Genomic DNA, 72,089 nt, shown 5'->3' on the forward strand with positions numbered 1-72,089 from the left:
GAACGGGGATCCCGGGAGCGGTGACAGGGAGCAGCTGAGTTGTTATTTCTCCTCTCCGTGGGTAGGGGGTTGGTTGTCCCGGGGCCCGGTGATGGGGTAGGGCTGGATGGCAGGCGGGTTGCGGGGCCTGGTGAGGTGCAGGATCGCAGGGGCAGCGCTGTGCCGTACGGCACGGGGGTACTCACTCAGCCTGAGACGATGACACAGTTCTCGGTAAAACACACGGCTGGATGGACGGGTCCCCCAGACGGCTGCGGTTGCTTCTTCCCTGTAGGTTAGTGATGACTGTCTTTCCCTGCACTAATGTTCTATGTTGATTTCGATGGGTTCCCACCGGTAACCCGCTCCCCGACTTGGATGTGGGCCGGAGGAGCCCCTTTTGCCCGCAGGCGCTGGCCCTGGGAAACGGTTGCCCTTGGCGGTGGCGGTGTCTCCCCTTCACGGTTGGACGGTTGCCTTCTGTTGGGACTTGACTGTTTGGAAACCCAGGAGGTCCCCTTCACTAACGGATTTGGCAAATTCATGGCGACTCCTAGCCTTGCCGGGGTCCGAAAAGCCCCTGCCAATGGTGCTGGCTTCTCCTTGTGTACCGGTCCGGTACCGCCGGGCCACCGCCCGTCCACGGTCCTTATGGCAAACTCCGATAGGCCATTCCTGCAGACGGTCACCACCGTCTGCCAACCTTGCTGCTCCGTCCGGGCCACACACCCGGACTCACTTCAGTCTGCTCTCTTGCCACTTCACTACTGCTCACTTTTCCTCCTTCCACTTTCACTGTCCAAGCTAATGACTCGCCCACCCCAGGGCTGTGGGACACCCGGTGCCGGGCCGGACTAGTCCGGTGGTAGTCAGTGGTGGCTGGGCCCGGCTCCGTGGCCCTGGTGGGTGTCAGTAAAATATGTGGCAGATGACTTTAAGTTTGTGTTCGTGACGCCACCTGTGGTATGCGGCTATTAAGCCGCCGCTGCTGTGTGAGGCCTCCGGGACGGTGTTATGGCAGCAATGGTGATACTGCTCCCCACAGGTGGAGCAATGCCCGGGGCACTGTTGGTGCTTGTGAGTGTCTATGCAGATGAAATGACAGAGGCAACTCCAAGGGTGCAGTTCAAGTTCTTTACTCACTGTTCATATCGGGGCAGCAGGACCCTTGGACTGCTGGAATCTCTGTCAGGGACCTCCGCCTTTTGGGTGATTCAGGGCGTGAAATCCGGTGCCCTTCACTTAGTGTCTCCTTCTCTGCTGTCTTCACTAGCCTTGCCTTAGTTAAGATGACCCTGGCTTGGCCTCCACTGCAGCCTCCAGGCTGGGGGGTCACCTGTCGGCTGATTACCCCTTTTCTGAAGGTCTGCTATGGGTTCTGGCCCTGGGAGTTTACAACGTTCCCTGGGCCTCGGTTTTTACTGTTTGGAGATTGTCTTTGCACTCCTCCAGTCTCTAGGGACCGTCCCCTGTCGCAGCTTAATCACTCCACCGATGTTAATGTGGAACAGGCCACCGCAGCCTGCAACTACCCGTGGCGCCTCTAGGCCCTCTCTTCGGTACCTAACAAGGACTGCTCGTGGTACCTCCAGGACTACCCGCGGCCCTGCGACTCCTTCTGTCTCTGCGTGGTGTCACCTGGACCTCTGGGTCCCAGGTTCTTCACCAGGAAGCGTCTCCTTCTGGTTCTCTGCTCCTGACTGACTTGGAGCCTTTCTTTCCTTCTTTCTTTCTTTCTTTCTTTCTCCTCCTTGCCTGCCTCCAGCAGGCCTCCTCCTCCCTCCTTTCTCTTGTTCTTCTTCTCCAACCAATGCAGCATGGGAGGGTTGCCTGCCACTTTCCCTGGTCCCAGTGTGTACCTAACAATGGGTGTAGTGTGGATTTACCAGGGGACCGGAGTTCACTCTCTTCCTCTCCCAGAATGGGGCATCACACCGCTGATGGGGTGCAATGACCTGTGGCGACGGAAGCCTCAGGGGCGCCACACTCCCCCACAGCAAATCCCAGCACGTCCTCGGGCTGAAAAACAACAAAAACGTGAAGAAACTGCAAAACATTTTTGTATGCAAAACATGAAACAATAAAACATTTCTTCCCTTTATGGGAGGCACATATCGGTTAACGTTGCGAACTTCTTATAAAGAAACTATGTGTGCACTTTCAGTTCATTGCACAGTTTGGGCACATCCCCCATAATTCTGGTAGGGGGCACAACAGGTGCAACTATATACATTTTCGGCTACAACAAGTCCAGTAGCCCGACAGTTCGTTTCTTTCAATCAACAATGGGACAGAATCAACCAGCCATTAAGTCCAATGGCCTGGTTACATAAGACACATACACATTCACCGGGGCCCACATTCCAGTTCAGTGGCCCGGTAACACATAAACATGGGGGGGGTGACGTCTTCAAAAAGCATGAGGGGCTATGTACAGTTCAGCTGCTTCTTACTTCTTTACATGTAGGGATTCTTCTCCGGCTCCCCACCTGGCAGCAGGTAGACAGCGGTCAGCACAGTCTGTGTCTCCTGCGTGGCTGTAGCAGGCCTGCTGCAAGATGATGCGGCCTGGGCCTGCTCTGAGGTAGTGCTGCTGGCTTGCATAGGGTTACTGGCTGGCGCGAGGCTGCTGGCTTGCAGGGGGTTACCAGCCATACGGCGCCACTCTGGCTCTTCTGGGGCTGCCTCCTTGTCTTGGCGGGCCGCGCCTGGCATGGCGGCGGCCTGGGTTGGAGTCGCTGCTGCGGTGTGGATGGGCGTCGCTCCGGCGGTGAGATCTTGGCGGGCCGCACCTGGCGTAGCTGCGGCCCGGATCGGCGTCGCCGTGCCGGGCGTCCCTCCAGGGACCGCGGGCATGGCAGCGGGGGTTGGGGCTCTCGCGCCAGCAGGGGCATTAAATGACTCACCCCTCAGTTGCATCTCCGGTGTTCTGGTGGTCGCTGTCCTGCTGCAGGGTGCTGGTATCGGAGCTGCGGTCGTGGCACGCGCGCCTGCAGGAGGACCGGGCAGGAACCCCACCTGGCAATCCGGGTTCCGCCGGCTGGGGGTGTCACTCTCTTTACCCGGCTCTGCAGCGGCTGCTGGATCTTCTCCGCTCTCCAGGACGCAGGACACAACCCGGTTCTGAGGTGCGTGTCCCGGCTCGGCCACTCCTCCTCTGGCCGCTCGTTGCTTGGCGTCCATCCTTTTAGCTTCTTCACGCGCCATCTTTTCTTCCTCCGCCTTCTATGGCGGGCACCGCTTCGCGCGCTTTTCTTGGACAAGGGGGCGGGGCTTCTCTTCGCGCCCTTTCTTCTTGCACGCCCCCCTTCTTCCCGCTCTCAGCAGCGCTAATGGCGACGGTTTCTCAGTAAAGTACACAGTCTGTCACAAGGTTCTTCAGGCGCACAGTACCCGGTGTGACCGGGCACGAAGTCCTGTTCGTGACGCCAAAATTGACTCGCCCACCCCAGGGCTGTGGGACACCCGATGCCAGGCCGGACTAGTCCGGTGGTAGTCAGTGGTGGCTGGGCCCGGCTCCGTGGCCCTGGTGGGTGTCAGTAAAATATGTGGCAGATGACTTTAAGTTTGTGTTCGTGACGCCACCTGTGGTATGCGGCTATTAAGCCGCCGCTGCTGTGTGAGGCCTCCGGGATGATGTTATAGCAGCAATGGTGATACTGCTCCCCACAGGTGGAGCAATGCCCGGGGCACTGTTGGTGCTTGTGAGTGTCTATGCAGATGAAATGACAGAGTCAACTCCAAGGGTGCAGTTCAAGTTCTTTACTCACTGTTCATATCGGGGCAGCAGGACCCTTGGACTGCTGGAATCTCTGTCAGGGACCTCCGCCTTCTGGGTGATTCAGGGCGTGAAATCCGGTGCCCTTCACTTAGTGTCTCCTTCTCTGCTGTCTTCACTAGCCTTGCCTTAGTTAAGATGACCCTGGCTTGGCCTCCACTGCAGCCTCCAGGCTGGGGGGTCACCTGTCGGCTGATTACCCCTTTTCTGAAGGTCTGCTATGGGTTCTGGCCCTGGGAGTTTACAACGTTCCCTGGGCCTCGGTTTTTACTGTTTGGAGATTGTCTTTGCACTCCTCCAGTCTCTAGGGACCATCCCCTGTCGCAGCTTAATCACTCCACCGATGTTAATGTGGAACAGGCCACCGCAGCCTGCAACTACCCGTGGCGCCTCTAGGCCCTCTCTTCGGTACCTAACAAGGACTGCTCGTGGTACCTCCAGGACTACCCGCGGCCCTGCGACTCCTTCTGTCTCTGCGTGGTGTCACCTGGACCTCTGGGTCCCAGGTTCTTCACCAGGAAGCGTCTCCTTCTGGTTCTCTGCTCCTGACTGACTTGGAGCCTTTCTTTCCTTCTTTCTTTCTTTCTTTCTTTCTCCTCCTTGCCTGCCTCCAGCAGGCCTCCTCCTCCCTCCTTTCTCTTGTTCTTCTTCTCCAACTACATGCTGGCTCCTCACTCTTTCACTCCCTGAGGTAAACTGAAACTAACTTGACCTTCCTTTCTCTATCTGCTCTCTCGTGGCTCCTCCCACCTCCCCAGTTGCTAAGCTACCACCCTATGGGAGCAGGGATGGGTCTTACAGCCCCTCTCAGCATGCAGCATGGGAGGGTTGCCTGCCACTTTCCCTGGTCCCAGTATGTACCTAACAATGGGTGTAGTGTGGATTTACCAGGGGACCGGAGTTCACTCTCTTCCTCTCCCAGAATGGGGCATCACACCGCTGATGGGGTGCAATGACCTGTGGCGACGGAATCCTCAGGGGCGCCACACTAATCTCCCCACTCCTTCACTTCCCTAGCTTAACTGAACTTCCTTTTCCTGCCTCCAGGACTGTGAACTCATCGGTGGGCGGAGACCAACCGCCTGGCTCCGCCCCCTGGTGTGGACATCAGCCTGGTGTAGTTACCTGTGGCCCCTGGCTTGTCCAGGGCGCCACATTCCCCCTTAGCAAAATGCAGACCGTCCGCTGGCTGCCCGTCCATCACCGGTTTTATTTTTCTTTTTAACTATAAAAATAGAAAAACGGTAACACACAATACAATTAAAATAACATCTTCCCACATCGGGAGGTACTCTTTTTTTAAACATAAATTTTTATTGCATTTTTCAGAATTATTACAATATGTCTAACATTTGCACAAGAATAAATTCACCTTACCAATTTACCCACCCTTGTCTTAACCCACCCTCTTTTAGTCCCACTTTATCCCCCCCAACATTTTTAATACGCTGAACACCAGGTATAAGTCGCAAAAGAGCACACAGCTCCTCTATATTGTGATTCCCGTTTGAAGCCCTATTTCTCTGAAACCCTCGTCTCGCCCTACTGTCGTGTCTCTACTGCGTGTGTATTTTCAGCTTTCCCAATGTGCCTTGCAAGTCTCCCAGTAGATACCATTCCGTATTAGTGAAAGGAGATACCACTTTCCGTATTTCTGCAACTCCATACTGTTGTACTATAAATCTCTTCCATTTTTTAAAAAAGTTTCCCGTTAGTTCGTCCTTATTTCTTTCGGCTTCCAACTGTTCAATATTGAGCAGCTTTTTAATCTGATTGACCACCTCTTCCCCTGATGGAACAGATTCCTCGAGCCATCTGCGTAGTAGGGCCTTTTTCCCTATCATAGCAATATTATGGAAGAGTCTTGGAATCGTGGTCCCCCGTGTATCTCCTCCTCCTTCCTTTTCTTTAGTCCTGTGGTGGAAAATCCATAACAATGGGTCTAGTTCCATTTCCACTTCCCATACTTTTTCTATAAGTGTCTTCATTTTTCCCCAAAATTTCTGACTTTGTGGGCACTGCCAAATCCCGTGGTATAAGTCCGTTTTCGGCTGCTTACATTTGGGGCAATGTTCTATTTTATTCATCGTCTGCTTGGTGGGGATGTTAAAACCATAAATTGCTCTGTGCATTAATCTAAACTGTGTGACCCTCCAGCCCTCATTAATCACCTCCTTCCTCATCCTCATCCATCCCTGCTGTATCTTTTCCCCTGCCTCTGTATCTTTTAGTTGTCGTGCCCATGCTCCCCAGACCTGGTCCGAGTGCAGTGGTACCAGTGCTGTTCTCAGATCTTTGTACAGGGAGGAGATAGTAATCTCCTGTTTATCCTTCATTATAAATTGGTCCATTTCATTCATTACCTGTTCTTTTCTAACATCCCTCAATAGTCCCATTATTCCCTTTTCCACCTGTTTGTATTGTATGATTTGGAATGGAGAAAGCCCGTACCTGTTCACCAACTCCTCAAGGGTCAACCACCTATGTTCCGTTTCATGGAGCAGATCCTTCACCCCACCGATCCCCTTATTTCTCCATTCTAGAAATAGTTTGTTTTCCCTCCCTGCTGGGAATTCCGGAAAATTCCAGATATTTAGGTATTTGGAGATTCGCCAGGACAGGTTATACTTTTTCCTCACTGCTTTCCACGCCATTATCGTATCTCTACATACCAGGGAGTGCTTCATTTTCCTCGGAATATTGGCCAATGACGTGTGTAATATTGCCCCCAAGTCCCATGGTCTACAGTACTCACTTTCCAATTTTATGTTAGAATAGCTATTTGTCTTCCTCAGCCAGTCTATTACGTGCCTCATCAAGCATGCAAGGTTGTAGCCTCTCACATTTGGCATCTTGAGTCCTCCCTTTTCCAGTGGTAGCATTAGTTTTTCCGCCCTAATTCTTGGTCTTTTTCTCTTCCATAGGAAGCTTGTAAATGCTTTATTCAGTCTGTTTACATCCGCATGCTTTAATAATATAGGGATAGTCTGCATTGGGTATAGCAGCTTGGAGAAACTCATCATTTTTATGAGGTGGTTTCTACCTAGCAGGGATAGCGGCAGCCCCTCCCACATCTTATACCTAGCAGGGATAGCGGCAGCCCCTCCCACATCTTATACCTAGCAGGGATAGCGGCAGCCCCTCCCACATCTTATACCTAGCAGGGATAGCGGCAGCCCCTCCCACATCTTATACCTAGCAGGGATAGTGGCAGCCCCTCCCACATCTTATACCTAGCAGGGATAGCGGCAGCCCCTCCCACATCTTATACCTAGCAGGGATAGCGGCAGCCCCTCCCACATCTTATACCTAGCAGGGATAGCGGCAGCCCCTCCCACATCTTATACCTAGCAGAGATAGCGGCAGCCCCTCCCACATCTTATACCTAGCAGGGATAGCGGCAGCCCCTCACACATCTTATACCTAGCAGGGATAGCGGCAGCCCCTCCCACATCTTATACCTAGCAGGGATAGCGGCAGCCCCTCCCACATCTTATACCTAGCAGGGTTAGCGGCAGCCCCTCCCACATCTTATACCTAGCAGGTATAGCGGCAGCCCCTCCCACATCTTATACCTAGCAGGGATAGCGGCAGCCCCTCCCACATCTTATACCTAGCAGGGATAGCGGCAGCCCCTCCCACATCTTATACCTAGCAGGTATAGCGGCAGCCCCTCCCACATCTTATACCTAGCAGGGATAGCGGCAGCCCCTCCCACATCTTATACCTAGCAGGTATAGCGGCAGCCCCTCCCACATCTTATACCTAGCAGTGATAGCGGCAGCCCCTCCCACATCTTATACCTAGCAGGTATAGCGGCAGCCCCTCCCACATCTTATACCTAGCAGGGATAGCGGCAGCCCCTCCCACATCTTATACCTAGCAGGTATAGCGGCAGCCCCTCCCACATCTTATACCTAGCAGGGATAGCGGCAGCCCCTCCCACATCTTATACCTAGCAGGGATAGCGGCAGCCCCTCCCACATCTTATACCTAGCAGGTATAGCGGCAGCCCCTCCCACATCTTATACCTAGCAGGGATAGCGGCAGCCCCTCCCACATCTTATACCTAGCAGGGATAGCGGCAGCCCCTCCCACATCTTATACCTAGCAGGGATAGCGGCAGCCCCTCCCACATCTTATACCTAGCAGGTATAGCGGCAGCCCCTCCCACATCTTATACCTAGCAGGGATAGCGGCAGCCCCCCCACATCTTATACCTAGCAGGGATAGCGGCAGCCCCTCACACATCTTATACCTAGCAGGGATAGCGGCAGCCCCTCCCACATCTTATACCTAGCAGGGATAGCGGCAGCCCCTCCCACATCTTATACCTAGCAGGGATAGCGGCAGCCCCTCCCACATCTTATACCTAGCAGGGATAGCGGCAGCCCCTCCCACATCTTATACCTAGCAGGGATAGCGGCAGCCCCTCCCACATCTTATACCTAGCAGGGATAGCGGCAGCCCCTCCCACATCTTATACCTAGCAGGGATAGCGGCAGCCCCTCCCACATCTTATACCTAGCAGGGATAGCGGCAGCCCCTCCCACATCTTTAGCTCTCGTTCTATCTTCTGTATCAGTGGTTTGAAGTTTAATTCATAAATGGAGGCAGGCTGGCGTCCCATCTGGATCCCCAGGTATTTTAGGGTACTTTCACACTTGCGTTTATTTCCTTCCGTTACAATCCGCCCTTTTGGAAAACAGCGGAATCCGTTAACGGATTCCGCTGTTTCCCATAGACTTGTATGGGTGACGGATTGTACCAAAAGGAGCTGCGTTGCTTCTGCTGGGCGACGCTCCGTTGCTTCCACCCGGCGGGAGGAACGCAGCTTGTAACGTTGTTTTGAGCAACGGAATCCTCTGGTTTTCACTGCGCATGCTCTTTTTTTTTTTTAAATCAAACTTTATTTTGGCTCGCGGTGGCCGAACGTTCAGCTGAGCGCCCGGCCGTTGGCAAGCGACAGCGCTCAGCTGAGCGACCGGCCACCGGCATGCCCGGGCACCGGCAAGTTACAGCGCTCAGCTGAGCGCCCGCCCGCTGGCATGCCCGGCCGCCGGCAAGTGACAGCGCTCAGCTGATCACCCGGCGGTCGGCTGCAGGGATCGATCAGCTGATCACCCGGCGGCCGGCAAGTGACAGCGCTCAGCTGATCACCCAGCGGCCGGCTGCAGGGAGCGATCAGCTGATCACCCGGCGGCCGGCAAGTGACAGCGCTCAGCTGATCACCGGTAGTCGGCTGCAGGGATCGATCAGCTGATCACCCGGCGGCCGGCAAGTGACAGCGCTCAGCTGATCACCCAGCGGCCGGCTGCAGGGAGCGATCAGCTGATCGTTCACAATAGTCTGCCGCTGGTAAAACTGTAAAAAAAATTAAAAAAAAAAAAAAAATCAAAACGAATTGCGTTGTTTTGCAGCATCCGTTGTGCCACTATATGCAACACATCCGTTGCATCCGTTACACAACGCAATGCAACGGATACCGTTCAACGCAAGTGTGAAAGTAGCCTAAGGTGGGTTTTTGCTATCGGTATCCCACATATGTTATCCCCTATTCCATAGGTTTTCAGGGGTGACAAGGTTCGCTCATTCAGAAACAGTACTTCACATTTTGTCTTGTTCAATTTAAAACCTGCCATAGACCCAAATCTCTCTATCTGTTGTATTGTTTGTAAAAGGTCATTCTGTGGTCTATTCATGAATAATATGATATCGTCCGCGAATAGAGCTGAATGTACTTTTTCCGTTCCGATGTTAATGCCCTCAAAGCAGTCTCATCCATTGATCAGTTTTGATAATGGCTCAATGGCTAGATTGAACAGGAGAGGAGACAGCGGGCACCCCTGTCTCGTCCCCTTGGTCAAAGAGAAGGGTCGTGACAAAAATCCGGGTGTCGCCACTCTTGCCTGAGGGTTTGCATATAGTATACCTATAAATGTTCTGAATGCTCCCCTGAAGCCCATATTATCTAGGACTGTTTCCAGCCATGGCCACTGCACATTATCAAACGCTTTTTCAGCATCCAACGTGATCATGGCTGGCAACTCCCCTCCTTGTAGATCCCTGTGTCTGATGGCGTCCATTACTATCATGGCCTTTCTTACGTTCGTCACGGCTGCTCTCCCCTTTACAAACCCCGATTGGGCGGGAGAAATTAGCCTTGGTAATACCTCTGCCAATCGGTTGGCCATCAATTTGGCCACTAGTTTAAGGTCTTGGTTGATTAGTGAGATTGGTCTATAATTCGTTGGATTGTCCAAATTTTTGTCTCCCTTGGGTAAAAGTTTTATATATGCAGTGTTAAGGTGGCTAGACATTCCCGTACCCCCTACCATTTTATTAAACATACGTGTCAGCGTCGGTGATATTTCCTCCTTTAGTACTTTATAGAATTCCCCATTGAACCCGTCAGGCCCCGGTGCTTTATGTATACTCAGTTCTCCTATTGTTGTTTGCACTTCCTCTATTGTGATGTCCGCGTTCAGTCTAGTCAGTTCGTCCTCGGTTATTTGTGTAAGTCCTAATGTCTTTAGCCACTCCCTCCCTCCTTCTCTATTTTCATCCCCTTTACTATATAGTTTGGCATAGTATTCCCCCAAGATCTGGTTGATCTCCTGCGGATTCGTCAATTTGGTCCCATCCTGTCTTGTCATACTAGCTATTAACGTCAACGGTCGTCTTCCCTTTGCCAGGTTAGCCAGCAGTTTACCTGCCTTATTGCCAAATCGGTGCAAGTCAACCTCCTGCTGAGACTGTCGCGGGCGGAGGAGGGGACGCCGCGCTCTCCCACTGCTGCTCAGGTCCGGCTGCCGCGGCTGCTGCGGCCTGCTGCTGCTCGGTGGCTCGAGCGGTGGGCCGGATCCCGGGGACTCTAGCGGCGCTCCTCGCCCGTGAGTGAAAGGGGGGTTTGTTGGGTGTGGGGGATTGTTTATTGTCCGTGACGCCACCCATGGTTGTGGTGATTTGTAGCACCACCGCTGCTCAATACGGGGATCCCGGGAGTGGTGATGCGGAGCAGCCAGGTGTTGTGTTGCCCCTCCGTGGGTAGGGGTTGGTGATCCCGGGGCCCAGTGATGGTGTGGAAGGTGCAGGGCCTGGTGGGCGCAGGGATGCGGGGGCAGCACTGTGCCTTGCGGCACTGTGGTACTCACTCAGCCTGAGACGTTGACACAGTTTTACGGTAAACCACACGGCTGGAAAGACGGTTCCCACGGACGGCTGCACTTGCTCTCCCAGTAGGTAACGGTGATGTCCCTTTGACCTGCACCTAGTGTTTCTGTGTTGGTAGCGATGGGTTCCCACCGGTAACCCGCTCCCCAGCTTGGATATGGGCCGGAGGAGCCCTACTTTGCCCGCAGACGCTGGCCCTGAGGAGCTGGTGCCCTGGCGGTGGCGGTGTTCCTCACTAATGGTTGGACGGTTGTCTTCAATCGAGACTTGGTTGTTGGGGCATCGACGTCCCCTTCACTGACGGATTCGGCAAATTATGGCGACTCCTAGCCTTGCCGGGTTCCAAAAGGCCCCTGCCCTGGTGCTGACTGTCCTTCGTATACTGCTCCAGACCGCCGGGCCACTACTCGACCGCGGTCCTTCCAGCAACCTCCGAGCAGTCCCCCTCCAGACGATCACCACTGTTGCTGACCTTGCTGACCTGTCCTGCACTTAGCTGGACTAACTTCAGGTCTTTCTACGCTCACTTTTGTTCCTTTTCTTCTTTGCTCCACTACTACGTCACTTTCACTTAGCTCCTCTACCACTTCCTTCTCCTTCCACTTCCCTCACTTGACTGCCTGGTTCCTCCCGCCTCCAGGGCTGTGTACTCCTCGGTGGGAGGAGCCAACCGCCTGGCCCACCCCCCTGGTGTGAACATCAGCCCCTGGAGGAAGGCAACAAGGATTTTAGTAGCTTTGGTGTTCCTAACTGGGATGTAGGGTGTGGTGGTGTGATGACCTGTGACCCCTGGCTTGCACAGGGCGTCACATTCCCCCTTAGCAAAATGCAGACCGTCCGCGGGCTGCCCGTCCAACACCGGTTTTATTTTCTGTAATTGTAAAAAGATAACATGTAAAGCATAACATCATCCCACAACGGGAGGCACATTTCTTAAACGTTACTAAACGGTTTTACTGGTACGGTTTCCACTCTCTCCCACCCAAGCAACCTGGCCCTGATGCTGCCCCTAAAGCCCAGGCAGCACCCCTTGACCCACAGTCCAGCACAAGTTACCCGAGCGGGATCTGTCCTTCCCCTCCAGAGGGTAGCCACCGGTTCCTGTGGTGGCTGGGCCCCAGCCTGCTCTGCTGAGGGCCCTCCCTCCAACCTGCCTCTCCGGAGGCGGCAACTGCGGAAAACGGTACGGTAAAACAACATATTTACAAGCCACTTAACGTTTGTGGTTGCCCTGCAAGTTCACGGGCTTGTCCATGGATAGTTCCCATGCTAACTTTTTAACGGTCCCCACGGGGACAACGGTGCCGGCTCCGGCCGGTTCAATCACAAAGAATCAGGTGAGGTACTCGGTAATCATCATTTTTCTTATCATTCTCAAAACTTTTCAAACTTTTAAACAAACTCAAGGTGGTCCCAACGGGGACTGGACATCGGTGCTCCGCTGCCCTACTCCAGGCCTTCAGCTTCATCCGAGGGAGGGGGTGCAGGACTCACTCTGCTCTCCTGGCTGCCCCGCAGTTTGACATCTAGGGCAAACCACCCCCTCTCTCCGCAGTGTCGGGTGTACTGAACAATGTCTCCCGGCATTAGGTTGCGGCCGGGATGCTCCTCAGGCAGGTGGGCATTCACATCCCGCCGGGCTACAAACACTTCGGCCTCCAGGCCCGGTTCATAGATAAACCCGTAGCCCCGGCGGACATCAAACCGCCTCACCTGCTTCTCGTACAGCGGACCCCGGACACGGAACGTGGCCTGGCGGAGATTCTCCTTTTCCCGGATAGCTCGGGCCACCAGCTCGGCCTTCTTCCTCTCCCTCTCTCCGATCTCCAGGCCCAGCGGTACCGGCTCCCTGTCCCAATACGGCGCTGCTGCGAGCTCCGGCGCACGGGTCGGGCCCCGCGGGACATCCTGGACGTTGCCCACTGTCAGGAATCTGGGCGGCGTGTCCCGCGGTGTCTTGGCCTTGGGCGCTGCCTTACAACAACAACCCGGCGCTACCTCAGCCGAGGTGTGGGGGATGGGCACAGGGGCTTTCCGCGGCTTGGCCTTCGGCTCGGAGCGGGTCATCGGCTCCGACTCGGGGAACTTCTCAGGGGCTGCCTCCGGTGCAGACTTCGGGGCCTTCCACGGCAACACCTCCGACTTGCTACGGGCTCCGGCTACAGGTCGGCCCGCCGGGGCGGGCATGCTGGGTATCGCTACCGGTTGCGGTGGCAGCGGGCCTAGTGGCGGGGTCACGGTCTCCAAGACGGGTGGCGAAGAAGGCAGCGGAGGGAGAGGGCTTGGACCGGGTCCCTCAGCTGCAGCGACCGGTCCCTCGGGGACATAGGGGCGTGGGTCACTCACCCTCCCTTCCTCCGACTCCTCCTCGCGTCTCCGCACGGTGGCTATAACGTTCGCCATGTCGGTCTCCCACTCCTCCAAGAGGAGCTGCATCTTGACCTGCAGCCTTAGGTGGAGCTGTGCGGTCCGGATTTCCACCCACGCTGCGGTTCCCGGCGCGGGGGCCACGGTGTTTCGGGACGGCATCCACATAGCGACTTCTTCTTCCAGGAACGGAGTGACTGCAGAGTCCTGGCGTCCCTGCTTTTATAGCTGCAGTTACATGCCGCCAGCCGCCATCGCGTCCCCCTTAGCTTCTTTTCCGGCCACTCCTCTGTTGGGGCGGAGTTTTGGCCTTCGCGCCTCTGCTACTCGAGAAGACGCTTGAGCGGGAACTTTTCGCGCCAAAGATGGCGACTTCTGGAAATTTTCAGCCGGATACCTCCGGCGGTTACAAGGCACACCTCTACCTAACGGCAGAGCGGTAAGATCCTGTTCGTGACGCCAAGTTGTCGCGAGCGGAGGAGGGGACGCCGCGCTCTCCCACTGCTGCTCGGGTCCGGCTGCCGCGGCTGCTGCAGCCTGCTGCTCGGTGGCTCGAGCAGTGGGCCGGATCCCGGGGACTCTAGCGGCGCTCCTCGCCCGTGAGTGAAAGGGGGGTTTGTTGGGTGTGGGGGATTGTTTATTGTCCGTGACACCACCCACGGTTGTGGTGATTTGTAGCACCACCGCTGCTCAATATGGGGATCCCGGGAGTGGTGATGCGGAGCAGCCAGGTGTTGTGTTGCCCCTCCGTGGGTAGGGGTTGGTGATCCCGGGGCCCAGTGATGGTGTGGAAGGTACAGGGCCTGGTGGGCGCAGGGACGCGGGGCCAGCGCTGTGCCTTGCGGCACTGTGGTACTCACTCAGCCTGAGACGGTGACACAGTTTTACGGTAAACCACACGGCTGGAAAGACGGTTCCCACGGACGGCTGCACTTGCTTTCCCCAGTAGGTAACGGTGATGTCCCTTTGACCTGCACCTAGTGTTTCTGTGTTGGTAGCGATGGGTTCCCACCGGTAACCCGCTCCCCGGCTTGGATATGGGCCGGAGGAGCCCTACTTTGCCCGCAGACGCTGGCCCTGAGGAGCTGGTGCCCTGGCGGTGGCGGTGTTCCTCACTAATGGTTGGACGGTTGTCTTCAATCGGGACTTGGTTGTTGGGGGATCGACGTCCCCTTCACTGACGGATTCGGCAAATTATGGCGACTCCTAGCCTTGCCGGGGTCCGAGAGGCCCCTGCCCTGGTGCTGACTGTCCTTCGTATACTGCTCCAGACCGCCGGGCCACTACTCGACCGCGGTCCTTCCAGCAACCTCCGAGCAGTCCCCCTCCAGACGATCACCGCTGTTGCTGACCTTGCTGACCTGTCCTGCACTTAGCTGGACTACTTCAGGTCTTTCTACGCTCACTTTTGTTCCTTTTCTTCTTTGCTCCACTACTACTTCACTTTCACTTAGCTCCTCTACCACTTCCTTCTCCTTCCACTTCCCTCACTTGACTGCCTGGTTCCTCCCGCCTCCAGGGCTGTGTACTCCTTGGTGGGCGGAGCCAACCGCCTGGCCCACCCCCCTGGTGTGAACATCAGCCCCTGGAGGAAGGCAACAAGGATTTTAGTAGCTTTGGTGTTCCTAACTGGGATGTAGGGTGTGGTGGTGTGATGACCTGTGACCCCTGGCTTGCCCAGGGCGTCACAAGACCTTACTAGTTCTTCTCGTTTTCCTACCCACATGTCAAACTCTTGTTTTGCTTCCTTCCACTCTTCTTTTGCTTTCTGGGATTTGTTTTCTAGGTACCTTGTGTATTTCTCTCTCAAACTAGTGCTTGCCTCCTGGTAATGTTTTTGCGTCTGTTTCCTGATTTTGGCTACTTGCCCCATCAGTCTCCCCCTTAATACTACTTTTGCTGTTTCCCAGAATAGCATTGCCTCTTCCTCGTGCCCGCTGTTAGTGCCGCAATATTCCTCCCACCACTCCTTTAATGTTTTAATAAAATCTTTATCTTTGAGTAAGAATGCTGGAAATCTCCATATATAATCCGAGCCCCTCTGTATTCTGTCATTTAAGTGTAAGGTCACCGGGCTGTGGTCGGATATAACCATGTTCTCTATGTCTACATCCTTGCCCCTGTGCCAGAGTCTTTGGTCTACTAACATAAAGTCAATCCTTGACCATGCTTCGTGTGGGTGTGAGTAGTGTGTAAATTCATGTTCATATGGGTGTTGCGTTCTCCAACTGTCCTGCAGATTTGTGTCTTCCAGTAATTTGGCCATCAAACCCTTTGTGTTCCTACTCTGCCTACCTTGTTCCTTGCCATACCTCCTATCCTCCTCTTTCGAAACTACTGCATTAAAATCTCCCCCCACTATCTTATTTGGGTCTACATCCACTCCCAATTTGTTGGTGATAAAGTCAAAGGCGGCTTTTTGTTCGTTATTAGGGGCGTATATATTGTGTATGCTCTCCCTGCGGGCTAGTTAATTTGATATGTATGCACCTCCCACCATCATCACTGTCTTGGGACACTATTTCGTGAGTAAAGTGTTTGTTTATTAAGATCATTACCCCTGCCTTCCTTCCCTGGGATCCCGACCCGACTACCGCCCCCACCCATAATCTTTGCATACGAAAAAAATCCCCTTTTTGCAGGTGGGTCTCCTGCAGTCGTGCGATATCTACCTTCAGTCTTTTAAGGTGTCGTAATATCATCATGCGCTTATGTGGAGACTTCAAACCTTTTACGTTCCAAGTGACTAATTTAACCATTATCCCAACATCTCGGGACATTTGTGTCGCTATATGTTCTCACTTGTGTGTGTCTTGGCGCCTTTCCCTGGTCTTTTCCCTGCCTTAACTCCGCTGCGTACTGACAACTATGTATTGCCTGGGCGCACCCTTGTGTCCCCTTCTTGGCATTAACTATAAACCTGGTGGCTACCCCCCCAACTGCCCTCAGTTTTCTTTCGGTGTTCTTATAGCGTTGCTTTCCCTGAACCCAACTATTCAACCTAAATCTATGGTCAACTAACAACCCCTCAACTGTCCCCCCCTTTACAATCAATCGTCTCGTCACTTCCATTTTTTCTGTGATGCTCCTGGCTCCGCAATCCCCTCTCAGCCCCCTAATTAACATTTACATATAGCCTGTCCCCCATTGTTCTGTAATCTAACACACCAGAGCAAGGCCTTCCTGGTCAATAGCCGTGCCAGCATACAATGCCCCCTCCCTCATTGCCCAATAGCCGTGCCAGCATACAATGCCCCCTCCCTCATTGCCCAATAGCCGTGCCAGCATACAATGCCCCCTCCCTCATTGCCCAATAGCCGTGCCAGCATACAATGCCCCCTCCCTCATTGCCCAATAGCCATGCCAGCATACAATACCCCCTCCCTCATTGTCCAATAGCCGTGCCAGCATACAATGCCCCCTCCCTCATTGCCCAATAGCCGTGCCAGCATACAATGCCCCCTCCCTCATTGCCCAATAGCCGTGCCAGCATACAATGCCCCCTCCCTCATTGCCCAATAGCCGTGCCAGCATACAATACCCCCTCCCTCATTGCCCAATAGCCGTGCCAGCATACAATGCCCCCTCCCTCATTGCCCAATAGCCGTGCCAGCATACAATGCCCCCTCCCTCATTGCCCAATAGCCGTGCCAGCATACAATGCCCCCTCCCTCATTGCCCAATAGCCGTGCCAGCATACAATGCCCCCTCCCTCATTGCCCAATAGCCGTGCCAGCATACAATGCCCCCTCCCTCATTGCCCAATAGCCGTGCCAGCATACAATACCCCCTCCCTCATTGCCCAATAGCCGTGCCAGCATACAATGCCCCCTCCCTCATTGCCCAATAGCCGTGCCAGCATACAATACCCCCTCCCTCATTGCCCAATAGCCGTGCCAGCATACAATGCCCCCTCCCTCATTGCCCAATAGCCGTGCCAGCATACAATACCCCCTCCCTCATTGCCCAATAGCCGTGCCAGCATACAATACCCCCTCCCTCATTGCCCAATAGCCGTGCCAGCATACAATACCCCCTCCCTAATTGCCCAATAGCCGTGCCAGCATACAATACCCCCTCCCTCATTGCCCAATAGCCGTGCCAGCATACAATACCCCCTCCCTCATTGCCCAATAGCCGTGCCAGCATACAATGCCCCCTCCCTCATTGCCCAATAGCCGTGCCAGCATACAATGCCCCCTCCCTCATTGCCCAATAGCCGTGCCAGCATACAATGCCCCCTCCCTCATTGCCCAATAGCCGTGCCAGCATACAATGCCCCCTCCCTCATTGTCCAATAGCCGTGCCAGCATACAATGCCCCCTCCCTCATTGTCCAATAGCCGTGCCAGCATACAATACTCCCTCCCTCATTGCCCAATAGCCGTGCCAGCATACAATACCCCCTCCCTCATTGCCCAATAGCCGTGCCAGCATACAATACCCCCTCCCTCATTGCCCAATAACCGTGCCAGCATACAATGCCCCCTCCCTCATTGCCCAATAGCCGTGCCAGCATACAATACTCCCTCCCTCATTGCCCAATAGCCGTGCCAGCATACAATGCCCCCTCCCTCATTGCCCAATAGCCGTGCCAGCATACAATGCCCCCTCCCTCATTGCCCAATAGCCGTGCCAGCATACAATACCCCCTCCCTCATTGCCCAATAGCCGTGCCAGCATACAATGCCCCCTCCCTCATTGTCCAATAGCCGTGCCAGCATACAATACCCCCTCCCTCATTGCCCAATAGCCGTGCCAGCATACAATGCCCCCTCCCTCATTGCCCAATAGCCGTGCCAGCATACAATACCCCCTCCCTCATTGCCCAATAACCGTGCCAGCATACAATACCCCCTCCCTCATTGTCCAATAGCCGTGCCAGCATACAATACCCCCTCCCTCATTGCCCAATAGCCGTGCCAGCATACAATACCCCCTCCCTCATTGCCCAATAGCCGTGCCAGCATACAATACCCCCTCCCTCATTGCCCAATAGCCGTGCCAGCATACAATGCCCCCTCCCTCATTGCCCAATAGCCGTGCCAGCATACAATGCCCCCTCCCTCATTGCCCAATAGCCGTGCCAGCATACAATACCCCCTCCCTCATTGCCCAATAGCCGTGCCAGCATACAATGCCCCCTCCCTCACTGCCCAATAGCCGTGCCAGCATACAATACCCCCTCCCTCATTGCCCAATAGCCGTGCCAGCATACAATACCCCCTCCCTCATTGCCCAATAACCGTGCCAGCATACAATGCCCCCTCCCTCATTGTCCAATAGCCGTGCCAGCATACAATACCCCCTCCCTCATTGCCCAATAGCCGTGCCAGCATACAATACCCCCTCCCTCATTGCCCAATAGCCGTGCCAGCATACAATACCCCCTCCCTCATTGCCCAATAACCGTGCCAGCATACAATACTCCCTCCCTCATTGCCCAATAGCCGTGCCAGCATACAATACCCCCTCCCTCATTGTCCAATAGCCGTGCCAGCATACAATACCCCCTCCCTCATTGCCCAATAGCCGTGCCAGCATACAATACTCCCTCCCTCATTGCCCAATAGCCGTGCCAGCATACAATACCCCCTCCCTCATTGCCCAATAGCCGTGCCAGCATACAATACCCCCTCCCTCATTGCCCAATAACCGTGCCAGCATACAATGCCCCCTCCCTCATTGTCCAATAGCCGTGCCAGCATACAATACCCCCTCCCTCATTGCCCAATAGCCGTGCCAGCATACAATGCCCCCTCCCTCATTGCCCAATAGCCGTGCCAGCATACAATACCCCCTCCCTCATTGCCCAATAACCGTGCCAGCATACAATACTCCCTCCCTCATTGCCCAATAGCCGTGCCAGCATACAATACCCCCTCCCTCATTGTCCAATAGCCGTGCCAGCATACAATACCCCCTCCCTCATTGCCCAATAGCCGTGCCAGCATACAATGCCCCCTCCCTCATTTCCCAATAGCCGTGCCAGCATACAATGCCCCCTCCCTCATTGCCCAATAGCCGTGCCAGCATACAATGCCCCCTCCCTCATTGCCCAATAGCCGTGCCAGCATACAGTACCCCCTCCCTCATTGCCCAATAGCCGTGCCAGCATACAATACCCCCTCCCTCATTGTCCAATAGCCGTGCCAGCATACAATACCCCCTCCCTCATTGCCCAATAGCCGTGCCAGCATACAATACCCCCTCCCTCATTGTCCAATAGCCGTGCCAGCATACAATGCCCCCTCCCTCATTGCCCAATAGCCGTGCCAGCATACAATACCCCCTCCCTCATTGCCCAATAGCCGTGCCAGCATACAATACCCCCTCCCTCATTGCCCAATAGCCGTGCCAGCATACAATGCCCCCTCCCTCATTGCCCAATAGCCGTGCCAGCATACAATGCCCCCTCCCTCATTGCCCAATAGCCGTGCCAGCATACAATACCCCCTCCCTCATTGCCCAATAGCCGTGCCAGCATACAGTACCCCCTCCCTCATTGCCCAATAGCCGTGCCAGCATACAATGCCCCCTCCCTCATTGCCCAATAGCCGTGCCAGCATACAATGCCCCCTCCCTCATTGCCCAATAGCCGTGCCAGCATACAATACCCCCTCCCTCATTGCCCAATAGCCGTGCCAGCATACAATGCCCCCTCCCTCACTGCCCAATAGCCGTGCCAGCATACAATACTCCCTCCCTCATTGCCCAATAGCCGTGCCAGCATACAATACCCCCTCCCTCATTGCCCAATAGCCGTGCCAGCATACAGTACCCCCTCCCTCATTGCCCAATAGCCGTGTCAGCATACAATACCCCCTCCCTCATTGCCCAATAGCCGTGCCAGCATACAATACCCCCTCCCTCATTGTCCAATAGCCGTGCCAGCATACAATACCCCCTCCCTCATTGCCCAATAGCCGTGCCAGCATACAATACTCCCTCCCTCATTGCCCAATAGCCGTGCCAGCATACAATGCCCCCTCCCTCATTGCCCAATAGCCGTGCCAGCATACAGTACCCCCTCCCTCATTGCCCAATAGCCGTGCCAGCATACAATACCCCCTCCCTCATTGCCCAATAGCCGTGCCAGCATACAATACCCCCTCCCTCATTGCCCAATAGCCGTGCCAGCATACAATGCCCCCTCCCTCATTGCCCAATAGCCGTGCCAGCATACAATGCCCCCTCCCTCATTGCCCAATAGCCGTGCCAGCATACAATACCCCCTCCCTCATTGCCCAATAGCCGTGCCAGCATACAATACCCCCTCCCTCATTGCCCAATAGCCGTGCCAGCATACAATACCCCCTCCCTCATTGCCCAATAGCCGTGCCAGCATACAATACCCCCACCCTCATTGCCCAATAGCCATGCCAGCATACAATACCCCCACCCTCATTGCCCAATAGCCGTGCCAGCATACAATACCCCCTCCCTCATTGCCCAATAGCCATGCCAGCATACAATACCACCACCCTCATTGCCCAATAGCCGTGCCAGCATACAATACCCCCACCCTCATTGCCCAATAGCCGTGCCAGCATACAATACTCCCTCCCTCATTGCCCAATAGCCGTGCCAGCATACAATCCCCCCTCCCTCATTGCCCAATAGCCGTGCCAGCATACAATACCCCCTCCCTCATTGCCCAATAGCCATGCCAGCATACAATGCCTCCTCCCTCATTGCCCAATAGCCGTGCCAGCATACAATACCCCCACCCTCATTGCCCAATAGGCGTGCCAGCATACAATACCCCCTCCCTCATTGCCCATACCTATTATTTGTTTGTCCGACGTGGCACACCCTCATCCTCCCTCACTACCTGTACCCCTGATGTGACCGTGGAATAAAGAGATTTCCTTTATTTGACCTTTGGAGTGCGACCTATTCATCTCTATATTGTGGATTTTATATCGTCTTCGCTTTGGGACACGCACCCAGGTCTCCACCAGCATGAAAGCACAGTTCTACTAGCCACACAGGGATCAGCAGTGCCCGGTATCCTCCACTCAGCCCTATTATTTGTTACCTCTGGTCTCAATTTCACTTCACCTCCCATCAGCATAAGTGACCTGGCTACCAGAAGAGCGATTTATCAGTAGATACTAAAAAGAGAGAAGCCCGGTCCCCCATAGATGTTAGGATCCCCTACACCCCCGATGGGGCAGGGCACCTTGGTCCATATAGATTGAAGAGGCGAGGGGAACTGAAGAAAAAAGAAAGGAAAAGCCTACAAGAGGGGGAAAAAAGGAAGAGGAAGTAGGAAGTGGAAAAGGAAGTGGTAGAGGAAGTGGTAGAGGAAGTGGAAAAGGAAGTGGAAGAGGAAGTAGGAAGTGGAAAAGGAAGTAGGAAGTGGAAAAGGAAGTGGAAGTAGGAAGTGGAAAAGGAAGTGGATGAGGAAGTAGGAAGTTGAAAAGGAAGTGTAAGAGGAAGTAGGAAGTGGAAAAGGAAATAGGAAGTGGAAGAGGAAGTAGGAAGTGGAAAAGGAAGTGGAAGAGGAAGTAGGAAGTGGAAAAGGAAGTGGAAGAGGAAGTAGGAAGTGGAAAAGGAAGTGGAAGAGGAAGTAGGAAGTGGAAGAGGAAGTGGAAGAGGAATGGAAAAGGAAGTGGAAGAGGAAGTGGAAGTAGGAAGTGAAAGAGGAAGTGGAAGAGGAAGTGGAAGAGGAAATAGGAAGTGGAAGAGGAAATGAAAGAGGAAGTAGGAAGTGGAAAAGGAAGTAAAAGAGGAAGTAGAAGTGGAAAAGGAAGTAAGAAGTGAAAGAGGAAGTGGGACAGGAGGTGAAAGTAGGAAGTGGAAGAGGAAGTGGAAGTAAGTAGGAAGTGGAAGTGGAGGTAGGAGGTGGAAGAGGAAGTAGGAAGTGGAAGAGGAAGTGGAAAAAGAAGTAGGAAGAGGTAGATGGGATGGTAAAGGAAGTGCAAGAGAAGTGGAAGAGGCAGTATGAGGTGGAAGAGGAAGTAGGAAGCGAAAGAGGCAGTGAAAGGGGAAGCAGGAAGCGGAAGGGGAGGCGGAAGAGGAAGTAGGAAGCGGAAGCAGAAAGTAAAGATGCAATAATAAACAGTAGATGTTACTCATCCCCTGCATTCCGTCAGTCCCCTCTCTCTTGGGCCCCTCAGTTCAGTTCAAAAATATCGATTCTTCTCCCTGCAGCCTCTCTCATGGCGCTCCCCTCTTCTGGCCTCCAGGCCAACGCGACGGCGACCTTCTTGCTTTTGGACTTCCTGCATGTATCTCCTTCCCCTCCATCCAGTCGTTCCGGCCCGATGCCCGGCTCTCCTCCTCTCTTCCTTGCCGAGTATGTTGCCTCTCCAGGAAGTCCTCCGTCTGGTTTCTGTTCTCCATCTTCTCCATCCATCTTTCCGCCTCACTCAAGTCTTTCGTCGCAAAAAGGGATCCATCACATCTTGTTACTCTCAGTATTGCAGGATACAGCAGTTGGAATTTTATGCCTTTACGATACAGCGCGGTACAAATCTTACTAAAGGCTTTCCTTTTGCGTGTAACCTCCGCCGAGTAGTCACCGAAGATCAGCACCTTATGCCCTTGTAGAGACAGTGGGGTCCTCCTTCCTCTAAGCGCTCGCAGTATCTCTTCTTTGTCTTTGTATTCCAAGTATTTTATTATCACTTGGCGCGGCCTGGCTGGTCCCGTCACTCCCGTGCTGTCTTCCTTCCCATTTGTTCCTCCTGTGCCTGGACGCTCTCTTACAGGGCCCACTCTGTGCGCTCTTTCCACCCTGCATTTGTGCGTTAGACCTAGCGCCTTGGGGAGCTCTGCTTCACATATGTTGTCCAATTGCCGCATGCTTATAGATTCCGGAAGTCCCACCAGCCTTAAATTGCTTCTTCTGGAGCGGTTTTCCAGATCCTCTAGTTTATCTCTCATGGCCTGGGATCCCTCCACCATCTCCTGCAGCTGCCCCTTTAATGCTGCCACCTCGTCCTCTGTGTCAGAGATTCTTTGCTCCATCTCTGACATCCTGGCTCCCTGCTGTGCGATCTGTTCCTTTAAGGGTGCTAGCACTGCCCCCACCATAGCCTCTAGAGAGTCTTTGATCTTGTCTGCCAGGTGCACTGCCACTGCTCCAGCCAGACGGTCATAATCAATTTGCAGGCCTGGGAACTGCTCGTGCTGCTGGGCTGTCTGCTGCTGGGCTGTCTGCTGCTGGTGCTGCTGGGCTGTCTGCTGCTGGTGCTGCTGGGCTGTCTGCTGGTGTTGCTGGGCTGTCTGCTGCTGGGCTGTCTGCTGCTGGTGCTGGTGCTGCTGGGCTGTCTGCTGCTGGTGCTGCTGGGCTGTCTGCTGCTGGGCTGTCTGCTGCTGGGCTGTCTGCTGCTGGTGCTGCTGGGCTGTCTGCTGCTGGTGCTGCTGGTGTTGCTGGGCTGTCTGCTGCTGGTGCTGCTGGGCTGTCTGCTGCTGGGCTGTCTGCTGCTGGGCTGTCTGCTGCTGGTGCTGCTGGGCTGTCTGCTGCTGGTGCTGCTGGGCTGTCTGCTGCTGGTGCTGCTGGTGCTGCTGGAGTTGCTGGGCTGTCTGATGCTGGTGCTGCTGGGCTGTCTGCTGCTGGTGCTGCTGGGCTGTCTGCTGCTGGTGCTGCTGGGCTGTCTGCTGCTGGGCTGTCTGCTGCTGGTGCTGCTGGGCTGTCTGCTGCTGGAGTTGCGGTGCTGCCTGCTGCTGGTGCTGCTGGGCTGTCTGCTGCTGGTGCTGCTGGGCTGTCTGCTGCTGGTGCTGCTGGGCTGTCTGCTGTTGGTGCTGCTGGGCTGTCTGCTGCTGGATTTGCTGGGCTGTCTGCTGCTGGAGTTGCTGGGCTGTCTGCTGCTCGTGCTGCTCGGCTGCCTGCTGTTCGTGCTGCTCGGCTGCCTGTTGCACGTGTTGCCGAGCTCTTTGCTGCTCTCTCAGCTGCTCCCCCTCCTCCTCCTCCATCCGTCCCTGCTCACATCCCTGCACACCGCCGCGGCCCGCGGCCGCCATTTTGCACTCCATGTGCACTGCTTTCTCTGCAGCACCCTGCTCCAGCTGTCTGCCACCGCTCCGGAGGAGTTACCGCTCCATGCACGGTCACCTCCCGCTCCTCGCCTCCCCTTCTCCGCCTCCTCCCCCGGCCGTGGGGCTCCTGTAGTCGGTGTGTGGGGCTGAGGAACGTGCGGAGCTCTGTCTCCCGCGTCCTCACATCACAGCGCCGGAACCGGAAGTTCCGGGAGGTACTCTTACTTAAACGTTGCAACGGTAAACGGTTACGGCTTCCGCTCTCTCCCACTCAAGCAACCTGGCCCTGATGCTGCCCCTAAGCAAACAGGCAGCACCCCTTGACCCCAGTCCTGCATAAGTTGCCCGAGCGGGTTCTGTCCTTATCAGGGGACCCACGTCCATAGGGAACCCCTGAAACCCCCAGAGGATTGCCACCGGTTCCGGTGGTGGCTGGGCCCCAGCCTACTCCACTGCGGGCCCTTCCTCCAATCTGCCTCTCCGGAGGCGGTAACGGTGGAAGCTGCAACAACATTTTTATTTACAGGCCACAAGTTTGTGGTTACCTTGCAAGTTCTCAGGCATGTTCATAGTAGTTTCTATGCAAGGTGAAGGGGGTCCCAACGGGGACCAGCTGCCGGCTACGACCGGTTCCAAATCAACAGTAAATCAGGTAACTTTCCAGCAATTATTCATTTTCATTTTCAAACTTTAAAACTTTTAACACACACACACACAGGTGGTCCCAACGGGGACGGTGCAACGGCATTCCGCTGCCCTTACTCTGACTCTTCTGTGTCTGCTGGGGGAGAGGGTGCAGAGGACACCCGGGCTTCCTGACTGCCCCTCAGCTTGGCATCCAGCGCAAACCACCTCCTCTCCCCACACTGCCGGGTGTACTGCACCAGGTCGCCCGGCATCAGATTACGGCCCGGGTGCTCCTCCGGCAGGTGGGCATTAACATCCTGCCGGGCTATGAACACTTCGGCCTCCAGGCCCGGTTCATAAATGAACCATAGCCCCGGCGGACATCAAACCGCCTCACCTGCCCCTCATACAGCGGGCCCCGGACACGGAAGGTCGCTTGCCTCAGGCTCTCCTTCTCCCAGATTGTACGGGCCACCATCTCTGCCTTCCTCCTTTCCCTCTCTTCGATTTCCGGGCCCAACGGTACTGGCTCCCTATCCCAATATGGCGCTACTGTGAGCTCCGGCGCACGAGTCGGGCCCCGCGAGACCTTCTGGACACTGCCCACTGCTGGTGATCTGGGCGGAAGGTCCCGCGGTGACTTGGCCTTGGATGCCGCCTTGCAGCGGCAACCCGGCGCAACCTCAGCCGAGGTGTGGGGGATGGGCACAGGGGCTTTCTTCCTCTGGGCCTTCGGCACGGAGCGGCCTGTCGGCTCCGGCTCGGGGGAAGTCTCTGTAGATGCCTCCGGTTCAGGCTTCGGGGCTTTCCACGGTAGCACCTCCGGTCGGCTACGGGCTCCGACTACAGGTCGATCCGCCTGGGCGGACATGCTGGGTATCGCTACCGGTTGCGGTGGTAGCGGGCCTAGTGGCGGGGTCACGGCAGCCGGGACGGGTGGCGAGGGAGGCAGTAGGGCGAGGGGGTTCAGACCGGGCCCCGCAGCCACGATGACCGGCCCGCTAGGGGCACTGGGGCGTGGGTCACTCACCCTCCCTTCCGCAACTTCCTCCTCGCGTCTCCGCACGGTCGCTATGACCTCCTTCATGTCGGTCTCCCACTCCTCTAAGAGGAGCTGCATCTTAACCTGCAGCCTCTGGTATAGCTGCGCGGTCCGGATCTCCACCCACGCCGCTGTTCCAGGCGCGGGGGCTACGGTGCTTCGGGACGGCATGTACATCTTGCTGGCGGCCTCTCCCAGGAACAAGATGGCCGCAGAGTCCTGGCGTCCCTGCTTTTATAGCCACGGCTACATGCGACCAGTCGCCATTTCGTCCCCCTTAGCCTCTTTCCGGCTCCTCCTCTACAGGGGCGGGGTTTTGGCCTTCGCGCCTCCACTACTTGAGGAGACGCTCGAGCGGGAACTTTTCGCGCCAAAGATGGCGGCTTCTGAAATTTTTCGGCCAGACACCTCCGGCGGTAACAAGGCGCACCTCTACCAGACGGCAGAGCGGTAAGAATCCTGTTCGTGACGCCAAGTTGTCGCGGGCGGAGGAGAGGACGCTGCGCTCTCCCACTGCTCGGGTCTGGCTGCCGCTGCTGCTGCGGCCGCTGCTGCTGCTCGGTGGTGGCTCGAGCGGTGACCGGATCCCGGGGACTCGAGCGGCGCTCCTCGCCCGTGAGTGAAAAGGGGGTTTGATTGGTTGTGGGGGTTTTGATTATGGAAATTGTCCGTGACGCCACCCACGGTTGTGGTGATTTTGGTGACACCACCGCTGCTCTGAACGGGGATCCCGGGAGCGGTGACAGGGAGCAGCTGAGTTGTTATTTCTTCCCTCCGTGGGTAGGGGGTTGGTTGTCCCGGGGCCCGGTGATGGGGTAGGGCTGGATGGCAGGCGGGTTGCGGGGCCTGGTGAGGTGCAGGGTCGCAGGGGCAGCGCTGTGCCGTACGGCACGGGGGTACTCACTCAGCCTGAGACAATGACACAGTTCTCGGTAAAACACACGGCTGGATGGACGGGTCCCCCAGACGGCTGCGGTTGCTTCTTCCCCGTAGGTTAGTGATGACTGTCTTTCCCTGCACCTATGTTCTATGTTGATTCCGATGGGTTCCCATCGGTAACCCGCTCCCCGACTTGGATGTGGGCCGGAGGAGCCCCTTTTGCCCGCAGGCGCTGGCCCTGGGAAACGGTTGCCCTTGGCGGTGTCTCCCCTTCACGGTTGGACGGTTGCCTTCTGTCGGGACTTGACTGTTTGGAAACCCAGGAGGTCCCCTTCGCTAACGGATTTGGCAAATTCACGGCGACTCCTAGCCTTGCAGGGGTCCGAAAAGCCCCTGCCAATGGTGCTGGCTTCTCCTTGTGTACCGGTCCGGTACCGCCGGGCCACCGCCCATCCACGGTCCTTACGGCAAACTCCGATAGGCCACTCCTGCAGACGGTCACCACCGTCTGCCAACCTTGCTGCTCCGTCCGGGCCACACACCCGGACTCACTTCAGTCTGCTCTCTTGCCACTTCACTACTGCTCACTTTTCCTCCTTCCACTTTCACTGTCCAAGCTAATCTCCTCACTCCTTCACTTCCCTAGCTTAACTGAACTTCCTTTTCCTGCCTCCAGGACTGTGAACTCCTCGGTGGGAGGAGACCAACCGCCTGGCTCTGCCCCCTGGTGTGGACATCAGCCCCTGGGGAAGGCAGCAAGGGGTTTGTGTCTGGCTTAGATGTGCCTAATCGGGGTGTAGGGTGTGGTGGTGTAGTTACCTGTGGCCCCTGGCTTGTCCAGGGCGCCACAAATTTGTCTTGGCCTTCACCATAGAATCTGGTCAAGAGGGCTTGCCTGACTGGAATCTTGCCCTCTTCCCAGGGGATCTATGGCAGGCTTTCAGCCACCCTGGGCCTCGGTGTCACTTAATGAGGAAATGTCTTTCTTCCCTCTGCCTGGGGACCGTCCCCGAATGCAGCCAGATCCCTCCACCCGATCTTCTTAGTGGAACAGGCCACGAGCTAATAAACCCTTCCGTGGCCCTGGAATACTTTCTTCTCTGTCTGTGGTGTTACCTGGGCCTAGCTGGGCCCCAGGATCTCCACCAGGAAACTTCTCTCTCAGTCACTTTCGCTCCACTCTGCTGAGGTAACTTCTCCCTCTCCCTCACTTTACTAACTGACCTTGAACTTCCTGTTCCTACTCTCACTTTCAGTTGGCTCCTCCCACTTCCCTTGTTGCTAGGCCCCACCCTATGGGAGAAGAGATGGGTCTTACAGCCCCCCTGTCTACAGCATGGGGGTAGCTGCCACTATCTCCGGTCCCAAAATATGCCTGACAATAGGTGTAGTTTGAATTTAACTGTGAACCGGCATGTACGCTCGTCCTTACCCAGAATGGGACATCACACCTCTGGCTGAGGTCCAATGTCTCTGTGGCGACGGAAGCCTCAGGTGCAACACATGCCCTCTTCTTGAGCTGTATGACCCCCACCTATTGCTGTATGCCCCCTCCCCAGTAATGTGTATGCCCCCCTGTAGTGAGTATGTCCACAGCCACTCCTGTGATGTATATGTACCACCCCAGGGCTCGGCCGGCTGCCGAGCTGCTCGGATGGCTGCCGAGCCGCTCAGAACTGTGCTCGTCGGTGGGTGGCTCGAGCTCCTCACGGACCCGGGGGTCACGTCGCTCTGAAAAGGGGACTTGGCGCTACACATAGTGACTTCGGTGGGGAGGTCCACGGCCGTGGCCGCGGTTGTTTGTAGTCACCGGAGTAGTCTGTGGCAGGCCTGAGCACAGGTCTGCTTCTAGACACAACCTCCCTCCTTCACTGTCAGAACTCTTCTCTCTACTCACTTGAACTTGACTTCTTAGGTTCCCGCCTCCAGGCCTGTGAACTCCTTGGTGGGTGGAGCCAACCACCTGGCTCCACCCCCCCTGGTGTGGACATCAAACCTGGAGGGTGGTGACAAGGTTTTCTATGTTTGACTGGTGTTACCTAACTGGAAGGGGTGTGATGTTGTGTATGTGACTACCTGGGACGACCTGGATAGTCCAGGGCGTCACATTTATCATCCGTGTGAGCGTCTGCTTTATAATCCTCATCCAGCACTACCCACAGTGAGTAACTTGGTCCCCTTGCACCCTGCGCTCCCAAACATCCCACCAAAATTCCCCAGAGGCCGGGGCGTTCCCTACCTGCGGAGGGACTGACACCTGGCTGCACCACACCATCTACCCCGGTACTCCTTCCAGCAGCGGTGGTACTCCCATTACCGCAACCCATAGGTGGCGTCACGAACTTCTCCCCTGTAAATATCGGAGTGTTAGCCGAGCCTGGGTCCGGACCCCTCGAGCCACGACCACCCCGGATCTGAGCACCCTGGTCTGCGCCGGGGCAGCACACCTCACCTCACTGATCTAATTATTCCCATCTTGCCCTTACTAATTTTTCTTCCAAATCTGGTCTTTTGTCTGATCTATCACCTCCATGCTGGTGACCGGTTCATGCAGCGCCATGTGAATACCCTATCTACTATGTTGATGGCCGGACCATGCCATGTTGTAGAATATGTTGGTGTGGCGCCCTGGACTAGCCAGGTCGTCACAGGTACTACAACACACACCCCCACCCTGAGACAGGCACATCAGCCAGACACAAAATCCTTGTTGCCTCCCTCCAGAGGCTGATGTTCACACCAGGTGGGGTGGAGCCAGGTGGTTGGCTCCACCCACTGAGGAGTACACAGTCCTGGAGGCGGGAAAGGAAGTCAGATCAGTGAGTGAGGAGTAGAGTTCAGTCAGGGAAGTGGTAGGAGAGGAGCAAACTGACCGTGTCCGGGTGTGTGGCCCGGGCACTAAGAGCAAGGTTGGCAGACGGTGGTGGCCGTCTGCAGGAGAGGCAGATCAACGCGGAACCGTAGGACCGGGGACGGGGACGGGCGGTGGCCCGCCGGTACCGAACCGGGGAGCGAAGTGAAGCCAGCACACACAGGCAGGGCCTACGGACCCCGACCAGGCTTGGAGTCGCCATTAGAGGTTAAATCCGTCAGTGACCGGAACCCCAGGGGTTTCCTAACAGCCAAGACCCGATTGAAGGCAACCGTCCAACCAACAGAAGGAAATACAGCTACCGCCACAGCTAGACTTCCAAGGGCCAGAGCCTGCGGGCAAAAGGGCTCCTCCGGCACATACACACTCTGGGGAGCGGGTTACCGGTGGGAATCCATCGGGACCGAACATACACTAAGGTGCAGGGAAAGGCAGCCACCACTAACCGTCCAGGAGAAGCCCCAGCAGCCGGCTGCGGGACCCGTCCATCCAGCCATTTGGTTTACCAGAGACTTTGCGTACCTTTGTGGCTGGGTGAGTACTACCGTGCCGTCCGGCACCGCGCTGCGCAGTCCAAGTGACCCTGTACCTTGCCAACCCTGCCTCCCCGTCACCTCACCGGGCCCCGGGACCACCAACCCCTACCCACGGAGGGGGAAAACAACATCCCAGCTGCTCCCTGCCATTGCTTCTGGGATCCCCGTCACCAGCAGCGGTGGTGCCCAACCTCACCACAACCCGTGGGTGGTGTCACGGACCAAATCCCCAAACCAAACTACCCCCTTTCACTCACGGGCGAAGAGCACCGTTCGAGTCCTCGGATCCGGCCCACTGCTCGAGCCACCAAGCAGCCATCCCACCTGCGCCGGACCCGAGCGTTAGCGAGCGCAGCGGCGTCCTTGCCCGCCCGCGACATTGGCTCTTTGGGAGGTATGACCTTTGATTTCATATCCAAAATGGCTCCTTTTAATAAAAGAATAAGACCTATTTTAGGACCCTATGAGGTTTACTGGTCACATTTACATGTTAACGAGCTGTGGAGCCTGCTGGTCAGGTAAATGGGAATCGGGAGGGGGGGGAGGTGAATTTAGCATTGAATTGTGACACTCCTACAGCTTCAAAGGACTGAAACTAATATATATGCAAGTACCTGGAGTCAGGAAGATGGGCTGATAACAGGGGGTTGATGAGAAAAGGTCTAGGAGACCACAACCTCAATCTAGACATCAAAGATATTCAGAGTCCTGTCTCCCTAGTGTCACTCACTTTTGCAAAAGATTCTGGTTTTAATGCAAAACATAAAATAAATTGGTCACAACTAGGGATGATCGAATACCTCAATTATTCGGCTTCGCGAATATTCGACGAATAGGTTGCCGCTATGCGAATATTCGATGCACAATGTAAGTCTATGGGAAGCCCGAATAGTTCCGAATAGTTGTTATTCGGGTTTCCCATTGACTTACATTGCGCATCGAGTATTCACGAATAGTCGAATAGCGGCAACCTATTCGGAAAATATTCGCGAAGCCGAATATTTGAGGTATTCGATCATCCCTACTCACAACGTTAAGTTGAGGAGCCCATAACATTATCTACTTTGGTAATTTTAGGATGGAGAAACTATTAAAAAAAGAGGCCACCATACAGGGTGCATGGGTAATAGTTCCTAAGGCGAGAACTAGCACGATGGTAGGTGGGGGCCCTGTGAGAAGTTCTGCTTTGGGGTCAAGGATCTATGAGATAAAGCATTCGATATTAGTTGACCAAACCCACCTATTTCGGACAACCACCTGGTTACTTTCACATCAGCGGTATTTTAACTGCGGCATGAATGTATTTTTTGCCGAAGAAACCGGATCCTTTACAAATGCGGTCAGTTCAATTCATTTCCAATGGAATCGCGGCAAGATGCGGTCACAATGCGGTTGCGTGCGTCATACACTGGATCCGTTGTTTTGCGGTATTTTATCTTGTCGGTCAAAATACTGCATGTCACTGGATCCGTCATATTGGAGCACTAGCTGCAATGCATTTCAATGAGCATTCTGATAGGCAGGATCCAGTTTTCTGTACTGAGCATGCCCAGAAAGTAGCCAAACAACCTTATCTCAATGTACATACACCCTGGACAATCAACATTGCTTCATATTTGCCAGAAGACCCCAGAGCTTGCACCTATTGTAAGTATCACAGAATGGTAGAGTTGGAAGGGCCCTCAAGGGCCATCGGGTCCATCCCCTGTGAGTGCAGGCTTTCCTAAATCATCCCAGCTATAAGTTTATCCAGTTTCCGCTTGAAGATTTCCATTGAGGAAGATCTCACCACCTCCCGTGGTCGCCTGTTCCACTCCCTGACTGCCCTCACTGCCTCCCGTGGTCGCCTGATCCACTCCCTGACTGCCCTCACTGCCTCCCGTGGTCGCTTGATCCACTCCCTGACTGCCCTCACTGCCTCCCGTGGTCGCCTGATCCACTCCCTGACTGCCCTCACCACCTCCCGTGGTCGCCTGATCCACTCCCTGACTGCCCTCACTGTCAGAAAGTTTTTCCTAATGTCTATTCTGAATCTCCTTCCTTTAAGTTTCTTGTACTACCTTGTGCTAATGAGAATAGGGTGGTTCTCTCTGCTCTGTGACTTCCTTTCAGATATTTGTAGACCGCTATTAAGTCTCCTCTCAGCCTTCTCTTTAGTTCTTGTAACTGGTCTTCATATGACATGGTTTGCAGACCTTCTATCATCTTGGTGGCTTTTCTCTGCAATATATATCTCCAATATATCGATGTCTTTCTTGAATTGGGGTGCCCAGAACTGTACCCAGTATTCCAGGTGGGGTCTGACCAGACTGTGCTGTTAAAAATGCCCTGCTTGCATGATTTTGTTCATTGCTGTACTCATTTTTTTTCAATCATTCACAGTTGGAGTTATGGGAGTTTTGTGAAATATGTGACGCCACCATTTGTGTTTTTGGACCATCTAGTGACACCAAAAGCCAGGCGTTAGGAGACCTCCCTGCACAGGCCCCTGCAAAATTGTGAGTGTATTCACATTGTGGCCCAAATGTCTCCTTGCTTGCCTAGAAACCTGGAGCTGTAATGTACTTTCTTGTTACATTCACAGCTGCTGTGACCTACCAGGCCCCTCCATATACAGTACCAGCCTGTGTCGCCACCAGGCCCTTCCAGATACCAGCCCGTGGCGCCACCAGGCCCCTCCATATACCAGCCTGTGCCACCTTCAGGCGTCTCCATATACCATCCCGTGCCGCCACCAGGCTCCTCCATATACCATCCCGTGCTGCCACCAGGCTCCTCCATATACCATCCCGTGCCACCACCAGGCCCCTCCATATACAGTACCAGCCTGTGTCGCCACCAGGCCCCTCCAGATACCAGCCCGTGGCGCCACCAGGCCCCTCCATATACCAGCCTGTGCCACCTTCAGGCGTCTCCATATACCAGCCCGTGCCGCCACCAGGCTCCTCCATATACCATCCCGTGCTGCCACCAGGCTCCTCCATATACCATCCCGTGCCACCACCAGGCCCCTCCATATACAGTACCAGCCTGTGTCGCCACCAGGCCCCTCCAGATACCAGCCCGTGCCGCCACCAGGCTCCTCCATATACCATCCCGTGCTGCCACCAGGCTCCTCCATATACCATCCCGTGCCGCCACCAGGCCCCTCCATATACCAGCCCGTGCCGCCACCAGGCTCCTCCATATACCATCCCGTGCCGCCACCAGGCCCCTCCATATACCATCCCGTGCCGCCACCAGGCCCCTCCATATACCAGCCCGTGCCGCCACCAGGCCCCTCCATATACAGTAGCAGCCCGTGCCGCCACCAGGCCCCTCCATATACAGTAGCAGCCCGTGCCACCACCAGGCCTCTCCAGATACCAGCCTGTGCCGCCACCAGGCCCCTCCAGATACCAGCCTTTGCCGCCACCAGGCCCCTCCAGATACCAGCCCGTGCTGCCACCAGGCTCCTCCATATACCAGCCCGTGCCACCACCAGGCTCCTCCATATACCAGCCCGTGCCGCCACCAGGCCCCTCCAGATACCAGCCCGTGCCGCCACCAGGCCCCTCCAGATACCAGCCCGTGCTGCCACCAGGCTCCTCCATATACCAGCCCGTGCCACCACCAGGCTCCTCCATATACCAGCCCGTGCCGCCACCAGGCCCCTCCAGATACCAGCCCGTGCCGCCACCAGGCCCCTCCAGATACCAGCCCGTGCTGCCACCAGGCTCCTCCAGATACCAGCCCGTGCCGCCACCAGGCCTCTCCAGATACCAGCCCGTGCCACCACCAGGCCCCTCCATATACAGTACCAGCCCGTGCCGCCACCAGGCCCCTCCAGATACCAGCCCGTGCCGCCACCAGGCTCCTCCATATACCAGCCGTGCCGCCACCAGGCTCTTCCATATACCAGCCCGTGCCGCCACCAGGCCCCTCCAGATACCAGCCCGTGCCGCCACCAGGCTCCTCCATATACCAGCCCGTGCCGCCACCAGGCTCCTCCAGATACCATCCCGTGCCGCCAGCAGGTCTCTCCAGATACCAGCCCGTGCCGCCACCAGGCTCCTCCAGATACCATCCCGTGCCGCCACCAGACATCTCCATATACAGTACCATTAAACAAAGAAACCTCCAAAAGGCAACCATAATTTATGTAATGGACAGAAACCAGTGTTGCTGAAAACCATTACCACCACTCAAATATAACTAGAAAAACAGGAGGATACAGAGTACGTTGGTGCAAAGAATATAGTTTATTACAACATATAAGTGACACGCACAGTAAAAACAGACAAGAGGGTAACAAGTGACAATGCAATGAGGTATATTAAAGCCAGGTACAGAATAAATAGATGGTAGCAGTATCAATGAAAGGGAGGAGGGAATACATATAAATCCTCAAGGTGATAAGAAATCACCAATTCTGTAAACAATATGAGAGATGCCTCCACCAGTTCATGGGTAGCAACCAGGGAATCAAATAACCCTATTAAAGGGCCTAGTGCAGACTATAAAAGAATCACAGATGCATAGTCAAGAGTTAGACCATCAGGCAGTCCCCCCATAAACCTACCTACGCACGTTTCGCAAGTTTGTGGACAAAGTCACAACAAAGCTTCATCAGGGAAGGAGAGGAGTCTCTCCATATACCAGCCTGTGCCACCACCAGGCCCCTCCAGATACCAGCCCGTACCGCCACCAGGCCCCCCAATATACCATCCCGTGCCGCCACCAGGCCCCTCCATATAACAGCCCGTGCCGCCACCAGGCTCCTCTATATACCATCCCGTGCCGCCACCAGGCCCCTCCATATAACAGCCCGTGCCGCCACCAGGCCAGTCCAGATACCAGCCCGTGCCGCCACCAGGCCCCTCCATATAACAGCCTGTGCCGCCACCAGGCCCCTCCAGATACCAGCCCGTACCACCACCAGGCCCCTCCAGATACCAGCCTGTGCCGCCACCAGGTCCCTCCAGATACCAGCCCGTGCCGCCACCAGGCCCACCATATACCAGCCTGTGCCGCCACCAGGCCCACCATATACCAGCCCGTGCCACCACCAGGCCCCTCCAGATACCAGCCCGTGCCGCCACCAGGCCCCTCCATATACCAGCCCGTGCCGCCACAAGGACATTCAGTCACCAGACGGTGACGCCGAGACCGCCCTGTGGTGACCCTTTCAAATCTGTGAGTGTATTCACATTGTTACCCATTGTCTCCCTGCTTTCCCAGCACCCCGGAGTTTTAATGTCCTTTGATTTTACATTCACAGCTGCAGTATGTCACAGGCACGTGGTGCCGGAGACCCCCCTCCCTGCCAAGTGAACCTTCTTCCCGTCCAATGCAAGTAAGTACATTTTGACTGACAAATTGGTCCTGCATCTCAGACTATTATTTTCCTGTATCATTAATTGTGATATGTCCTCTCTTTTAGGTTCGTCCGTTGGCAGCGGAGCGGGTTGCGGATGTCGAGAGTAGAGCGATGAAGATCGAGGACTCTTCCGATGTAAGTAGTCGATCAGCATTCAGCAAACAGTATCCAAGAGCACTCATTAGCCCAATTCTAATATAACTGTTTTTCAGGGACCAGATGCTGTATCACGACATACAGGTCCAGGATCCTGATCCCAGAGTCGTGTGCGTGCACGCCGTGGCGGTGTAAGTTTTTTTTTTTAAAAAACTAAAGCCTCCCTTTGCATTAGATCTCAATTGTCTGAGTACTTGTGTACTGTGGCGCCCCTGAGGCTCTGGTCGCCACAGGTTACTGCCCCTCAATTAAGGTGCGGTATCTCAGGTAACAGGTGGGTTAATAACCGGTGTTCCACATCCACGCACTACACACAGCTTAGGAACCTTCACACAGGGTATGATGGCTCAGGGTAGGCAGGGGGATGTGTGTCGCCCTGGGCAAGCCAGGGGACACAGGTCACACACCACCACACCCTACATCCCAGTTAGGCACACCAAAGCTAACCAAAAATCCTTGTTGCCTTCCTCCAGAGGCTGATGATTCACACCAGGGGGTGGGCCAGGCGGTTGGCTCCGCCCACCGAGGAGTTCACAGCTCTGGAGGCGGGAGAAACCAGGCAGATAAGCTAGGGGAGTGAAGGAGTAAACAGCTAAGATGAGTTAAGGAAGTGAAAGTAGAAGGAAGTAAAGTGGTAAAGGAGGAAAGCAAGAGTGGTGACAGAGAGAAAGCCTGAAGTAGTCCAGCTGTGTGCAGGACAGGTCAGCAAGGTCAGCAACGGCGGTGACTGTCTGGAGGGGGACCGTTTGGAAGTTCCTGGAAGGACCGCGGACGGGTAGTGGCCCGGCGGTCTGGAGCAGTGTTCCGAAGGACAGTCAGCACCAGGGCAGGGGCCTCTCGGACCCCGGCAAGGCTAGGAGTCGCCAGAATTTGCCAAATCCGTCAGTGAAGGGGACGTAGATCCCCCAACAACCAAGTCCCGATTGAAGGCAACAGCCCAACCAGAGTAGGAGAGACACCGCCACCGCCAAGGCACCAGTTTCTCAGATCCAGCGCCTGCGGGCATAGAGTAGAGCTCCCCCGGTCCAGCTTGAAGCCGGGGAGCGGGTTACCGGTGGGGACCCATCGCAACCAACAAGTAAACAAAGGTGCAAGGAAGAGGGACATCACCGTCACCTACTGGGAGAGCAAGTGCAGCCGTCCGTGGGAACCGTCTTTCCAGCCGTGTGGTTTACCGTAAAACTGTGTCAACGTCTCAGGCTGAGTGAGTACCAAAGTGCCGCAAGGCACAGCGCTGCCCCCGCGTCCCTGCGCCCACCAGGCCCTGCACCTCCCAAGCCATCACCGGGCCCCGGGATCACCAACCCCTACCCACGGAGGGGCAACACAACACCTGGCTGCTTCGCATCACCATCCCCGGGATCCCCATATAGAGCAGCGGTGGTGAAATCACCACAACCGTGGGTGGCGTCACGGACAATAAACTATCCCCACACCCAACAAACCCCCTTTCACTCACAGGCGAGGAGTGCCGCTCGAGAACCCCCGGGGTCCGGCCTACAGCTCGAGCCACCACTGAGCAGCAGCAGCCGGACCCGAGCAGTGGGGGTGAGCGTAGTGTGCTGACACCCTCCTCCCCGCCCGCGACAACTTGGCGTCACGAACAGGATCTTACCACTCTGCCGTCTGGTAGAGGTGCGCCTTGTTACCGCCGGAGATATCCGGCAGAAAAATTTCAGAAGCCGCCATCTTTGGCGCGAAAAGTTCCCGCTCGAGCGTCTTCTCGAGTAGTAGAGGCGCGAAGGCCAAAACCCCGCCCCGAGAGAGGAGGGGCCAGAAAGAGCTAAGGGGGACGCGATGGCGGCTGGACGCATGTAGCTGCAGCTATAAAAGCAGGGACGCCAGGACTCTGCAGACACACCGTTCCTGGAAGAAGAAGCCATCATGTGGATGCCGTCCCGCGACACCGTAGCCCCCGCGCCTGGAACCGCGGCGTGGGTGGAAATCCGGACCGCGCAGCTCTACCAACGGCTGCAGGTGAAGATGCAGCTCCTCATGGAGGAGTGGGAGGCCGACATGGCGGACGTTGTAGCCACCGTGCGGAGACGCGAGGAGGAGGCGGAGAAAGGGAGGGTGAGTGACCCACGTCCCGATGCCCTTGAAGGGCCGGTCATCGCGGCTCTGGGGCCCGGTCCAAGCCCTCTCCCCCCGTCGCCTCCCTCGCCACCCGTCCCGGAGGCCGTGACCCCACCACTAGGCCTGCTACCACCGCAACCGGTAGCAGTACCCAGCGTCCCCGCCCAGGCGGGCCAACCTGTAGCCGGAGCCCGTAGTAAACCGGAGGTGTTGCCGTGGAAGATCCCGAAGGTTGAACCGGAGGCATCCCTTGAGAAGTTCCCCGAGCCGGAGCCGATGACCCGCTCCGAACCGAAGGCCCAGCAGCGGAAAGCCCCTATGCCCATCCCCCACACCTCGGCTGAGGTAGCGCCGGGTTGTTGCTGCAAGGCAGCGCCCAAGGCCAAGACACCGCGGGACATGCCGCCCAGATTCCTGACAGTGGGCAACAACCAGGATGTCCCGCGGGGCCCGACCCGTGCGCCGGCGCTGGCAGCAGCGCCGTATTGGGATAGGGAGCCGGTACCGCTGTGCCTGGAGATCGCTGAGAGGGAACGGAAGAAGGCCGAGCTGGTGGCCCGAGCTATCCGATAAAAGGAAAATCTCCGCCAGGCCACGTTCCGTGTCCGGGGACCGCTGTACGAGGGGCAGGTGAGGCGGTTTGATGTCAGCCGGGGCTACGGGTTCATCTACGAGCCGGGCCTGGAGGCCGAGGTGTTTGTAGCCCGGCGGGATGTGAATGCCCACCTGCCCAAGGAGCATCCTGGCCGCAACCTAATGCCGGGAGACCTTGTTCGGTACACCCGACACTGCGGAGAGAGGGGGTGGTTTGCCCTGGATGTGAAACTAAGGGGCAGCCAGGAGAGCAGAGTGAGCTCGGCACCCCCTCCCTCGGATGAAGCTGAAGGCCTGGAGTAGGGCAGCGGAGCACCGTTGTCCAGTCCCCGTTGGGACCACCACTTTGTTTGTTTAAAAAGTTTGAAAAGTTTGAAAGAATGATGAAAATGATACCGAGTACATTACCTGATTTGCTTTGTGATTTGCAACCGGCTGGAGCCGGCACCGTTGTCCCCGTGGGGACCGTTTAAAAAGTTTTGCATGGGAACTATCCATGGACAAGCCCGTGAACTTGCAGGGCACCCACAAACGTTAAGTGGCTTGTAAATATGTTGTTTACCGTTACCGTTTTCCGCAATGCCGCCTCCGGAGAGGCAGGTTGGAGGGAGGGCCCTCAGCAGAGCAGCCTGGGGCCCAGCCACCAAAGGAACCGGTGGCTACCCTCTGGAGGGAAGGACAGATCCCGCTCGGGTACCGTGTGCTGGACTGTGGGTCAAGGGGTGCTGCCTGGGCTTTAGGGGCAGCATCAGGGCCAGGTTGCTTGGGTGGGAGAGAGCGGAAACCGTAACCGTAAACCGTTATGCAACGTTAAAGAAATGTGCCTCCCGTTAAGGGAAGAGTTATTAAAAATGTATATATGTTATTATTTTACCATGTTATCTTTTACAGAAAAATAAATCCGGTGTTGGACGGCAGCCCGCGGACGGTCTGCATTTTGCTAAGGGGGAATGTGTCGCCCTGGGCAAGCCAGGGGACACAGGTCACACACCACCACACCCTACATCCCAGTTAGGAACACCAAAGCTAACCAAAAATCCTTGTTGCTTTCCTCCAGAGGCTGATGATTCACACCAGGGGGTGGGCCAGGCGGTTGGCTCCGCCCACCGAGGAGTTCACAGCTCTGGAGGCGGGAGAAACCAGGCAGATAAGCTAGGGGAGTGAAGGAGTAAACAGCTAAGATGAGTTAAGGAAGTGAAAGTAGAAGGAAGTAAAGTGGTAAAGGAGGAAAGCAAGAGTGGTGACAGAGAGAAAGCCTGAAGTAGTCCAGCTGTGTGCAGGACAGGTCAGCAAGGTCAGCAACGGCGGTGACTGTCTGGAGGGGGACCGTTTGAAAGTTCCTGGAAGGTCCGCGGACGGGTAGTGGCCCGGCGGTCTGGAGCAGTGTTCCGAAGGACAGTCAGCACCAGGGCAGGGGCCTCTCGGACCCCGGCAAGGCTAGGAGTCGCCAGAATTTGCCAAATCCGTCAGTGAAGGGGACGTAGATCCCCCAACAACCAAGTCCCGATTGAAGGCAACAGCCCAACCAGAGTAGGAGAGACACCGCCACCGCCAAGGCACCAGTTTCTCAGGGCCAGCGCCTGCGGGCAAAGAGTAGAGCTCCCCCGGTCCAGCTTGAAGCCGGGCAGCGGGTTACCGGTGGGGACCCATCGCAACCAACAAGTAAACAAAGGTGCAAGGAAGAGGGACATCACCGTCACCTACTGGGAGAGCAAGTGCAGCCGTCCGTGGGAACCGTCTTTCCAGCCGTGTGGTTTACCGTAAAACTGTGTCAACGTCTCAGGCTGAGTGAGTACCACAGTGCCGCAAGGCACAGCGCTGCCCCCGCGTCCCTGCGCCCACCAGGCCCTGCACCTCCCAAGCCATCACCGGGCCCCGGGATCACCAACCCCTACCCACGGAGGGGCAACACAACACCTGGCTGCTTCGCATCACCATCCCCGGGATCCCCATATAGAGCAGCGGTGGTGAAATCACCACAACCGTGGGTGGCATCACGGACAATAAACTATCCCCACACCCAACAAACCCCCTTTCACTCACGGGCGAGGAGTGCCGCTCGAGAACCCCCGGGATCCGGCCTACAGCTCGAGCCACCACTGAGCAGCAGCAGCCGGACCCGAGCAGTGGGGGTGAGCGTAGTGTGCTGACACCCTCCTCCCCGCCCGCGACAGATGCCCATACAATCATGGGACTTCCCCGTTCACTGAAGCCAGCCGCCTGGGGGGGCAGGTTCCACTTGGGGTAGAAATAGGCGCAACACACACTCACATCGAGAGCAGACCCATCAGGACCATAGTTCTGGCAAGGCATCTCTGGAAAACTTGGACTTTACTAGGCCCGTGGCCTGGAGCGGGAGCTCAGCTGGGGTACCTAACTGCTGAGGGGGACACCCTAGAAATAGGACTCTCCCTCCTTCTCTCTCAAAACACCAGTGGTGACAACTTACCGGATTTGGGATTGACCGGAGCCCGTTACGGCAGTGACCAGTGTGACCGGGTTGGCAGCTGAAGTTATGAGTAATCTACACCCTGAACCCGCAGAGACTGTGTTGGCTCGTCCTTACCGGCGGCGCCGCCCAGTGCTTAGGCACCAACGGCTATTAAATCCCTCTTCATCCACACGGGACTTGCTCCTCCTGTGGGGAGCGACGCCATCCCGGCTGCCTTATCACCTGTCCCAGTGAGGAATTCTGCAGCGGCGGCTCATCCCTGGCCGCATACCACAGGTGGCGTCACGACAAGCTCTCCCAAATACTCCGCTCCCCCCACCATTTACTGTACACCTCGGGACAACGGAACCGGGCAGGCCACCCCGTCACATCGCCTGACCCGACCCGAAACGGCCCGGCAACGATTAGGTTAACCACTACGGTACGTTTGTACAAATACTTTCCTTTTGTCTGATTTCAGGTTTCAGGACCCAGCAGCAGGCCCCATGTTGAAGAAGAACAGAAGCTGGAGGCATTTATAGATGGGGACCTGCTGATCTGTGATGTTCAAGCACGCACCGCCTTGTGGGACACCGCCCACCGCCACCACTGGGATAGTGTCGTCACACGCCCATTGTGGGATGAGGTTACCAGATCTCAAATAGATAGATGGGAGGACCTGGACGCTAATACGCAGTGTCTGCTCCGGAAGTATTCCGCTTTTAAATGTATGAATGTCAATACTTTGTCAATGACATCATGTCTTTTGCAGGGATTGTCTTCGCACTTTGTTTGGAAGTTTAAAATTTTTCTCAATTTTGCAGGTGAAAAAGTGATGAAACGGTGGCGGTCTATTCGGGATCGCTACAAGAAGGACTTCAATAATGAGATGAAGGCGCCCAGTGGCTCTGCAGGTCGACGTCAGCGCTACAAATATTACAATGCGTTGTCTTTCCTGAGACCATCGCTAGCGAGCCGCAGGTAAGCACAAAAAGGTCTGATTACAAAAAATGTTGCTTTCTCCAACAGGTCAATGCATTCAAATTCATGTACTAATTATTTTTTAACACCCCCACAGCACCACTGGGTGTATATCACATCCATCTGCCGTAGTCCTTCCTGTAGCGGTCCCAGAAGCAACCACCACCTGCCCACCTGAAGCCGTGCCCACCGCTGGCCTCTCTGGTAACTCGTCAACCTCCCAATCCTCCCAACCACACCTCGCTGCTAGAGATTCCTGCCAGGCTGCTGATACTCAATCTGAAGGCCCTAGCGTAGGCTTTCCCCTATCCCAGGCCTCTGACGCTGCTCAAACGTCTACACCAGGTTTCATGTCTGTTCGTCAGTGCCAGGGGCTTCTGCCGGAGTTTGTGCACATGAGCTCAGTTTTCCAAGATTCTCTGAAGAACCTAAATGAAAAAATGGCTGCAGGGTTCGCTGAAGTTCAAAGAAGCTTCAGCGAGGTACAAAGACGCTTCAGAGAGATCCATGATCGCTTGGACAAACTTGAGGCCAATGCAAATAAATCAGTCAACCATTTGTTCTTCTTGACTGTACTCCGGCATATGGAAACCCTACCTAGTGACAGCCAGTTGAATATCATGCATGCCTGTCAGCAATCTCTATCACATGAAATTAAGCAACATCCTCCCACCCAAACCTTACCTGGCCCCTGCCCTACCTTATCCCCAACCTTTCCAGGCCCCCGCCCAACCTTTCCAGGCCCCCGCCCAACCTTACCAGGCACCCGCCCAACCTTATAAGGCACCCGCCCAACCTTTCCAGGCCCCAGCCCAATCTTACCAGGCACCCGCCCAACCTTACCAGGCACCCGCCCAACCTTTCCAGGCCCCAGCCCAATCTTACCAGGCACCCTCCCAACCTTACCAGGCCCCTGCCCCACCTTATCCACAACCCTCCCAACCTTATGAGCCCCCCGCCTCAGACATAAAAATTATCGTTAGTACCCCTTCCCCTGTTTATAGAAGAACAAGGCGGCAGCTCACTCTGTCAGTTACACAAACCTTTTTATTCTGCGGTTGCAGACATATACAGGAGCAGTGAAGGGGGAGAGAGGAGTGCAGGGGCAAGGAACGGACGACAGCCTGTTTCGCGCTGTATAGCGCTTTGTCGAGTCCTGCTTTGTCGGCTCTACTGCCCGGAAGACCTGCTCTGCAGTGCCCGATCTTGCTTTGTTTATATACCCCTTCCCCTGTGGCATCCAGTTCATCTGCACCTGACCCGCCCCTACACACTCCCACAACCAGAGAGGTCAGCCCGGCAAATTTAACAGTGGATCCGATGAGTCCGACTACTTCGCCTGCCAGTGACAGCAGCTCCACCCCTACCCAGCACCACCATTCCACAAGCTTGGGAAAATAAATTATTTAAATAAATTATTGTTTTTGGTTCAAGATCCAAAATTTATTTATTTATTTATTTTTTAAGATTGTAGACATTCTAGTACAGTGTACTTACCTTTCCCATAGGTTACGTGTCTGTGTGTGTATGCAGCTACATTGTGTGTGTGACGCACCTACGGGGCCTGGAGTTTTACTCGTCATCGGGCCGGGGTCTGTTTGGGTTGTCACAGTGGCCTGGCCCGGTTCCGTGGTCCCGTCGGTGTCAAAGATGGGGATGGGGATGTTGGGAGTAATTGTCTCGTGACGCCACCTGTTATGTGCGGCTATGATAGGAGCCACCGCTGTGTAAAGTCTCTCTTCTGGGGCGGATGGTAACACAGCTCAGGTGGTGCAGCTCTCCACAGGTAGAGCTAGGCCCCAGGGAGGAGGATGGGCGTTGTAGCAGCCGTTGGCGTCGGAGCGCGTTGCGACGGCAATGATGGGGACGACATCATTGCTTGAGTACCGTTGTTAATTGCATAGCATCACTCCTTGGCCAATACAGCAAGCAATTATGGCACCCCTGAGGCTTAAGTCGCCACAGGGTACTGCACCTCACTTAAGGTGCAGTGTTCATCCCAGGTACGGAAGAGGTCAGTGCCGTTACCACAACATTCAAACCTATTTACATAATTTATTCATCCTTTCACTGGGGTAGGGTCTTTAGGATAGCCACCACAAGGTGTGGGGCTTCCCACGCACTAGTCTAGGGACCCAGGGGGGTGGAGCTAGACACTGGAGTCAGGTGACACACACACACTGGGACAGAACAGCTTGAGACAGGAAAGATGTGAGACGCAGGAGTTACACGGTCGCTGAGGGGAGAGCTTGATAGGTCCCTCAGGACCGGTGCAGACGGGGAGCGGAGCCCTAAGTTGGTGGGAACTACAAGTCTCGCAAGCAGAATCCGCCGGGGCGGAGGATTGCAAGTCCCTTTGCCAAACGCAAGTGCCCGGGGCACAGCAGTAGCTAGAGCCAGGAGTTGTGACTATGATCCAGCCCAATAACAGACTCGCGCTGCCTGCTATACGGGACTGGAGCAATACCCAGGACAGGAGTCTCTGTGTAAATATAAGTCGCGGGGAGTCATCAAACACAGCGCAAAGAGGAAGGGCTCACAATCCACAGCACCGGTTCTGGCTTCTGACCGATCCGGGATCGGCTGAGGCCCATCACAGCGGGGACCGGCACTCCAAGGGTGATGACCCTACAGTGAGTAAATACCGTTGACTGCAATCTCCGTGTCGCTCACTTTCTTCCAGCGTCATCAGCCCTTCGCTCCTGCAATAGACAACTACCACCACCATCATCCTCCTGGGGCATAGCTCTACCTGTGGAGAGCTGCAACACCCGAGCTGTGCTACCATCCGCCTCAGAAGAGAAAGACTCTCCGCAGCAGCGGCTCCCCTCATGGCCACATACCACAGGTGGCGTCACAAGACAAATACTCCCAACCTCCCTAACCAACCCTTTCATCTTTCATTGACACCGCCGAGGTCACGGAACCGGGCCAGGCCACTGTGACATCCCAAACCGACACCACCGGCCCGGTGACGAGAAAAACCCCAGGCCCCGTGGGCGCAATTGGGAATCTGTTTGGTGTGATTGAGGCCACGGCTGGAGTACGGTTTGAGAAGATTAGCAGACATTTGAAAAGCTTCATCGCCGACCAGTACAAGGGGCAGTGGTGGTCCCGATGTGTGAGGAAGGGGTCTCGGTGGTGGGAAATTGAAATCGTCCCCATATAAACGGCGGCCCATTGCAGACACCTTGAATACCTGTGAGTTGTTGGATTGGTCGTATTCTCCAATGTCCACAGCAACAAACCAGTATTGGTCATCGGCTATTGCCATTAATACTATTGAATAATATTTTTTATAGTTGTAATATTGGGACGCACCGCCAGATGGTTTTATAATCCTTATATGTTTTCCATCCACCGCACCCATATAGTTCGGAAATTGTCCGATTTCCATACATTTCTCTGAGATTGCCAGCCATTGCTCCGTGGTTGGATGGGGGATGACTTCTGGCTGTAACTCTTCCCACAAAGCCTGGCCCGTCCAAATTTAGTGTCCTGTTTAGTAATTAAACTTTGTACACATCCCAACAAATCATCAAAACTGGACTTGGACATGCGGAAATAGTCCATAAACTTCTCCGGGTGGTTGCAGAGCTCTGGGTACAAACTACAGAATGCACCACGTGGGAGACGACGTGAATTGAGTGGATGCAGCCAATAGCGCCGACGTCTCTGTGCCCATCTTCCGATATGGTCCTTTTCCACCTCTCGAGCTCGCAATCGACAAAGCTCAAAGGCCATATCCACCTGACGATTGAAATCCATATAGTCTGACATTCTCACAGCGTGCTAGCAAGAAATGGGGTCCATAGAACAGTCAAATACTGTACACAGTGTGCAGAATTATTAGGCAAATTGTATTTTAGAGGATATTTTTATTATTGATCAACAACTATGTTCTCAATCAACCCAAAAGACTCATAAATATCAAAGCTTAATATTTTGGCAGTTGGAGGGGTTTTTAGATTTGGCTACCTTAGGAGGATCTGTTTGTGCAGGTGACTGTTACTGTGCAGAATTATTAGGCAACTTAATAAAAACAAAATATATTCCCATCTCACTTGTTTATTTTCACCAGGTAAACCAATATAACTGCACAAAATTTAGAAATAAACATTTCTGACATGCAAAAACAAAACCCCAAAAAATTAGTGCCCAATATAGCCCCTTTCTTTCTGATGACACTCAGCAGCCGACCATCCATAGATTCTGTCATTGCTTGATCTGTTTACGATCCACATTGCGTGCAGCAGCCACCACAGCCTCCAGACACTGTTCTCAGAGGTGGACTGTGTTCCCTTTCTGTAGATCTCACATTTTATGAGGGACCACAGGTTCTCTATGGGGTCCAGATCAGGTGAACAAGGGGGCCATGTCATTATTTTTTCATCTTTTAGACCTTTACTGGCCAGCCATGCTGTGGAGTAGTTGGATGCATGTGAAGGAGCATTGTCCTGCATGAAAATCATGCTTTTCTTGAACGATACCGACTTCTTCCTGTTCCACTGCTTGAAGAAGTTGTCTTCCAGAAGCTGGCAGTAGGTCTGGGAGTTGAGCTTCACTCCATCCTCAACCCAAAAAGGTCCCACAAGCTCATCTTTGATAATCCCAGCCCATACCAGTACCCCACCTCCACTTTTCTGGCGTCTGAGTCTGAGGAGCAGATCTGTTAAATTTGAATTTGGGACAACCACCTAATGTACATGGAGACCTCACAACGCTGTGTTGGGTTTCCAACATCAGTTGAAAGAGAGATGTCCGACCTGTCAAATTTGAAATTGGGACAACCACCTAATGTATATGGGGGGATTAACAACACTGTGTTGGGGTGCCATCATCAGTCAAAACAAAGAAGTATCTGACCTGTTGAATTTGGGACAACCACCTAATGTATATGTGGGCCTCACAACGCTGTGTTGGGTTGCCATCATTAGTCAGAAGAAAGAAGGATCTGATCTGTCACATTTGAACTTTGGACAACCAACTAATGTACATGGGGACATCACAACGCTGTGTTAGGTTGCTATCATCAGTCAGAAGAGAGAAGGATCTGACCTCTCAAATTTGAATTGGGACAACCACTTAATGTACTGTACATGGCAACCTCACAACCCTGGGTTAGGTTGCCATCATCAGTCGGAGGAGAGAAGCTGTCCGACCTGTGGGAATTTGAATTTGGGACAACCACCTAATGTACATGGGGGCCTCACAACTCTGTGTTGGGTTACCATCATCAGTCAGATGAGAAAAGGATTCGACTTGTTAAATTTGAATTTGGGACAACAACTTCATGTACATGGGGGCCTCACAACCTTGTGTTGGGTTGACATCAGTTGGAAGAGAGAAGGAACTGACCTGTCGAATTTCAATTCGGGACAACCACCTAATGTAAATGGGGGCCTCACAACCCTGTGTTGGGTTGGCATCAACTGTCGGAAGAGAGAAGGATCTGACCATTCTAATTTGAATTTGGGACAACTATGTAATGTACATGGGGGGCCTCACAACGCTGTGTTGAATTGACATCATCAGTCGGAAAAAGAGCCGACCTGTATACATATATAAGATTATCTCAGCACAGGAACATTTTATATAAACACATCAAATTGTGGAAATTATTATTATTCCAAGATCTATTGATTAAAATGAACTTTGTTCATGGGACAACCCCTTTAAGGATGCTCAGGGCTGATTTTTGGAACCTCCGTGTCTTTTGCTCTCCTGGAGATAAGCCGCTTCTTGAGGGTCTGTCAGTGCCTCTACCATAGAAAACACAGAGGTCCTCGTCAGAACCGGCACTCATGTTTTATAGGAGAGCTTGCCTAGATAGCTGTCGAACAAACTTTCACGCACCTGACAGCCATCTAATGTGTACGGGGGGCATAAAACATAACTAAAAAGACCGAAAATTAAGTCATGGAATGAAGAGATAAAAGAGAAAGGAAGGTGGCCACCAATAGAAGCTGAGGAAACTGTATATATAATATTTGGAGCTAATCCCCAAAATCTTGTAAATGAAAGATCGCACCCTACAGCAATAAGGGGCTATATTAACACAATCCCAAAATATATGAGGGAAAATACATTCTGCCCATCAGATTTGTAATGAAATCGAAAAATCTATGAAGCAGTGCAGTTGTATCTTACCAACACGTGGGTATTTTACATTGGTTCTCTTTGAAGGAAAGACAAGGATGTTTGAAGCCAACCATGAACATTACATAGCTGTTGGACGAATGATAATTTGGCTCATAGCTATCTGTTCTGACTTCACCATACAGAGGAACGCATGCCCGAGTGCTCCTGTGTACTCTATAAGAAAGTCCCCTGCAGAAAAATAGGCTGATCCTTATGTCCCCGACATCAACTGTCAGGGGTTAGGTGGGAAGTTAGATGGTTGGCCAATCCCAAGGAGCTCTCTAAACAACCCCATGAAGACCAAGAAGATCTCTAAATAACCCCATGAAGACTAAGGAGATCACCAAACAACCCCATGAAGATCAAGGAGATCTCCAAACAACATCATGAAGACCAAGGAGATCTCCAAACTACCCCATGAAGACCTAGGAGATCCCCAAACAACAGCACGAAGACCAAGGAGATCTCCAAACAACCCCATGAAGACCAAGGAGATCTCCAAACAACCCCATGAAGACCAAGGAGATCTCCAAACAACCCCATGAAGACCAAGGAGATCTCCAAACAACCCCATGAAGACAAGGAGATCTCCAAACAACATCATGAAGACCAAGGAGCTTTCCAAACTACCCCATGAAGACCAAGGAGATCCCCAAACAACATCATGAAGACCAAGGAGATCTCCAACCAACCCCATGAAGACCAAGGAGATCTTCAAACAACCCCATGAAGACCAAGGAGATCTCCACTCCAGTTCTCCACTGTATATGGAAGTGGAGAACTTTTTACTAAAATATGACTTTCATGAAGGAACACTTATCCATTGAATATTGCGTTGGCGTTGAAAATGTTAGTCCGCTAGTGGATGAGCTCGGTTTACCAAGGGGGGGGGTCAATTGGCATCGGGAGGAAATATATAAAATTGAGCTGAGATATGAAGACTAAAATTGTCTTTAAGAGGCCGATTCATTAAGAGTGGCTTTTTGTGTGCTAGTCTTGATGATAAGTCCGCTAGATTAAAGGCCGCTTTACACACTATGACATTGCTCAAGCGATCTCGTTGGGGTCACGGAATTTGTGACGCACATCCGGCCGCTTTAGCGCTGTCGTTGCGTGTGACACCTATGAGCGATTTTGCATCGTCACAAAAACGTTCAAAATCGCTAATCGGTGACATGCCCCCCTATTCCCAATTATCATTGCTGCTGCAGGTACGATGTTGTTCGTCGTTCCTGCGGCAGCACACATCGCTATGTGTGACACCGCAGGACCGAGGAACCTCACCTTACTTGCGTCCCGCCAGCAATGCAGAAGGAAGGAGGTGGGCGGGATGTTATTTCCCGCTCATCTCCGCCCCTCCGCTTCTATTGGGAGGCCGCTTAGTGACGTCGCTGTGATGCCAAACTAACCGCCCCTTTAGAAAGGAGGCGGTTCGCCGGTCACAGCGACGTCGCTAGGCAGGTAAGTAGTGTGACGGGTCTGAGCGATGTTGTGCGCCACAGGCAGCGATTTGCCCATGACGCATGACCGATGGGGGTGGGTACCCACGCTAGCGATATTGGTAACGATATCGCAGCTTGCAAAGCAGCCTTAAGATGTGCCAAGTTCTTTAAGAGATGTGCTACTCTTCATGAATTTCTCGCATCAGTCAACTACATTCACATTCACCTGCATTAGCAACATACAGCAGTCATTACGGCTATTCCAATGGTAGCCGCTGGCCAATGAAAGGCCTGCAGCTGATGTTGGTGTGTGACGTCAGCTGCCTGCCTGTGGTTGGCCAGCGGCTGCCATTGGAATAGCTCTGCAGAGAGTCCTTCTCTGCGCGGCGCCACAAATCATTCCACTAAAGTAAAGCGTTGACGGTGGCAGCCCCTGTACTGGGCCGTGATTGTCACTGGGTCTACATGCCTGCGGGGCCGCCAGAAGCAGCCTCGAGGGCCGTGTGTTTGAGACCTTCCTCCACCAATTATACCTTTTGAGAGGAAACCTTGGAAAGAACCAAAACTGGCAACATTAACACATATAAATGTTGACCAAACAGCAAGGGTGGTGGTCATGCTTGGTCCATTTACACTGTAAGATTATCAAGAATGGAAGTGCTCTTTGAACCATAATGTATAGCCTAAACATGCTGCCGGTCAACCTTGGAAAAAGCAAGCATCTCATTCATTGGATGAAATTATATTTTGGTTTTCACAAAAACATCTTTCTCGACAGACAGAACCTTAGTGCAAGTTATCTTTATGAAGGTAGCAAAGCCTATGAGACACCTAGGATGTTTGTAATCTTGGGTAAGAACTTCCAAAGGCATCTCTACCCCCCAAAAATATGAAGAGATGTTGTAGTACCCAAGGGTAGTATTCGATTGTGAAATATAGAAGGTCTATGGATAGAAGTGGGGTCAAAACTGGTCGACATTCAACAACTTTCCTTAGTAAAGTATTCTCAAGGCTTGAAGGACTTTCCTGACAATGTGGTGGATTTACTGAAGATATTTTGATGGCTCTATAATCTACACTCGGAGATACCATCCCATGATAACTCCATGTATGAATAGTATCCAGTTTACTTGAAGATTACCAGACTAGATGCCCGGATTATGATTCATTTTGAGATATCAATAAATCCGGGTTGGGTCAATGGACTTTGTGTCCTCCTTTGTATGTGTAACATGTAGGTGACCTTTCCTATCTGGGGAAGGAGGAGACTTTTACCTCCATGAGATTTAAAGGCTCCTTTTGTTTGTCCCCAGAGGGGGGTTTAATTGCTTCTTTCCATTCAATAATATGTAAATGACTTTTTGGAAAGGGAGGGGATGGACTATGTAGAGTTACCCAAATCTCCCTCATTTACACATATATCAGAGGTTCAGCTGTTGTTTTAGACAAAATCTGAAACCCAAAAATGCAGGAAGAAGATCTATGTGAATCTTTGACCTGAGATGAAAGGGATTCCAGCCCTCCATTCCCCAGGAGTCTACCCCAACTGTGACGTTCCTAGGAAGGATCTATCTTGAAGACATATCTCAAGACATTTTACATTGGGACTTATTTGTTAGCACTTTGGTCATAGGCTTGGGTTTATAAACCATATTATGGTGGTCAGCTCTAAAATAGGATATTGGTCCCCAAGTGTCAACATATTTGGTCCCCAAATGTCAGGGTATCATTGTCCTTTGAACCTAAGTGTCCCTAGGCCATTTTTCTTAGTTCCCTTGCATCTATTGACCATAGTCGTTGGCCATTAAATGTCACACCAATGTCTTTGTTCACAAATTTTCATATACAATTACCTTCACCTCCGAAGTGTTCCAATGGCCTTGGACCTTTGGTATGTTCACGTTTGGGAGCTACCACCACATCTTGAATATTCTTTTCATTTCTTACAGCCTTCAGCTTAATCTCGAGCCATGGCAACTTGATGGATGAACACTGTAGGAAGATTAATTTTGTACATGCCTAAATAGGTCCACCTTTATCTTGATAGTATCAAGCCATTGGGTTGTTGGTCTTCCTCTTTGGCTTATTCTTCCAACCATGATGTCCTTCTCCAGTGATTGCTCTCTTCGCATGATGTGTCCAAAGTAGGAAGGTCGTAGCTTAGCAATCTTTGCTTCCAGTGGCATGTGTGGCTAGATTTGTTCTAAAATCTTGAATATAGGAGCCAGTTTTTAACTCCATCTTCTAAGACCAAATTCTCACATCCATAGAATAGGGTCAATGTGTACCGCCCTGCGGGCTCGGCTGCGACCGCCGAGCCGCTCGGATCCGTGCTCGTACTGCGGGTGGTGGCTCGAGCCTCTCAAGGACCCGGCGGTCACGTCGCTCTGCAAGGGAGTTGGCGCTACACGCGGGGACTTGGGTGAGGAGCTCCACGGCCAGGGCCGCGGTGGTTTGGGTTGGGATGTAAGTTCGTGACGCCACCCACGGGTTGTGGTGATTGTAGATACCACCGCTGCGGTGAAGGTAAGGGGGCTCCCGGGAGCGGTGTAATGGCGCAGCTAGGTGTTGACCCCTCCGTGGGTAGGGGGTGTTGGTCCCGGGGCCCGGTTGGCGAGGGCCCGGGGTGCAGGGTGAAGTGTTGCGGTGTGCGGCCCGAAGGCACTGGTGTACTCACTATGACAAGACACCGGAGTCTCTGGTAAACCAAACGGGGTGATGAACGGGGCCCACAGCTGGCTGCAGCTTCTCCCAGAATAGGTTGGTGGTTTCCGCCTTTCTCCTGCACCTCTGTGTGTAAATGTTTGACTCCTATGCCTAGACACCGGTAGTCCACTCCCCGACTTGTATATGCCGTAGGAGCCCGTTTGCCCGCAGACGCTGGCCCTTTGAGTCTCTGTGCCTTGGCGGTGGCTTTACCCTGTATGGTTGGGCTGTTGTCTTCTAACGGGGCTTGTGCGGAAAAGGTCCTTAAGTCCAGTCCGCAATCAGTTGATTTGACTCGGCCCTGTCGGTTCAGGGCTTTGTACTGTGTCTGAGTACCCCTCCTGGTGCTCCGGTTTCCAAACGGTTCCCCGGTTTGGTATCAGCGGGCCACCGCCCGACCCCGGTCCCTACGGTTCCACCGGCTGTAATCCCAGCTCCTGCAGGTGGCCACCACCGTTTGCCTCCTTGCCAATGGTGACTGGGCTCCGACCCAGCCACCTGGTAGTCTCTTGGCAGGTCTGGACACAGGACTGCCTGTGAACTTGACTGCTCTCTACCTCCTCTAGACTACTCTCCTCCTCAACTTGAACCTGACTGTGTGTTTTCCCGCCTCCAGGCCTGTGAACTCCTCGGTGGGCGGAGCCAACGCCTGGCTCCGCCCCCTAGTGTTTACATCAAACCTGGAGGGTGGTGACAAGGTTTTTAGTTTGACTGATGTCACCTAATCGGGAGGGGGTGTGGTGTTGTGTGTGACTACCTGGGACGACCTGACTAGTCCAGGGCGTCACACATGGAAGAAACAGAATATCTAACCTGCCATGGATGGGCAGCATGGTAACTCAATAGTTAGCACTGTCTCACTTTGCAGCGCTGGGGTCAACTACCACCAATGACAACATCTACATGGAGTTTAGATGTTCTCCCTATTTTTGTGTGGGTGTTCTCCGGTTTCTTCCCATACTCCAAAGACTGATGGGGAATGTAGATTGTGAGTCCCAATGGGGACAGTGATGACCACATCTGTACAGCTCTACAGAATTAAATTGTACTATATATGTGAAACAAAAATAAAGTTCTCCGGTTTGGAGACCTGGTGGAACTTCCATGTTCTATGGAATGTGTAAAACTAGCCATAAAAAGGGTATTGAAAAACTAGAAAGGGGTTGATAACTCCCTTGCGGACTTTGCAATTTCTTCTTATATACACTCAGTCCCCATTCCACTCATCCTAATTCCAAGAGAAAAGTTTCGTTTTTTTGAGGGTTTGTTGGGGGGGTAAAGGGGGGGAGGGGGGGGGGGAGGTTGGGACAGGGAGGCAGCGTTGGACAAGTTATAACCCCGTTTCTTGGGTTTATTTTTAATGTTTGTGTCCCTATTTCCTGAAACCAGTAACTTATTTCTCTGCCACTGGTACCAGTATGCACATTTGTTTTGTACTTTTATGGTGTGGACAGACCAAATATGCTTTTGATGTCTTTATTTTTAAAGGGGTGCAATGAGAGCGTTTCTTTAACTTATTTTTTTTAGATATATTTTACATGTTTTTAGTTTTCTTGGAAGGCTTGAATCTGACTATCCAATTTCTTGTTCTATATACGGCAATACATGTATTGCCGTATATAGACAAAATGACAACGTGCTCCCATGATGACCAGTCAAGCTCCCGGCTGACGTGACAACCCGTCGACACCCAACGATCACAGCCCAGGGCCATTGAAGACTGTGCTCACCGGTTGACTCCAGTCTCTGCTGTTACCAGAAGATACTGACTATGTAACAGATGGCATCTGCCAAGCATTGTGCAGGCTCAACTCCTGAGCGCGCTCCACATACTTGCACCAGACACAACATACATGTACATGTGGCGCCCCTGACCTGGTCAGGCACCACTGAGTACTGCACCCATGCTTGGTCAGTACAAACAGGTAATCCCAGACGCTGACTGAACACACACAGACACTTAGAACCAGGAACACACACAGCTTAGGCCGGTTTCACACATCCGGCTTTTCGCCGGTTTGCCGGATCCGGCGCTCTCCCATACAGTGACTACAGTACAGTGACAGCGCAACAAGCGCCGGTCACGTGCTGTCATGTGACCGGCGCATGTGACCCGGAAGTTACAGCGCTGTCACTGTACTGTATTGTCTGTACGGGAGAGCGCCGAATCCGGCAAACCGGCGAAAAGCCGGATGTGTGAAACCGGCCCTAGAGGAGACCCCTGAGCAGACTCAGGGATGGGGCGCGGCCCTCGCTTGCCAGCTAGTGGTGGGTGTGGGACTGGAGACAGGGAGTTGTGCAGAGGCAGCCAAAGGAGCAGGAGGTGTAGAGCCGTGTCTGGACGGCAGAGCAGAGGAGCAGGGCCCTGCCAGACACTGCACCAGTCAGTGGCTGCTGGCGGGGGAGAACCTAGTGGTGGTGTGACGCCCTGGGCAAGCCAGGGGTCACAGGTCACAACATCTCACGCACCCCACATTCCCTGCAGGTACACCAAGCTAACCTAAAATCCTTGTTGCCTTCCTCCAGGGGCTGATGTCCACACCAGGGGGTGGGCCAGGCGGTTGGCTCCGCCCACCGAGGAGTTCACATCCCTGGAGGCGGGAGAACCAGGCAGAACAGCTAGGGAAGTGAAGGAGTAAACAGTAAATGGTAAAGGAGGACAGTAAGAGTGGCGACAGAAAGCGACAGTAGTAAAGCCTGAAGTTGGTCCGGGTGTGTGCCCCGGACTGTGACAGCAAGGTCAGCAGATGGCGGTGACCGTCTGCAGGGGGACTGTTTGGAGGTTGCTGGAAGGACCGCGGATGGGTGGTGACCCGGCGGTACTGGAGCAGTATACGAAGAACAGTCAGCACCAGGGCAGGGGCCTTTCGGATCCCGGCAAGGCTAGGAGTCGCCATAATTTGCCAAATCCGTCAGTGAAGGGGACCTCTGTCTCCTAACAACCAAGTCCCGATTGAAGGCAACAGCCCGACCGTGAAGGGGAGACACCGCCACCGCCAGGGCACCAGTTTCCCAGGGCCAGCGCCTGCGGGCAAAGTAGGGCTCCTTCGGCCCAGAATGAAGCCGAGGAGTGGGTAACCGGTGGGGACCCATCGCTACCAAGACACTTTACATAGGTGCAGGGAAGAGACCGTCACCGCTAACTGCAGGGAACCGCAGCACCGTAACCGTCCGAGGGACCCGTCCAACCAGCCGTTTGTTTACCGAGAACTGTGTCGTGTTTACTGGCTGAGGGCTGAGTGAGTACCTCCGTGCCGTGCGGCACAGCGCTGCCCCTGCACCCCTGCACCTCCACAGGCCCCATAAACACCTGTCCACCATACCAACCCCATCACTGGGCCCCGGGACCACCAAACCCCCTACCCACGGAGGGGCAAATCAACAACTGGCTGCTCCATACCATCACTCCCGGGCTCCCCAGACAGAGCAGCGGTGGTGTCCACTTAATCACCACAACCGTGGGTGGCGTCACGGACAATAAACTATCCCAAAACCCAATCCCCTTTCACTCACGGGCGAGGAGCGCCGCTCGAGTCCCCGGGATCCGGCCCATCGCTCGAGCCACCGAGCAGCGGCAGCAGCAGGCCGCAGCAGCCGCAGCGGCAGCCGGACCCGAGCAGTGGGAGAGCGCGGCGTCCCCTCCTCCGCCCGCGACACATAGAACAATAGGATGGGGAAAACTTTGGGGGGGCTACTGCTGGACCATAAACAACAGTAACATGACTAGTTGGCAGAACAAAGAACTTGGCGTACCAAGAATGGTATGTTGGAGGTAAAGAACAATGGCCCATGGCTACTTGGAAACTAAGCAATGGTAGATGGATGGTCAGGAGATAAAGTATTAAAATAAAATTGGCCTATAGACAATTGAGGAGATCAAGGACCATGAGAAAACTGCTTGGGGTGAAGGGGTGTGCGTGGTGTTAGGTCTGGTTCTTGAGGTAGCAGATGAAAAGTATGACAAATGAAGACCCCTTCTAGAACAGAAATATACCACCATTTTAGGTACAAATGAGTAAGAAAATGGATCTTGGGAACAAAGACCTAAAAAGTGATTGCTAGGCTATGTTTACACAAGGCTTTTAGCATTGGTTTTACGCAACTCCATGGTAAAACCACTGCCTTCACAGTCCCAGCAAAGTCCACGAGATTCTAGAAATCACACGTCTTGGGGTTTTTTCAACCTCCTCAGTTTTTGCTGCATTTTTTGAAAGAATGAGCATGTCAATTCTTTTCTGTTTTTGCCTAATGTTTCCACCAATAAAGTAACAAGGAAGTGTCAAAATGACGTATGTGTCGCGGGCGGAGGAGGGGACGCCGCGCTCTCCCACTGCTGCTCGGGTCCGGCTGCTGCGGCCTGCTGCTGCTCGGTGGCTCGAGCGATGGGCCGGATCCCGGGGACTCTAGCGGCGCTCCTCGCCCGTGAGTGAAAGGGGATTTTGAGTGTGGGGATTGGTTATTGTCCGTGACGCCACCCATGGTTGTGGTGATTTGGTTGACACCACCGCTGCTCTGTATGGGGATCCCGGGAAGGATGGTATGGAGCAGCCAGTTGTTGTGTTGCCCCTCCGTGGGTAGGGGTTGGTGATCCCGGGGCCCAGTGATGAGGTGGGTGATGCAGGGCTTGGTGGGCGCAGGGACGCGGGGGGCAGCGCTGTGCCTTGCGGCACTGTGGTACTCACTCAGCCTGAGACGATGACACAGTTCTCGGTAAAACACACGGCTGGAAAGACGGTTCCCACGGACGGCTGCACTTGCTTTCCCCAGTAGGTGACGGTGACGGTCCCTCTGTCCTGCACCTAAGTTGATGTTGGTTGCGATGGGTTCCCACCGGTAACCCGCTCCCCGGCTTGGATATGGGCCGGAGGAGCCCTACTTTGCCCGCAGGTGCTGGCCCTGAGAAACTGGTGCCCTGGCGGTGTCTCTCCGTTACGGTTGGACTGTTGCCTTCTATCGGGACTTGGTTGTTGGGAGACAGTCGTCCCCTTCACTGACGGATTTGGCAAATTATGGCGACTCCTAGCCTTGCCGGGATCCGAAAGGCCCCTGCCCTGGTGCTGACTGTCCTTTGTATACTGCTCCAGACCGCCGGGCCACTACCCGTCCGCGGTCCTTCCAGCAACCTCCGAGCAGTCACCCCTCCAGACAATCACCGCCGTCTGCTGACCTTGCTGACACTGTTCTGGCACACAGCCGGACCAACTTCAGGCTTTACTTCTGTCACTTTTCACTCTCTTTACACTTCACTGTTTACTCCTTCACTTAGCTCCTCACTCAAGCTCTTCCCTGAGCTGACTCCAACACTCAACTGCCTGGTTCCTCCTGCCTCCAGGGCTGTGTACTCCTTGGTGGGCGGAGCCAACCGCCTGACCCACCCCCTGGTGTGGACACCAGCTCCTGGAGGAAGGCAACAAGGATTTTGGTAGCTTGGGTGTTCCTATTTGGGGTGTAGGGTGTGGTGGTGTGATGACCTGTGACCCCTGGCTTGCCCAGGGCGTCACATTCCCCCTTAGCAAAATGCAGACCGTCCGCGGGCTGCCCATCCAACACCGGTTTTATTTTCTGAAAAAGGTAAAAAGGTAAACGGTAACATTTAAAGCATAACATCATCCCACAACGGGAGGCACATTTCTTAAACGTTGCATAACGGTTCACGGTTACGGTTTCCGCTCTCTCCCACCCAAGCAACCTGGCCCTGATGCTGCCCCTAAAGCCCAGGCAGCACCCCTTGACCCAAGTCCAGCACAAGTTACCCGAGCGGGATCTGTCCTTCCCCTCCAGAGGGTAGCCACCGGTCCCTGTGGTGGCTGGGCCCCAGCCGGCTCTACTGCGGGCCCTCCCTCCAACCTGCCTCTCCGGAGGCGGCAACTGCGGAAACGGTAACGGTAAACAACTTATTTACATTCCACTTAACGTTTGTGGTTGCCCTGCAAGTTCACGGGCTTGTCCATAAGGAGTCCCTTATGCAACACTTTTTAAACGGTCCCCACGGGGACAACGGTGCCGGCAACGGCCGGTTTTCCAAATCACGGTAGAATCAGGTTACTTTCCGGTTATCATCTTTGCTTATCATTTTTCAACGTTCAAACAAACACAACAACTTTGGTCCCAACGGGGACTGCTGCAGCGGGCATCGGCTGCCCTACTCCGGGTAGTCGCCTTCAACCGAGGGAGGGGGTGCAGGACTCACTCGGCTCTCCTGGCTGCCCCTCAGTTTGGCATCTAGGGCAAACCACCCCCTCTCTCCACAGTGCCGGGTATACTGCACAATGTCACCCGGCATCAGATTACGGCCGGGGTGCTCCTCGGGCAAGTGGGCATTCACATCCCGCCGGGCTATAAACACTTCGGCCTCCAGGCCCGATTCGTATATAAACCCATAGCCCCGGCGTACATCAAACCGCCTCACCGGCCCTTCGTACAGCGGGCCCCGGACCCGGAATGTTGCTTGACGGAGGCTTTTTCTCTAATGGCTCGGGCCACCAGCTCCGCCTTCTTCTTTTCTCTCTCTCCAATCTCCAGGCCCAGCGGTACCGGCTCCCTGTCCCAATACGGCGCTGCTGCGAGCTCCGGCGCACGGGTCGGGCCCCGCGGGACATTCTGGACGTTGCCCACTGTCAGGGATCTGGGCGGCAAGTCCCGCGGTGTCTTGGCCTTGGGCGCCACCTTGCAGCGACAACCCGGCGCTACCTCAACCGAGGTGTGGGGGATGGGCACAGGGGCTTTCCGCAGCTGGGCCTCCGGCTCGGAACGGTCCATCAGCTCCGGCTCGGGGATTTTCTCTGGAGACGCCTCCGGTGTGGTTTTCGGAGCCTTCCAAGGCAGCACCTCCGCTCGACTATGGGCTCCGGCTGCAGGTCGGCCCGCCTTGGCGGACATGCTGGGTAGTGCTACCGGATGCGGTGGTAGCAGGCCTAGTGGCGGGGTCACGGCCTCCGAGACGGGTGGCGAGGGAAGCAGCGGGGGGAGAGGGCTTGGACCGGGTCCCGCAGCCGCGATGACCGACCCTTCAAGGGCATCGGGGCGTGGGTCACTCACCCTCCCTTTCTCCGCTTCCTCCTCGCGTCTCCGCACGGCTGCTATAACGTCCGCCATGTCGGTCTCCCACTCCTCCAGGAGGAGCTGCATCTTAACCTGCAGCCGTTGGTAGAGCTGCGCGGTCCAGATCTCCACCCACGCCGCAGTTCCAGGCGCGGGGGCTACGGTGTCGCGGGACGGCATCCACATGCTGCTGGTGGCTTTTCCCAGGAACAAGATGTCTGCAGAGTCCTGGCGTCCCTGCTTTTATAGCTGCTCTCACATGCAGCCAGCCGCCATCGCGTCGCCCTTAGCTTCTTTTCGGCCCCTCCTCTATTGGGGCGGGGTTTTGGCCTTCGCGACTCTGCTACTCGAGAATACGCTCGAGCGGGAACTTTTCGCGCCAAAGATGGCGACTTCTGGAATTTTTCAGCCGGATACCTCCGGCGGTCACAAGGCGCACCTCTACCCAACGGCAGAGCGGTAAGATCCTGTTCGTGACGCCAAGTTGTCGCGGGCGGAGGAGGAGACGCCAAGCTCTCCCACTGCTGCTCTGGTCCGGCTGCCGCGGCCTGCTGCTGCTCGAGCGATGGGCCGGATCCCGGGGACTCGAGTGGCGCTCCTCGCCCGTGAGTGAAAGGGGATTTTGGGTGTGGGGATTGGTTATTGTCCGTGACGCCACCCATGGTTGTGATGATTTGGTTGACACCACCGCTGCTCTGTATGGGGATCCCAGGAAGGATGGTATGGAGCAGCCAGTTGTTGTGTTGCCCCTCTGTGGGTAGGGGTTGGTGATCCCGGGGCCCAGTGATGAGGTGGGTGATGCAGGGCTTGGTGGGCGCAGGGGGCAGCGCTGTGCCCTAGCGGCACTGTGGTACTCACTCAGCCTGAGACGATGACACAGTTCTCGGTAAAACACACGGCTGGAAAGACGGTTCCCACGGACGGCTGCACTTGCTTTCCCCAGTAGGTGACTGTGACGGTCCCTCTGTCCTGCACCTAAGTTGATGTTGGTTGCGATGGGTTCCCACCGGTAACCCGCTCTCCGGCTTGGATATGGGCCGGAGGAGCCCTACTTTGCCCGCAGGCGCTGGCCCTGAGAAACTGGTGCCCTGGCTGTGGCGGTGTCTCTCCGTTACAGTTGGACTGTTGCCTTCTATCGGGACTTGGTTGTTGGGAGACAGTTGTCCCCTTCACTGACGGATTTGGCAAATTATGGCAACTCCTAGCCTTGCCGGGATCCGAAAGGCCCCTGCCCTGGTGCTGACTGTCCTTTGTATACTGCTCCAGACCGCCGGGCCACTACCCGTCCGCAGTCCTTCCAGCAACCTCCGAGTAGTCACCCCTCCAGACAATCACCGCCGTCTGCTGACCTTGCTGACACTGTCCTGGCACACAGCCGGACCAACTTCAGGCTTTACTTCTGTCACTTTTCTCTCTCTTTACACTTCACTGTTTACTCCTTCACTTAGCTCCTCACTCAAGCTCTTCCCTGAGCTGACTCCAACACTCAACTGCCTGGTTCCTCCTGCCTCCAGGACTGTGTACTGTGTACTCCTCGGTGGGCAGAGCCAACCGCCTGACCCACCCCCTGGTGTGGACACCAGCTCCTGGAGGAAGGCAACAAGGATTTTGGTAGCTTGGGTGTTCTTAACTGGGGTGTGGTGGTGTGATGACCTGTGACCCCTGGCTTGCCCAGGGCGTCACATATGCATGGTTTTTATGTCAGCTTTGGTGATAAAAGCTGATGGAACAGCAGGATGTGACCTCACAGGAATCAGGAAATACCCTGATCCTGGGGTACAAGTCACAATGGCTCATACAGCACTGATTGGCTGTGGGCAGTGACATCATGAGTTCAGCAGTGTGCATTGTGGAAGATAGTGAACTCATGATGTCACTGCCCACAGCCAATCAGTGCTGTGTGAGCCATTGTGGTGACCTGCACACCAGTATAAGACTGATTGCACATCCTTCCTAATGATAATAGGTGCAAACTGAATATGAAATATAGTAAAAAAAAGTTGCACACTGCAGTGCCAAGATGTATGGAACAATGACTATGGGAAATTATATATTTCCCATATTCATTGTGCCATACATCTTGGCACTGCAGTGTGCAACTGTCTGTTATTTTGCACTCCAGTATATCACACCCTGCTGCCCGTTACTCCTGCATCCCAGTGTATCAAGGTGTGATACTCAGGTTCAGGGGTTGTGTACTGGGGTGCAGGTCCCCACAGTGGCTCTTGCAGCACTTTGAGCCAGCAGTGGCTGTTCTTCCAGACACTGAGTGTGCTGTTCTTAATTGACTGTAACAGAACTGGGAATGTCGTGGGCACCCCTTTAAATTGATTAGGGCAGACCTGAATTAGGAATTTGATGGTAATAAATTGGTGAATAAGGGCATCTAATAGTTCGGTCTTTTGGGAAGCCAATGCAACAATTCAGAGGCACCTGCAGCCTGCTATTTTTAGGCTGGGGAGGGCCCAATAACCATGGGCCTGCCCATCCTGAGAATACCATGCAGGATTATCTTTTACCTTAGCTTGTTTTCTAAACTAGGGGGCACTCCATGCCTTTTTTTAAATCTATAAAAAGCCCTGTGTGGATAGCCACTACAGGACTATTTCTAACCAAGAACCACTGCACACACACATGATATGAAGTAATGTTGCTTTGGATGTATTGACCAATTTTAGTGTCATTACCACCACTCCAGGGTCAGCACACCATTCTTTATCATACTAGATGTGGTCCCCCAAGTGTCAGAAACATTATAGTCATGCCAAGTTTATACTTGTGCCTTGGACAATTTTCCTTTTATGACCATGTCCATTGGCCTCAAATATCAAACCCCTGTTCCATCACCCTAAGCACAGGCTGTTTTTTTTCTTGGTCTTTAAAGCACTTGTGCCACCAAGTATTAATGGTCACATGTCATTTCAATAACATTGCTCAAAACTCCTAGCTTGTATGAGCCAGTGGTGCCAGAAGGTCAACTTACCTTCTGGGACCAAGCTTTATCAGTCTAGAAGTGCCAGTCCTTATACACCCCCCCCAGCCACCTCCTCCTTTAAATACATGTACCTTTTTGATTCTAAGAGTTATTTCATCCCCCACTCCTCTCTATGGTCCCCAAGTTAAGTGTGCCATTGTTTAATATCCTCAGGGGCTTGTATAGTTGTGATGTCACCACAAGGGTTGTCCAAGTGTACTGGCATGCTATTGTCCCACCACCCCAGATCAGAGCTAGTATGCTTTCTCTGGGACCCCCAAATGCTAGAACTATATAGCAACACCTGCACACCCAAGGTTTGCTAGGTACAAGTGACTAGAGTTGCATTGCAACCACCAGTGGACTGTGACAAGAAAGTCCAACCTCTGTGCAAGCCCCTGACCAGAGATATATAGATGTTTGAGGCCTACAAGCCCAGCTTGCATAAAACTTTACTACACTCATTCCCATACTGAACATTTACCAAGCTTGATAGGTACAGTGTCTAGAATATTTCCCTCTGGATGTAGTTTGCGACAAAAATGGAAAAACAGCCAAAGCTTCCGCCAACAAGCCCCGAAGGATCCACTTGTGGAAGAACAAGGGACCTATGGGACTGCACAATCACAGCAGCGCTCCTCAGCCCTTACCCTCTTAGGGGCTTGTTAACGGCAGTTTTCGCAATACAGGACACAGGAGAACGTGACGGCTGTTACACCCCTGTGCATATATTTGTTAATATCAAAATTAGATAGAATTCGTACCAAGTAAAATATAGCAATGTGAAGCCTCCTTGGGATTACCCAAGAAATAAACCAATGTATTTGAGTTTAGGTGGTTTGAGAAGTTGCAAAAATAAGACACCATAGACATTTTAGTATTTCAATGCAGATTGAAGTTTAGTTAAATATACAATTACCCTTCCGTGTATCTAAGGAGAACCTACATAAAACACCAGTACCATAAAATGACAGGCCTACAGCAAGAAACTAGAGATCGTGGAGAGAAGCCATGGTGGTTGACCAAGTATTAGGTCCTTGGACATGGGCTGGAGGTGTTAACGTGTTGATACCCAGCCCAACATGGGTAGAAAAAGTTCTAAGACACTAAAGTTTGCCTTCAGTACTTGGCATAGTCTTCTCAGCAGCAGCATGTACTTGACATTGGTTGAAACTGTTCCAGTGAAGACTCAACTCCTGGTTCTTAAAGTGCAGTGCATGAATTGCGTTCAGATTCCTGCTTGACCTCTAGAGTGACACTATCGTACACGAGTCCCTTCCACACGCCTTTTTCCTCGAAGTAGATAGCCTCCCCGGTCACTTTGCTTTTGCGGATGGAGGCAATGAATGGGATTGAAGCATTTTCCATTTTGGAAACCACCAACTGAGCCGTGACTTTACCACGTTGTGGGACGTCAATTGTGACATTTCTCCTTTCCACTATTGACCTATTGACTGTGGCGATCTTTTGGAAACTACCATTGTAGGTTATAGTTCCTTCAAAGCCCAAGACAGAAAATGTAGTAGATAAGTTGCTGTCAATGCCCCAAGTGCTTTCCCATTGAGTAATCTCTGGGGTTCTGATCTCCCAACTAAAATTGAACTCATGACTCTGGACATCATCTGTCTTGTTGACATAGGTCTCCTTCTTAAGCACATATGGGCGGCAGACAATCTTGGAGATGTCATGCAACTCAACATCTGAGAAATCAAAAGCAGGTGCATACATGTCACCCATCCCAAGACGAAACCGGCAACAGTCATCCATGCTGGAACGGCCAACTTCAATGGTATCGCCATGATAGCGAAAATTCCTGAACATAAAGAGGCCATTGGAGGCCTTGAACAGAACCCTCTCACCATCATTGAACACTTCAAACTCACAAGACGCATCAGGGATGCTCTTCTCTGTATCCAAATGGAGAACTCCTTCACGTTCTACCCAGCTCACATATGTATCTCGACTCTCCTGTAGCATAACCTTGCCATTTGGAAGCAAAGTGATGAGAAACTTGCAGGTAAGGTCCTTTGTCTCCCGGACTTGGATCAGATAGTCCCTCCCGTTAAAACCTGAACACAGGAACATGTCATTGTCGCTCTGGAAGGAGACCCCTTCCTCAATGAACAAGTACATAGTGAGGGGTCCAAGGCCTCTGGAAATACCCTGGAAAAATAATAAAGAGCAAAACGTCAATGAAAATTTTTATCATATGGAACCACCATTACGCCCAAATCCAGTTGAGCCACCCCACCCCCCGGCAGACAGTTGCCAGTTTGTAGGCTCAACATCATGCCCAGCCAATTAATCCATAGAGATGTTGGAACGTTAAAGGGCTTGATTCACATCTTTATTATACGAACTGCCCAAGGACAGAACTTAAGAATCTTTATTTTAATAAGCGTTTTGGAGTTTCTTGTACCTTGTCCATTACCTGGGCCATAAATCATTGGGGCAAATACCATAAGATTGGTAGAAAGTTCTTACCATCTGGAGAGTACAGGGGCTGAGCAGCTCCTGCAAAGTAGAAAGAAAATTGTTACACAGTAGAAGTAAGAAGACAGTTTGTGGGTGTTTGGTTTTTTACCCTAAACCAGAGGCCAAGTGTGGTGCCCCTGGGCTTCAGGCACCACAGGTTATTACACCACTTTTAAGGGGCAATATCCATCCCGGGTCAGGAGGGGGTTAGTTACCGGTGCCTTCACAACACCACACACAAAATAAGGTGCTTCCCACAGAGGAGGGAGGCAGTTGACTAGGGCAGGCAGGGGGGTTAGCCATCACGAAGCATGGGATTTCCCCAGTAGTTAGGACAACCACAGGGGGCGGGCACCACTTGGGGTAAATACGTGCACTCATCTCACTAGAGCAGACTTTCCCAGGCACAGCTTGGAATACCATCTCGCACAGACAACTGGAGTCTAGTGTTTCTCTTCATGGGGCCCGTAGCTTGGAGCTGGAGGCTAAGCCCAGGTTCCAGACAGCAAAGAAGAGACACTTTACTAGAAAGACTTCTGTGCCGCCCCAGCAGCAGATCGAACCGCACAGATCCAGGGAGGGGTGAGGTGATTGATCGTGGCTCAAGGGTCTCGGGACCCGGGGGCTTAGGGGCCACACTCAATGGAAAGGGAGTAGTTACAGGGGATTTGGTATAGTTTGTGATGCCACCCGTGGTGTACGGTATTTGGGAGTACCGCCGCTGCCATTGGAAGTACCCAGGGTGATTGAGTGGGGCAGCATTATGACATTACCCTCCACGGGTAGGGGTAGGCCCCAGGACTCTGGTGGGTGATACGGGGACGCAGTGCAGAGGTCAGTTGCATACTCAGCAGTGAAGCAGATGCTGACAACAGGGTAAACCAAGTCTCTGAACACTGTTGCTTCTTGAGGGGAGCTCGTCCAGGTCCCGTCCCCTACAGTACTGCCGGTGGTCCGTAACCTGCCTCCTGGCTCTAAGTTTTAGATTGTCAGTTTTGGCCTGGTAGCTTAGAGCGGTCTGGGCCCCGCTCCCCACTGTGGCTAAGTGGAGGAGCCTGCTCAGGGGCTCACGCTTGGGATTTCAGTGGGCTGCTTGCTAGGAAAGCCCTATCCCCTTGTGCTAGTGCCCCTGATCTCTGAGCTGGTGGGAACAGTCCCAAAAGGCTCTGTCCTCCGCAGGTTAATTGCCGGGTCGCCTGAAGCTTCTCCCCGACATAGGGTCCGTGTACCCTGTCGTGCCTTCGGTTCCGGACCAGGTGCTGGCCGTCCTCCTTGATGGGTCCCAGGCACCAAGTCTCAATTCCCTGCGACCGGGGGTCCAACTCCTCTAGGTCCAGACCACCATCTGCGGCCTAGTTTACTTTTCCCCTGGGAGCGCCAACTCAGCTCTGAGGAAGCTCGAGGGCTACCACTGAACTGACACCTCCCTGTCTGACCCCTAGGTGGGCAGCCCTATTCCTGCTTAGGCCCGTTTCACACATCCAACATTTCGCCGGATTACCGGATCCAGCACAGTAATACAGTACAATGGCATCGCGGCAAGCTCCGGTCACATGACAGCATGTGACTGGAGCATGCCATGGTACTGTATTACACTGTACTGGAGTGTGCCAGATCAGGAAATCCAGTGAAAGGCCGGATATGTGAAATGGACCTTAAGCAGCCCACTGGTGTGCCTGACAGGTGTGGTGCAAGGTGTATCTAGGATTTGAGAATGCTGATGGAGGCAGTACTGTAGGGGGGGGGGGGGGTGTGTTTGAATACTGCATGGGGAGGGCAGTTTGTGCAGTACCTTGTGACGACCTGAATAGTCCAGTGATGTCACACTTACACAGGCACCGGCAGTGACCGCCGACTATAGAGGGTCAGCTGGAGCCCATCGTGTCAGATCAGTACTCTGGGGCAGCGCCTGAACTACCAGTAAGTAAAAGGCCTGGAACCGCAGCCCCAGTCTCTGCCTTTCCTTTACTGGTGCCATCGTGCAGCACCAACAGGGACCACCACCACCCCCATCCGACCTCAGTCATCCTCACCAGGGTAACCCCGCTCCACCTGTGGAGAGTGATGCCATCCCAGCTGCGACTTACCCATCAGCCCTGGTGGCCCATCCCTGGACCACAGGTGGCACGATCTAAAAAGACTCCTCACCATCACTACCACCCCCATCCTCCATCCCATACACCGCTTTCCCTCCCTCCTGTACATCTTGGGGGGGGGGGGGGGGGGTGTCACAAAACCAGGTCAGGCCAGCTTGTGACGACGCAGAGGATCTGCACCCCTGGCCTGGCGACATATCTGGTGAAAACCGCTCGACCCCGGGGTGTTACACAAGTCTGATGCAGACGCCCAAAAGGTGTCCACCAACCTAAACTCAGTAGGCAGGATTGAGTTAAGATGTTACATGGATTTTCACAGATCACAGAAGGCCATAGAAACAGCACATATGTTGATGGAACATACATGACCAGTAGTGAAGAGCCATATCAGGACCCCTTTTTAAAGCATCAGTATTTTTAGGTTTACCATTAGTGTTTCCAATATTCTAAATTCCTTGCTACCACCCCATCTTAATGCCACACCGGTGGGTCTTCAAGTTGTGACCAGCCACATTGAGCTATAGCTTTTGCTGGGCAAACTAGAAGTCCCAACTCAATGAAAGGCTTTGACAGCCAGAACAAGGCCTTCAAACTTCCATTGAGAGCTTGTCCCTTGACTAAGGCCACGTTCACATGTGAAGTATTTTGCATCAGTTTCTATCAGCCAAAACCACCATATATTACATGAGTACACTGCAGTCTCAGAAGATTAAAGCACAGATGTAACATGTCAACACTAGGCCTCAGCCCTATAGAGTACAGGAAAAGCACAAAATATCAACCCACCACCTACCCTACAACTGTCATTCAGTGCCTGACACATTCCTGCTGTATACACCATAGACTGCCCTACCTCGTATATATAGCCTGGACTCACCAGACTAATGAGCCCTTCCCCTGGTGAATTAACTTCCTGGGATGGGGCAGGTGATCAGGGTTATTCCTAATTAGAGACTGGAGCTAGGGAAATACGCTCCATCCACATCTCGGCCATTTCAGACGAGGTTCAAATGGAGTTTATTTTTCAAAGGTAGAAATTTATGCAAATTTTTTAAAAAAAACATCCATTTCAGGACACCGGGATTTTTTTTTCTATTTTTTTTTCTCCTCAATTTGTTTTTAAAACTTTTTTTTTTACAGATGGTGTTTTGCGACCATTTGACATGATCGTTTCAAGTTCAAAGAGCCTCAAAAAAAGTGACAAACTGCCCAACAAAGTTTTTAGAAACTTTTTCAAAACAAAAACTTTTGAATTGGAATAGGAAGAGTGTTTCGAGAGAATTTGAGGCAGATTTGAGGAGGATTTTGGTGCTGATCCACAACAAAAACCTACTGGGAACAAAAACCTTTGTGACCCTAGCTTTAAGTCTATATTGCCCGAGATTTTTTACAAGAATTTTGTAAAGGATTCTGCTTTTTGAATAATAAAACACATGTATAGTGCACATAGCGCTGCCATGTGTTTTATATATATATATATATATATATATATATATATATATATATATATATAAGCAAAACTGATTGAATTGGGGTAGAAATATGCACTATATGCAAAAAAAAGCATCAAAAACCTCTTAAAAAATATTTTTGTGATGCTGCTTCTTGATGTCGATATTTCAACATAAAAGATCCATGTTAAAAAAAACTTATGTGAACATATCCTTTTTTTTCCAAGGTTTTTTATGTGCCTTTTAAGGCTGTGTGCGCACTCAGGTTTTTTTTTAATGCAGATTTGGTGCAGTTTATCATGCAGATTGTTACCCAAATCTGCATGTCTATCCTTATCCCAGAAAAATCTGAAGTGCTGTGCGCACATTGCTTCTTTTTTTTCCTTGCACTTTTGGGTGCAGAAAAAAAAAAGCAGCATGTCAATTGTTGGTGCGTTTTTTTTTCTGCCCAAAGATTTCACTTAAAAAAAAGCATCAAAAACGCACCAAAAACGCATGCAATTTTGGTGCTTTTTTTTCTACCGCAAGGTGCGTTTTTTGCAGCTATGGGACTATGTATCTGCGGATTTTTCTGCATCACAATCCGCAGCTTTCCCGCAAATTCCGCACCTTTTCATAGGTGCGGATTTGCCGCGGATTTGATGCGTATTTTGGTGCGGATTTTGTTGGTTTTTTTTTTCAATTTTATAGCCAAAATCCGGACGAAAAGCCGCAACAGTAATTGACATGTTGCAGATTTTTCCGTACGAAAATCCGCACGATTTCCGCTGCGGAAAAATCCGCAGCGTGGACACAGTATTTCCCAAATGCCATAGAAATGGCTGGGGAGTAGCTGTGCTGCAGATTTTCGGAAAACCTGCGGCTTTTCCGCGAGAAATCCGCTGCAAAATCCGCGCATTTTCCGCAGCGTGGACACATAGCCTAGAGTATGTTCACACAGTACCTTTTTAAAAATTGATGAATAAATATATAAACACTCTAGCATCAATGTGAAAACCGCGGCAAATATGACAAAGACAAGAGAGAAGTTGTTTCAGTTGTCAGCCATGTTTTCTTGAAGTGTCCTCCCTAAGGGTATATTCCCATGTTGCAGATTTGTTGGCAGATTTTCTGCACCTAAAACTGCATCTCTTGGCAGGAAAAACTCTGCAGGAAATAAATTTGCTTTTTTTATGCATTGTGATAGGAAAAACACTGTAAAAAATGCAAACAATTGACGTGTTGTAGTTTGTTTTCTGCACCAAAATCAGCAAGGAAAAAAAATCAGCACTTCAGGATTCCCATAGACTTTCATGGGATGAGTTTTTCCTTACAGATGGATTCAAATCTGCAAGAAAAAAAAGCATAAAAAAACCGCAGCGTGTGAGCACAGCCTAAAACAATGAGGGTACACCGGCATCTATAAGGTGCCATGTGCACATGTCCTAATTTGGGGTTTTGTGTGGGTGGGGGGAAAGGGTATATCGCACATTGTGACATTGTGCAGTTTTTTGCACCTGTTTTTTTGTTTTTGTTTTTTTACATGAAAAAAAGAAGAAACATATTAATTTTTGAGCCGTTTCTGTCTGAATGCTACCAATTTGACTCCTGAATTAAAGCAGTAAAAACACCCTATACCTAAAAACAGCATAAAAAAGGCCCAAAAAAACTATTTTTAAGTTTTTTTTATGTAGTTTTTTGAGCAAGTAACCACCTCAAATACTTTTTTAATCAGCTCCCTGGTCATCGTAATGGTAAAACATGCCTGTGGTGCCTGTGGTTGTAAATTCTTGGGGCTCGTCTGCTCAAAAAAATTTGGTTACTGAATCAATTGGTGTAAAAAAAAACACAACAAAAAACACTGTAAAGTAATATATTTTTGAAGCTTTAGGATGGGGCTACACGGCGACTTTGGCCGCGACACCTGGTGGGCGTCCATAGTTTACTAAAAGTCGCTGCTACACCCCAGTGAATGGGGTCGCATTGTGACCCCCGTAACAAGCAAGACACAAGATGCTTGTAGCAATCCCCCCGATGCAGCAGTGACACCTATACGATCTTTGGTGACACAACAGGTGTACCCCCCGGCCTTATTTTTACATTTTTGCACACCAGGCCTCATTTGTCCTCTGTGTACTATTTGTTGCTCATAGCAACCAATCAGAGCACAGCTTTCATTTCACCTGAGCAGTTTAAGACATGAAAGCTGAGCTGTGATTGGTTGCCATGGGCAACAAAGGCAATTCTACTGTTTTGATAAATGAGGCCTAGCATTTTAGTTTTCACTTGAAATTTTTCTGTGAAATTGTTTTTTATGTGTTTTTGTTTTATCGCAAGGTCAAAGAGGAATCAATATAGTCCTAAAGAATGGCGTAAGGCCATTTTCAGGACTGTGAACTTTGTACAACAGGTTTAAAAAAATTAAAAAAACAGTCAAAGGGGTGGAGCTAAAAAAAACATAGAGCCTAATTTAGTACCAATTTGCAACCTCTGAGACCCTCTTCACATACATTTGGTGCATACACCCAAAAGGATGATGTTCCCTTATCTGGAGACATTGTAAGCTTCTTTGTTCATGAATAGGTCACCAGAAACACAGTGTAGACTGACACCAAAAGTATAATAAGGAGTGGAGAGTGTATATAAGACGTACATGGGGGTGTTCAGGGTTAGAAAAACATGGCTGCCTTAATTCTGCAACAGCGCCACTCCTGACTATAGGTTGTGTCCGGTATTACAACGGAGACCCTGAAGTGAACGGCTCAGCTGCTATATGAGACAAAATCCATGGTCAGGGTTGTTTCTGAAAGAAAGCAGCCATGTTTTTTCCTGCTTTTTTCCCTTTTTCTCAATAGATAAAATAAAACATGAAAAAAAAGTATGGAAAGTAGCAAAAAAAGCATAAAAAAGCAGCTTTTTTCCTACAAAGGCATGCTTTTTTTGTGCTGAAAAAAAGCACCGTGGGCATACCGTGGGCATATAGCCTAAGGCCTTGTGCCCACAGGGCTTTTTTTCATGTTTTTTCCTTCCTTTTTTTAATTGATAAAAAGCAAGGAAAAATCATCCCAGCAAAGTCTATGAGAATTCTGACTTCCTGTGCACACGTTGCTTGTGGGGGTTTTTTTTTTGTTGTTGCTGAAAAAGAAGCAGCGTGTCAATTGTTTCTGCTTTTCTTCTTGCTTTTTTCCCTATGGCCCTGTGCCCACAGGGCTTTTTTCATGCTTTTTTTTTTCCCCTGCTTTTTTTTTTTACTATCTCAATAGATAAGAAGAAGCATGAAAAGAAGCATAAAAAGAAGCATGAAAAGAAGCATGGAAAAAAACAGGTTTTATTTCCTGCCAAGGCATGCTTTTTTTTATATCTGAAAAAAGTATTGTGGGCACCTAGGCCTTAGGGCTTTTTTCATGCTTTTTTTCCTCTATCTCAATAGATAAGAAGAAGCATGAAAAGAAGCATAAAAAGAAGCATGAAAATACACCTTTTTTTTTCCTGCCAAGTCATGTTTTTTTGTGCTGCAAAAAGTTCTGTGGGCACCTAGCCTTAGGCCCAATGCCCACATGGGTTTTTTTCATACTTTTTTCCTGATTTTTTTTACTATCTCAATAGATAAGAAGAAGCATGAAAAAAGCATGAAAAAAACAGCTTTTTTTTCCCCTGCAAGGCAGGCTTTTTTTGTGCTGAAAAAAGTACTGTGGGCACCTAGCCTTAGGCCCTATGTCCACAGGGCTTTTTTTCATGCTGTTTTCATGCTTTTTTTCATGCTTTTTTTTTTTTACTATCTCCATAGATACGCAGAAGCATGGAAAGAAGCATGAAAAAAAGCATAAAAATAAGCATGTAAAAAATAGCTTTTTTTCCCCCTGCAAGGCATGCTTTTCTTTGTGCTGAAAAAAGTACTGTGGACACACAGCCTTAGACCCTGTGCCCACAGGGCTTTTTTTCATGC

The sequence above is a fragment of the Anomaloglossus baeobatrachus genome, chromosome 9 (genome assembly GCF_048569485.1).
Source record: "Anomaloglossus baeobatrachus isolate aAnoBae1 chromosome 9, aAnoBae1.hap1, whole genome shotgun sequence".
In the NCBI taxonomy this organism is placed as follows: domain Eukaryota; kingdom Metazoa; phylum Chordata; class Amphibia; order Anura; family Aromobatidae; genus Anomaloglossus; species Anomaloglossus baeobatrachus.